Here is a 72,089-nt window from a genome sequence, read left to right on the forward strand (position 1 = left end):
AACCCCTCAGATGTGAACCCAGACTGAAGATATACCGCAGGCCCCATATGACAGCAGATCCCCATACACTGCACTCTGCAGCCGAAACAGAGCCTGCCAGGCTCCAGGGCCCCATGTGCCTGGGCACAGAACAGCACCAAAAGTTTATATGGAACAATAAATTAGAAGACTTCAATCATGTGAAGTACATCCTCTGTTTATAAAGAAATTGCATTAGAAATCAATGTTCACTGGACAGAGGAAGAATAAGGTGTTAAACAAAGTGCAGTCCTTCCCTCCTTTACTACTCTAATTCTTTCCAGGAAGGAGCAGGTAAATTGACAGAACTTACATCTCTTCAATACTAGATATACTTGACCTGGGACATGTTCGATTTTCATGGTTCATCCCCCTTTCCATACTGAGCAGCAGAGACTGCTCCTCTAAACCACAGCTCAATCACTACAAACAAATCCAGATGATATTTGCCGAGTCTTTCACGTAAACCAGTGAAAACTTGTTTCTTCCTAATTTGCACTCCTGGCTCTTTGCAATGAACCATGGCTGTTGTGCCAGGTCCTGGAATCATGGTCCTCTGTCCCTTGCAGCCATGTTCCCATACACCAGGCCTCAATTATGCTCAATGGAATTCCTATTCAGAGTGGCCATAATACATGCAAAAAGGGAAAGAACAGGCAGCTCCTTACTCTCCTCTCTTGTTCATTCACTACATACATTCACTGAACACCTGTGTGGCAAGCCTGTTATAAACAAACCTTCAAGTTGAAAACTTTCAAACATGTAAAAGTGCATTTTAATGTGAAATCACGTCAGTTAGTTCACAGATCTGATACACGTTGTTGTGGGCACATCCCAGACAAGTGGGTGTGCTTTTGTGTACTTTACTGTACAGAACTGTATGGAATACAATAAGTGTTAGTCATTCAGTCGGGCCTGACTCTTTGCGACCCCATGGACTGAAGCCCACCAGGCTCTGCTGTCCATGAGATTTTTCCAGCAAGCATACTGGAGTGCCTTGCCATTTCCTTCTCCAGGGGATCTTCCCAACGAAATAATTGACCCTGGGTCTCCTGCACTGCAAGCAGATTCTTTACTGACTGAGCTACAAGGGAAGCTGATGGAGTACAATACTGCAGTATTTTTATTTCAAGCCTACGATGTCTGAAAGGAAGCATAAATGCAGTGATAATATAGATGGTACTACTATTCTATTCTTAAAAGTGTGCTTAGTTGCTCAGCTGTGTTCAACTTTGGCAACATATGGACTGTAGTCAGCCAGGCTCCTCTTGCCATGGGGATTCTCCAGACAATAATACTGGAGTGGGTTGCCATGCTCTATCCAGGTACTGCAAGATTAAAAATGTTTCTTTTATTTTTTTTATGTGTTATTTGCATGAAAATTATCATAAAGCTATTAAACTACAGTAATAAATAGCCATTTGTCTTAGTTGACTGTCTAAGAAACTTTGCTGGACTTATGAAGAAATTGGGATTTTTGAACACCCTTTTGAAATGTAACTTGTTCATACACAGGGAACTTACTGTCCTGCTAAGACCTGTGGATCCAAAAGTGAGCGCATCCTCTCCAGGTCCAACGAAGTCACATTCTTGGTTGGGATTTTAGAGGAAACGTGAGATCTCCATAATTCTAGCCATATCGGTCCTTCAAAAGACCTTGATCAGGAGAAACTAATACTAAAGTGGAAATAGTCATTGTGTTTCTACACATTTCTAGAAAGTGTTGCTGACTCCTCAGTACTGGATCTTGTAATGCTGGTGACTGGGTGATGAAGTGATGTGAACAGAAGTAAGGAAGGTGAGACAGGTAGGTCAGAATGTGAGGTAACAAAGACACGGTATTTAGAAGCTGAAGAATTGAGAGAGATTTGGGACCTGAGTTGGAAAAGCAGTTTTCAAAACAAATTGGGTCATGAGGTATGTATAATCCTCACTTCAGTCCTTAGAAGATCTCTACTGACCAGACTGTCTTTTTTTTCTGGAGCACAGTTCAGATCCATCCAGCTGTCTCTCATTGCTGCTCCTTCCTCCCGGCTCCCACACTGTGCCCAGCTGTTCAGCCTAATATATTCAGAAATGGTTTGTTCTTTAAGGCAGACACTGCTGGCTGCATACAAAATGATCTATTTTCTGCTTCTCTTTCAAAACTGAAAATAGTTTGTTATATAGCCATGAGCCCAGTAGCTACAGGACTGCATTTCCTACCCACCCGTGCTCTTGGTCATGACTGGTGACTGAGATGCAAGCAGACCTGTAAGAGGGATTTCTTGGAAGACTGCTTTCAAGGAGCTGATTTAGCTGAGAGATGAGTCTCTTCCCTTCCCTACCTTCTTCCTAACTGCTCCCTGAATTTTAGTTGTGATGGCTGGAACTCCTGCAGTTGTATTGGACAATCATGTAACCTTGGAGATGGGTACCATCCAAGCTCTCACTGTCCCACCTCCATCTTTGTTTCAGTGGGAGAGAAAAAAAAAATCAACTTTCTCTTGCTAAAATTATGGTTGTTTTAGTTTTTTGCAATGTGCATCCAAACTAATCCTGATACTACTATGTGTCTAATGTGATATAGCCTTATTATTTTGTTGGGTTTAGTGAATATATTTATATTTTGCATTTTTCTTATTTTTTTATTTTATAAATTGATTTATCAACCACAGGTATACCTAAATTGTATAACCTCAAAATTATGATTATAAGCATACTTTCCTATAGATTTTGCATTTTTATACTTTCTATTCTTCTTTCCTTTCTTGTTTTCTCCATATTTGTACAGCCTGAGCCACTTCCTGTCTTATAACCTCATCCATATCCATATCTGCAGGCCAAAATAAGTTGAAAGCTGTGTGGAGAGAACCAAAGAAGAATGAATTACAGGGACATGAATGAAGGGTGCTGGCCCTTGTTACTCATCATGTATGTTCTGTAGTAGGATCACATTCCCCCACCATTCTGTGGACCCACCACCTCCAGGTTTGCCATGACCATGGAAGATACTTAAGCCAGTGGAATTTGAGTAGAGGTGATATATCACTTCCAAATGGAAGTATTATTTTCTGTCCTACTAGCTGGAATGCAGATGTAATGACAGGGGCTGGAACAGCCATATTTGACCAGAGGTAAGTAGCACAGGTGGAAGATTTGACAAGAAAGAAGTGGGTCCCATTTCTGTGGAGAGACCTACACTATTATTATATGAAAGATAATTGAAATTGTATTGTATTTAATACAATGCTATTTAAGGTTTGATTACAGTAGTTGAACCTGTAACCTAACAGTCATAATAGAATAACTGATCTTTGTGTTAGCCTTGTCTTGACATTAGAGTCTGGTATAATGAGACAAGATCTACTGATGTATACTTACAAATGAGTCAAGTGACAGCCCTTCACACTGGAAGCTGTGGTCTAGTGTGGGTTTTAGAAACTCAAGCAAGAACAAAGCGACATGGCGGACGCAGCTTTAAGATGCTGTAGGAACACTTGGGAGGGGAAGCTAAATCGGTCCTGGTCTCAGGAGATTGCTTGAAATAGCGGACAATCCTCTATTGGTCTCCTTAAGAATAGGCCATGGTGCCAAGTTTCATGTAAAAGTTATGTATTTCAAATTCCTTCCAGGGTGTTTTCCCTTTTGATCCAGTGCTTAAGATATGAGTTTGAGACCTGGCTTGGGAAGATTTCAAATGCCCCAGGGCAATTAAACCGGCAGGCCACAACTACTGAGTCTGAGTGCCTTAGAGCCTGTGATCTGTATCAAGAGAAACACAGGATTGAAAAGCCAGTGTACTGCAATTACAGAGTAGCCCCAGCTCGCTGCAAATAGAGAAGTCCTGAGCAGCAATGAAGACCTAGTGCACCAAAATTAAAAAAAAAAAAAAAAATATATATATATATATATAAATTAACAATAACACAAGAATTGTGGGAGAGTTTAATATCCCACTCACACCTATGGATAGATCAACTTAACAGGGAAATAAAAAGGAAAGACAAAGTTTAAATGATACAATAGACCTTTTAGACCTAATTGATATCTATAGGACATTTCACCCCAAAACAATGAATTTCAACTTTTTCGCAGGAGCACATGGAACCTTCTCCAGGATAGATCACATCCTGGGCCATAAATCTACCCTTGGAAAATTAAAAAAAATTTGAAATAATTCCAAGCATCTTTTCTGGCCACAATTCAGTAAGATTAGATGTCAATTACAGGAGAAAAACTATTAAAAATGCCAACATATGGAGGCTGAACAACACGCTGCTGAATAACCAACAATTCACAAAAGAAATAAAAAAGGAAATCAAAATATGCATAGAAATGAATAAAAATGAAAACACAACAACCCCAAAACTATGGGATACTGTAAAAACTTTGTTAAGGGGATGGTTCATAGCAATACAAGCTTACCTCAAGAAACAAGAAAAAAGTCAAATAAATAATCTAACTCTATACCTAAAGCAACTAGAAAAGGAGGAAATGAAGAACCCTAAGGTTAGTAGAAGGAAAGAAAACTTAAAAATTAGGGCATAAATAAATGCAAAAGAAACAAAGGAGACCATAAGAAAAATCAACAAAGCCAAAAGCTGGTTCTTTGAATGGATAAATGAAATTGACAAACCATTAGCCAGCCTCATCAAGAAACAAAGGGAGAAGAATCAAATCAACAAAATTAGAAATGAAAATGGAGAGATGACAACAGACAACACAGAAATACAAAGGATCATAAGAGACTACTCTCAGCAACTATATGCCAGTAAAATGGACAACTTGGAAGAAATGGACAAATTCTTAGAAAAATAAACTTTCCAAAACTGAACCAGGAAGAAATAGAAAATCTTAACAGACCCATCACAAGCGTGGAAATTGAAACTGTAATCAGAAATCTTTCAGCAAACAAAAGCCCAGGACCAGACGGCTTCACAGCTGAATTCTACCAAAAATTTAGAGAAGAGCTAACATCTATCCTACTCAAACTCTTCCAGAAAATTACAGAGGAAGGTAAACTTCCAAACTCATTCTATGAGGCCACCATCACCCTAATACCAAAACCAGACAAAGATGCCACATATAGACCAATATCACTGATGAACATAGATGCAAAAACCCTTATCAAAATTCTAGCAAACAGAATCCAATAACATATTTAAAAGATCTACATCATAACCAGGTGGGCTTTATCCCAGGGATGAAAAGATTCTTCAATATCCACAAAAAATCAACATAATACACCACATTAACAAATTGAGTGATAAGAACCATATGATTATCTCAATAGATGCAGAAAAAGCCTTTTAAAAAATTCAACATCCATTTATGATAAAACCCTCCAGAAAGCTGGAATAGAAGGAACATACCTCAACTTAATAAAAGCTATATATGACAATCCCACAGCAAACATTATCCTCAATGGTGAAACATTGAAAACATTTGCCCTAAAGTCAGGAATAAGACAATGGTGCCCACTCTCATCATTACTATTCAACACAGTTTTGGAACTTTTGGCCATATCAATCAGAGCAGAAGAAGAAGTAAAAGGAATCCAGACTGGAAAAGAAGAAGTAAAACTCTCACTATTTGCAGATGACATGATCCTCTCCAGAGAAAACCCTAAAGACTCTACCATAAAATTACTAGAGCTAATCAATTTATATAGTAAAGTTGCAGGATATAAAATCAACATACAGAAATCCCTTTCATTCCTATACACTAATAGTGAGAAAATAGAGAAGAAATTAAGGAAACCCATTCACCACTGCAATGAAAAGAATAAAATGCACAGGAATATATCTACCTAAAGAAACAAAAGACTTATATATAGAAAACTATAAAACACTGGTGAAAGAAATCAAAGAGGACACTAATCAGATCAGATCAGTCGCTCAGTTGTGTCCGACTCTTTGCAACCCCATGAATCGCAGCATGCCAGGCCTCCCTGTACATCACCAACTCCCGGAGTTCACTCAGACTCATGTCCCTCGAGTCAGTGATGCCATCCAGCCATCTCATCCTCTGTCGTCCCCTTCTCCTCTTGCCCCCAATCCCTCCCAGCATCAGAGTCTTTTCCAATGAGTCAACTCTTCATATTCCAAAGAATAGCAAGAAGAGAGAAGAAAGCCTTCTTCAGCGATCAGTGCAAAGAAATAGAGGAAAACAACAGAATGGGAAAGACTAGAGATCTCTTCAAGAAAATCAGAGATACCAAGGGAATATTTCATGCAAAGATGGGCTCGATAAAGGACAGAAATGGTATGGGCCTAACAGAAGCAGAAGATATTAAGAAGAGGTGACAAGAATACACAGAAGAACTGTACAAAAAAGATCTTCACGACCCAGATAATCACGATGGTGTGATCACTGACCTAGAGCCAGAGATCCTGGAATGTGAAGTTAAGTGGGCGTTTGAAAGCATCACTATGAACAAAGCCAGTGGAGGTGATAGAATTCCAGTTGAGCTATTTCAAATCCTGAAAGATGATGCTGTGAAAGTGCTGCAGTCAATATGCCAGCAAATTTGGAAAACTCAGCAGTGGCCACAGGACTGGAAGAGTTCTGTTTTCATTCCAATCCCAAAGAAAGGCAATGCCAAAGATTGCTCAAACTACTGCACAATTGCACTCATCTCACACGCTAGTAAAGTAATGCTTAAAATTCTCCAAGCCAGGACACTAATAGATGGAGAAATATACCGTGTTCATGGATCAGAAGAATCAATATAGTGAAAATGCATATACTACCCAAAGCAATCTATAGATTCAATGCAATCCCTATCAAGCTACCAATGGTATTTTTCACAGAACTAGAGCAAATAATTTCACAATTTGTATGAAAATACAAAAAAAACTCGAATAGCCAAAGTAATATTGTGAAAGAAGAATGGAACTGGAGGAATCAACCTGCCTGACTTCAGGCTGTACTACAAAGCTACAGTCATCAAGACAGTATTGTAGTGGCACAAAGACAGAAATACAGACCAGTGAAACAAAGTAGAAAGCCCAGAGATAAATCCACTCACTTATGGACACCTTTATCATTGACAAAGGAGGCAAGAATACATAATGGAGAAAACATAATCTCTTTAACAAGTGTTGCTGGGAAAACTGGTCAACCACTTGTAAAACTGAGACTAGAACGCTTTCTAACACCATACACAAAAATAAACTCAAAATGGATTAAAGACCTAAACATAAAACCAGAAACTATAAAACTATTAGAGGAGAACATAGGTGAAACACTCTCCGACATAAATCACAGCAGGATCCTCTATGACCCAACTACCAGAGTATTGGAAATAAAAGCAAAAATAAACAAATGGGACCTAATTAAACTTAAAAGCTTTTGCACAATGAAGGAGACTCTAAGCAAGGTGAAAAGACAGCCTTCAGATTGGGAGAAGATAATAGCAAATGAAGCAGTTGACAAAGAATTAATCTCAAAAATATACAAGCAAATCCTGCAGCTCAATTCCAGAAAAATAAATGACCCAATCAAAAAATGGGCCAAAGAACTAAACAGACATTTCTCCAAAGAAGACATACAGATGGCTAACAAACACATGAAAAGTTGGTCAACATGGCTCATTATCAGAGAAATGCAAATCAAAACCACAATGAGGTACCATTTCATGCCAGTCAGAATGGCTGCTATCCAAAAGTCTACAAACCATAAACGCTGCAGCGGATGTGGACAAAAGTGAACCCTCTTACACTGTTGGTAGGAATGCACACTAGTACAGCCACTATGGAGAACAGTGTGGAGATTCCTTGAAAAACTGGAACTAGAACTGCCATATGACTCAGCAATCCCACTGCTGGGCATACACATGGAGGAAACCAGAATTGAAAGAGACACGTGTATCCCAATGTTCTTCGCAGCACTGTTTATAATAACCAGGACATGGAAGCAACCTAGATGCCCATCAGCAGATGAATGGATAAGAAAGCTGTAGTACATATACACAATGGAATATTACTCATCCATTAAAAAGAATACATTTGAATCAGTTCTAATGAAGTGGGTGAAACTGCAGCCTATTATACAGAGTGAAGTAAGCCAGAAAGAAAAACACCAATACAGTATACTAACACATATATATGGAATTTAGAAAGATGGTAATGATAATCCTATACACAAGACCCCAAAAGAGACACAGATGTATAGAACAGTCTTTTAGACTCTGTGGGAGAGGGCGAGGGTGGGATGATTTCGGGGAATGGCATTGAAACATGTACATTATCATATGTGAAATGGATTGCCAGTCCAGGTTTGATGAATGAGACAGGGTGCTTGGGGATGGTGTACTGGGATGACCCAGAGGGATGTGATTGGGAGAGGGGTGGGAGGGGGGTTAAGGATGGGGAACACATGTACACCTGGGGCAAATTCATGTCAATGTATGGCAAAACCACTACCATATTGTAAAGTAACTAGCCTCCAATTAAAGTAAATCATTTTACATTTAAAAAATATTCCCATAGAGAAATCAGTGAGGTCTCAGGGGAAACAGGACATGAAAAAGGATGAACTAGTCTGGGTCTGATATCATGCAAGTCTTGGAGAGGGAAGCTACAGCCTGTTTTCATACGGAACTTGGGACATAAGTTGTGCCTCAAACGTGTCCCAACCCAAGACTAGGGAGCTTGGATTTCACTCTCCCACTAGCACCTGCCTCTCATCATTCAACTACCACTGAACTGGTGTCTCAGAGCCCTTGTATTAGATCCTCCAAAGACAAATTAAAGGTGACACTAGAAGCAAGAAAAGCTCAGGAAAATGCAACCTCAGATAATGTCTCAATTTCTGCATCCACTCTGCCATCTCCAGCATCATATCTGGAATCCTGTGAGTCGAAAGAACTCCATGAGTCTCTAGACATAAGAATTTTTCAAAATTCAGCTTTTAATTTATATAGGAGTATAGTTAATTTACCATATTGTATTAATATTATTTGTATGGGAAATTAATTCCTTATACATACACATGTATCCATTCTTTCTTAGGTTCTTTTCCCATACAGGTTATTACAGACTATTGAGCAGAATTCCTGTGCTGTACAGTAGGTCTTTGTTGATTATGTATTAAATAAAATAGCATACAGATATTAATCTCAAATTCTCAATTTATCCTTCTACCACCTTTCCACTTTCATAACTATAATTATTGTTTTGATGGAGGGAAGTGTCTATAGGCAAGTTTTGGATCAGGGTCAGTGCTTGTGAGAGTGGAGTGGCCAGGCAAAGCAAGCCTGAGAAAGACTCATTTGAGGTGATGGTAAATGTTGAGAAGGACCTGGCCATGGAAAAAGCTGGGGAGAAAACATTGTAGTTGTGGGAAGTAGCCCCTGCTAAGCACCTAGGTAACCAAACTGAATAAATTGTTACCCTTCCACTGCCAACCTTTCTTCCATGCTTGGAACTTGGCCTACAGGTCAACCACCATGACCTTATCCGATGCTTCAGTTGTGAGTTAGCAGAAATGAGGCAGGTCAACCTGCCCAAGAAGGGAAGACCTGGGGCTCTCATGAAGCTGAATATGCTCTGGACTCAGGGATGTGTCCACAAACTGGCTATCACCAGGAGCATCAGGTGCCAGGAGCAGCACCAGTGCCTCTGACTATCCCCATATACTTGTTCTCAGGAGTAAAAATGCCACAGAAATGATAGAGCAAAGAAACAAGTCATGACTCTTGTTTCATCTTGCTCCGTGTGATTCCCATGGCCCTTTGACCACACTGCTCTCTGCCCCAAAACTTTCCTCTTTTGCTTCTTCAAAGGTGGCTTGTGAATAACATCAGCACCTGACTCTGAAGCCAGGTGGCTGGAACTCAACTCACAGTCAGCTGGGACCCAGAGATGTCCAGCCTTGTCCTGTGTTTCTGTCCTTTTTCTCCAACTAGATTCATAAAGCAAAGTCCTGAAAAAACATAAGTGTGATTGTAACCCTCTCAAGGCCTTTGAAGCGTCAAGGTCTATTTTGAGCATCAAAGAGGGAACACATCCGTTTCATCCAGGCTAGTCTCAGACCCCAGCCTCACTCAGCGAGGGCTTTCCTAAGGAAACATAAGACACTTATGTAAGTTACCAGAAGGCTGAGAAAGGAATGCTTCTCGCTTGAATTCAGGTGCATGTTATCCAGACACCCAGGGTCTGTATTGTGTCAATGAGGATCAGGAGCTCTTTGGATTCTGAGTTGGGAGTGAGTCAGTCACCACCTGCAGAACTGCCTCCTGGGGTCACTACAGCTGGGGCCCTGACATTGTGCTTGGAACCCAGAAGAAACAGCCCTGAATATTGCTTTCCTGCTGCTACATGGAGGCAGGGCTGCTGATAAAATCAGAACCAGACTTGAGGGGCAAAGGGAAAGGAACTTCCACTCTGGTGCTTGCAGACATCTAAGAGCTACCCAGGAGTGGATGCAATTGAGCTTTCTCTCATCTTTCCCTTCCTGGAAGTCTCCTAGCCTGGGAACCAGAGTTCCTGGGTCCCAAGTATTCACTAACTTACCTGCAACCTTAAGGTGAGTCATACACCCCAGGGTTCAGTTTCCCATCTCTTGGATGAGGGAGACTGGACTTGCTCTAGAACACTTGTTCCAGGCTGAAGCTCAGTGCCAATCAGTAGCAAAGTGGCTCAGAGGTGGGTGTTGCTGAGGAAGCTGAGGCTGCCTTTGGTGGGCAGGGGGCTGCAACTGTCTGGTGATATTCATGGGTCCTGGGATCAAGACTGGGAGTGGTAGACCACTTGGCACACAGCTGCTGTGACACCGAGGACCTTAGAGGCCTTGCCCACTGGAACTTACCATCATTTGGGTTCTGTGGGATGAGATCAGGTAGTTATAAGTCAGAAGTTACCAATGGGGAAGCTTGTAGATTCCTCAGCATAACCCAAATTAGGCTAACGTATCATCTCCCCTAAAAAACTCTGGGAACAAGATATGCCAGGACTCTTAGACAAATTTTGTAGTGTTTTAAATACTATTTAAAGTAGGTTATCTTTTGGATGACCTGCCATTTGCTCTATGGCTTGGGATGATACCCACAGTTAGAGTGGAATCAAAGGGCTCCTGTTGGAGGCTGTTCCTTTCCCTGTGATTCATTAGAAGTGAGTACAGCTCTATCTCCTCCACATCTGGAGCAGAAATTCAAACAGGAAGGACACAACCTCCAAGTTTAAGAGGAAGACTCAGGTAGGTCTGGCACTCAGGTAGTCACTATTCTTTTCCCAGTGCTTCTTCCTTCCCTCCTGGGCCCTGTACAAGCTGCCCACCTCCTGGTTACTGGGTTATGAATTCCTCCTCCCTTCTCTTGCAAATATACATGCAGTCTCACTTGTTGCTTCCTCTCTACCCAAGCCCTATCCCTCACCTGCAGATGGCAATAAAGAAGGGAAAACCAAGGAGGGGTCTGCCCAGATCATTCTTTTAAAAAATATTTGCATTCCTTCTCCTTCCAGACCCTGTCCTGAATCATCTAGATCTCCAACTAGATGACTCAGTAGCTTAGCAGGGGAGTGGAGATGCAGATAGGGTTGGAGGTAAGGTTGTCAGGTATAGGGGGGATGGTTTTCAATGAGAAGAATAGGAGTAAGGAGCATGTGGTCCTCCAAACACTCACTCATTGGGGACCTGCCTGAATTTGCTATCTTGGGCCCTTTAGGGTATCACTAAGACAGAAGCTTCATTCTATAAACTTCTTACTACAAAACAATTGGAAAGATAACAAATATAAGAAAGAAGAGGGTCATGAGCCCTATATTTCATCATTTGGCATCAATAACTACAAAACTAGCCTCTTAGTCTCACAGGTTGTCATAGACCGGAGACTATGCAACATCAAGGTGGTGGCCAATTGAGTTCCCGGTGAAGACATTCTTGACTTGCATCAGGTCTTTCTCTTCTTGCTATGTTATCATTTGTGGTGTGGGAAGGGAAGGAGGAAGAGGGTGAATAAGAGAGGAAAAGAGGGAGAGGATAATCCCATCATGAGGGACCACCATCAAAACCCCATGTCAACCTGGGTACCTCCCAAAGGCCCTACTTCCTAATACCATCACATTGGGAATCAAGGGTGGACACAATCAATCCATAGCAGCTATGCTGATATGTTTTTAAAAATAGACAGACCCTCATTTCATTCTCTGTTTTACTCCTTATTCATGTTTCCTGAAGTGTTTTAGGGACAAGATGAACATTTCACAAAATATACATAATGAGTATTTGGGGTAAATGATAGGATGTGAAAAAAATACTCATTTGTTTCCAATAAAATTAACATCTAATATCCAGTCCATGTACAAATTTCCCTGATTCTCAAAAAGCATTTTTCACAGTTTATTGAAAGAATATAGTCATATGTTGCACTTGGTTGTTCTCCTTTAAGAGTAAATAACTGTTCCTCTCCCAATTTTAATGCCATTTATTTGTTCTATGAGAATTGGACTGTTCAGAAGGCTGAGCACTAAAGAATTGATGCTTTTGAACTGTGGTGTTGGAGAAGACTCTTGAGAGTCCCTTGGACTGCAAGGACATCCAACCAGTCCATTCTGAAGGAGATCAGCCCTGGGATTTCTTTCAAAGGAATGATGCTAAAGCTGAAACTCCAGTACTTTGGCCACCTCATGCGAAGAGTTGACTCATTGGAAAAGACTTGATGCTGGGAGGGATTGGGGGCAGGAGGAGAAGGGGATGACAGAGGATGAGATGGCTGGATGGCATCACTGACTCGATGGACATGAGTCTGGGTGAACTCCGTGAGTTGGTGATGCACAGGGAGGCCTGGCGTGCTGCGATTCATGGGGTCTCAAAGAGTCGGACATGACTGAGCGAATGATCTGATCTGATCTGATTTGTTCAGAAACTGGGTGGAAGCAGGGTGGTTTGTCTTACAGAATGTCCCACCATTGGGTTTAGAGCAGGAGTCCACAATACCAGCACAGTGGGTCAGGACCAGTACTAGCCCTTAGTCTATTAAGAACCAGACCTCCACAGCAGGAGGTGAGGTGCAGGCCAGTGAGTGAGACTTCATCTGTATTATAGCTGTTCCGCATCACTCTCTCATCACCCCCAGAAGGGACAGTCTAGCTTGTTTTCCTGAAACTGTTTATTGTTACACAACCTATGCTTCGGAGAAGGCAATGGCAGCCCACTTCAGTACTCCTGCCTGGAAAATCCCATGGATGAAGGAGCCTGGAAAGCTGCAGTCCATGAGGTCGCTGAGGGTTGGATGCGACTGAGTGACTTCACTTTCGCTTTTCACTTTCATGCATTGGAGAAGGCAATGGCAACCCACTTCAGTGTTCTTGCCTGGAGAATCCCAGGGAAGGGGGATCCTGGTGGGCTGTGGTCTATGGTGTAGCACAGAGTCGGACACGACTGAAGTGACTTAGCAGCAGTAGCAACCTATGCTTAATAGAAACAAAAATAGCACACATATTGATAGTTATTTCCCTTTCTCAGTGCTCAGAATGGTGAGTTGTTGCCCTAGCAATCTATGACAAACTAGATGTTGCCTATTAACATTTGGGCACATTCGGCCAGCTTAAAATTAAATATTAAAAAACTAAGATCAAGGGATCCAGCCCGATCCATCATGGCAAATAGAAGGGGAAAATGTGGAAGCAGTGACATATTTGTTCATCTTAGCCTCCAAAACCACTGTGGATGGTGCCTGCAGCCATGAAATCAGAGGACGTTTGCTTCTTGGCAGGAAAGCTACGACAAATATAAACAGTGTATTGAGAAGCAGAAACATCATTCTGCCCAACAAACTGGTAGATGTTTGGCCTTTTCATTTGGATTCCTAATCTTTCTGTCAAGTCCCCATTGGTCTTTGAAGTCCCTCAGCTTTCTGGTCTGTCACGATTCCCAAGATTACATTGTGCATTTCTTTACCCAGTCCTGAAATCAGCCATCTATTTAAGAATCCATGCATCGTCTGATGGGAAATGTATTTAGAAGCTACATGTTAGACCTCAGAATAGTCACTGCTATCAAGTTGTCATTGCTTCTAGGCTTTACAGTGGTCAGAGGATGAAGTACACATTTTCTTTAAAAAAGTGAAATAAAAATGAATATAGTTAGTTGGTACAAACTTGTGCTTTCAGTTCCATGTTTAAGACAGCAGGGTTTGAATTAAACTTTTCTATGATATGTGTGAATCTCTTTTTCTAGCCACCAAAAGGCTTACACAGAACATTAGTTTTAATTATTGTCTAGCTTTTACCTGTTAACATGCATGTGATTCTGTCACAATAACAGAAGTTATTATGAACATCTGAATATAATTTCAGATTTCTTTTCTGTTTTTCTTTGTTTTTGTTTTGGATGGGTAGTATTTCTGTTTTTCCATAGAAGATATTCCACTCTGAATTTAGTCATAATTTTGAATTTTAAAGCCACTTAAGTAATGTGTTGTTATGGGCAGCTAGTCACCAGCTTGATGCAGTTAGATTTATCAGTCTCTTTGTTTTCAATTTTTTCAGTTCAGTTCTGTCCTTTCAGTCGTGTCAGTCTCTTTGCAATGCCATGGACAGCAGCATGCCAGGCTTCCCTATCCATCACCAACTCCTGGAGCTTACTCAAGCTCATGTCCATCGACTTGGTGATGCTGTCTAACCATCTCATCCTGTCTTCCCCTTCTCTTCCTGCCTTCAATCTTTCCTAACATCAGGGTCTTTTCCAATGAGTCAGTTCTTCCCATCAGGTGGGCAAATAATTGGTTTCAGCTTCAGCATCAGTCCTTCCAGTGATTATTCCAGACTGATTTTTTTTTATGATGGACTGGTTGGATCTCCTTGCAGTCCAAGGGACTCTCAAGAGTCTTCTCCAACACCATAGTTCAAAGGGCATATATGTGTGTCACTTGTCAGTGACGTCATATTCCTCCTTTGGGATTTAACCACCAGAACTGAATTTAAACACCATGAAAAAATAAGGACTAAGTCACAGTGCCCTATATAAACACACCTGGCAAAAGGAGAGGCTCCTGTTGTATTCAAGGGACAGGCATGGATAGATCTCATGCAGGAATAAGCCCCGGGAATCCTGGATGAGTCATTAAACATGATTGTGTTTACTTCGGCTGCCACAGTTGTTTTGTCTTCTTTGATTGGGAAGACATTTCAAAATTACTTTTTTGTATGTTTGGTTTGACAGACAAAATTTTTCATGACATAGGCCCTATGGGGAAATTATATCAGAAATATATCCATTTTTCTTTAGCAGTTAAATTTTGTTGGTTTGTATGTCCCTGATGATCTTTCTTTATAAGTGGAAAGGAAACACACATGTTCAGTATGCATTCAGTCTCTTTGTAAATCAACCGACATGAATTAAATTCCTCTCTGTCCCCGCTGCACTCCCAACTCTAGGCGAGAAATAAAAACCTGCAGAGACTGAAGGCTGATTCCAGCACGTCACTGTGGAGATTTCGTTCCCACTGGTTTTTGGGAAAAGAATTAGTTGCTAACATTAAAATCAGTAGATTGTACATAAATATCCAAACTTCCGATTCTCTTGAAAACATGGCCAACTGGCCTGCTTTCCAGCATGGGTGAAGTGGAGGAAAGGCTGCTCCCAGTGGTAAGGCCTGTGCAGCCCAGGGTTCAACATGGCCACCTAGTCCTAGTATCATGTCTCCTGCCTCCTGGGCCCATGAGTTTGTGAGAACTAGACTGCTAGCTCTCTTAAGATAAAGACTACTTTTGTCTTGATCAACTTTGACTTTGAAGCCTTTAACCCAGAACCCAGCACACAGTTCTTCCTTGTACATTTGTTGGATGATATAAAATATTTTGTGGATGCATATGGCATTTCTTCCAATCCTGAAACCATGCAATTGAAGTATTGCTCTGGCCTAAATCTTTGATACAGACTGGCATCATAGGTGCCCCTGATGTCTGCCATTAGACCCACTACCTTAAGCCAGTTGTATGTCCCTGGGCTGTACCTGAAGTCTTCACTTTGCCATTTGACAACTTATCCTCCTAGCAATCTCCTCTCCAATGAAGACAGCAATGCATATCTCATGAAGTGGCTAGGAAGATGACGTGAAACCACGAATGTTGAGCTTGACCCTTAGTATCCATTTTTATGATGTTCTTATACTAGGGTCCAGCCCTGGTAGGAGCCAGGGATTCCCTCAGGAGGATGGCATTGGCGATAAGGAAAGTAAAAGGGGAGAGAAGGAGGCTTGATCTTCCTTGGTTTACACAGAAAGGCAATAAAGCTCCTCATACGGAACTTGCTCTGTTCACGGAGGCCGCAGGCGCCCTCTCAGTGGGGTGAGGACGCAGGACGCCCTCTCCCTGGTGAAGACGCAGGGCACCTTCCCAATCGGGTCTTAGAAGCCCAGGCAAAAAAGTGAACCCAGAGAACCCCTGTGTTCCAAGTAGTCATCCTGAAAGAAGAACAGAGAGAGAAAAAGAGAAAAGGAAAAAAAGAATGACATGGGGAGACCAAACCTGATGAGCAAGGCCCATAACTTTATTTTTAAATTTATTTTATTTTTTAAATTTAATTTAAATTTATTTTAAAAGGAGCTTTTATACCCTCAGTTGTACATAGCGGGGTGCGGAGTCATGCAAGGTCAGCAGTCCTTGACCCTTATCGAGACCAGGCTTTCTTTCTGCAAACTTATCATATACAAAGGCTTTAGGTGATTTGCATCATCTTCTGGCCAGGAGGCCTGTTAACATTTTTCTTCTGATAAAGGTTAGTTAACCAGAAAACTTATTTTCTCCAAAGGTGATCTTTCTAAAGTTTGGTGCCACTCCCCTAAAGCACTAGATAAAGTTGCATTTCTACAGGGCAAATGTGCGGTGGGGTGTAACAAGGAAGGAATTTATTACCTCGAGGGTCTAAAGTTGTTAACATCAAGGCTACTACTTATTTTTCCTATATGCCAACTATATTAATTAATATACTCAGAAGGACACAATGGGTAAGGGATATGGAAACTTGGCAGCAAGCATCAGTTCAACAATGAAATCCTTCACCAGTTCTATTCTAATAATTTTTAACTCCCCTAGAAGCTCTGCATTGTTAGAATATCTTAAGCTTCCCATGCCTCCCATGGTTGGGAGGCTGTAAACAACCACATGCATAGCTGTAAGAGTCTGGATAAACCTGTCAGGCAAGTTAGAAAGCTATCTGAGGGATTTGAATTGGAACACACCTATTATGCCCAGGAGACTTATTAACTAGAGCTTTAAGTTGATGTCCTTCAGAAAAAGGTGGTCGGGGATAGCACCCTGTTAATGTCAGAGGAGTTGGTAAAAGTCATAAAATAGTAAGACAGACAGACTCTGGTTTTAGGGTAGATGCTCAAGCAGGTCCAGGGGGTCCCTCGAGTCCTGATCCGCCTTTGCCTTCAGGCCCTCTCCGCAACACCTTTGTCATGGGTGGGATCTCCCGTGCTGGCTCCCGGCATTCTTAGCAGTTTTTTTCTCCAAGTAGGCAAGGTTCTCCATCTTCTTAGATGTCCATGCAGATCAGTTTGATTTTCCAACCAACCTTCAAGGAAGAGATTACAGTTCAATTCTCTGTATTCTGTGAAGCTTCAAAGTCCACTCACCAAGGACACTGATGAAGGTAAAGATTTTATTGAGAACTTTGTGTTCTTTTCAGACCTATTATTGGCCTAAAGGTCTAAACTAGGGCATGCCAGAGCATATATAACTAGGGGCTCCTGGTCACCACTACATGCTAAGAACCTGAACTTCCCTGAGTCCTTGGAGGCAGGAAAGAAGCATGAACTGGCTTGTGCTCCTCAGGCTGGTGGCCTTCTCGGATTGCAGAGTCATGTAAGTAAGGTGACTGTAAGCCACATCATATTCATTTCTGTGATTTTTCTTTTCATCTGATTATTCTTCTACTCAACCGTTTTAGAAAGGAATGGAATATTTCCCTGACAATCTTAAAGTTAAACCCTTACTTATTGATAAGTACCTTGCTATATGAATCATGGGACCCAAGGTTCTTGGTGTAGATTTGCATAGTTGCACAACTCTTGGGATCCAGTCATGTCATGACCTATTGAAATTGGAACTCCTTGCAATTGTTCAGAGCACAGTCAGTGCAGATGTAGGTGTGGTCCTGTGGAATAACACTTTTCCACCTTTTATTTAGCATGGTCTCTTTGTTCCCTCTCTACTTCAGTGTGTATATGTCTATGTCTGCATCTCTGTATCACTATCATTTATCTCTCCATCCCTTTGGAATTCTCTGTGAGTGTATTTCTCTCTATGGTGTTTTCTTTTAACTTTTCTTTTAATTTTCTACATTTCCTGAAATTGTTCTCTATCTCCTGGATTCTTCTTTCAACTCTCTCTTCTCTTTCAACCTGGAGAAAGATTGGGAGAGCTACTTATACACTGTTTTATATCTGACAAGCAGTGTGACCACAGCCAATTCACAAGCCTCTTGCATTTCAAATTCTTCCCTTGTAAAAGAGGACAAGAATCCCCCTTCTACATCCTTCCCTGAGCTTCTATGAGAAGGATACAGTGGGATGGCAACAGCAATGCTAGTGGCTGTCATGTTGAGAATTCCTATTTATCAGGCACCTTATATCCATCACTTCACTTATCCCCAAGATATCCTCTTTGGAGGGTTTGAATCATTACATTTCACCATTTTACCGAAGGGGAGACTGAGACCCCACATGGTCATATGGCTTACCCAACGTTACAGAACAGAATCTTTATTCAAACCTATCTCTTTGCCATGGTATATGCATAAAATTCTTCTAATAAGGTGACTAATAGAAATTATTAGAAAATACAGGTGCCATTACAATGACAGTTATACCTTAACACTGACAGCTAATTTTAGCATCTTCTTTGTTTTCTTTGTCAAATGTTTGGTGAAAGAATATCTCTAAGGAAAGTGAGAACATGAGAAATACCCTCAATGAAAAAAACATGCTGAACAATTTCCTGAAAGAACATGCTTACAGACCGTCCCAGATTTCTTCTGGTGGCTCAAATATAACTATTCACCCCCTGAGGAACATCATGGATGTGAGTGTTTTGGGAGGATGGTGCCCCACAGAGCCCCCTGGTGATCTAGCCTAGCACTGGGGCTCATCTGGAGGTGCCACGTGGGATGTTGGGGCTGGGGCTCCTGCAGGAGGCAGAAACACTGGGCAAAACGGGCCCCATGCAGAGGAGAAGGCACTAGCATCTTCAACTCTTGTCTTGGTGACTGGGCCCAGAAATTACCAGGTGTCAGGTAAACATCCATTTCTGTGTCAAAGATGTGTCATTAGTTTGAGGGAGATTGTTCCTTCTGAGCAGAAGACAATGACGACCCACTACAGTCCTCTTGCCTGGAAAAACCCAAGGACGGAGAGGCCTGGTAGGCTGCAGTCCATGGGGTTGCTAAGAGTCGGACATGACTGAGCGACTTCACTTTCACTTCTCACTTTCCTGAATTGGAGAAGGAAATTGCAACCCACTCCAGTGTTCTTGCCTGGAGAATCCCAGGGATGGTGGAGCCTGGTGGGCTGCTGTCTATGGGGTTGCACAAAATCAGAAAGGACTGAAGTGACTTAGCAGCAGCAGCAGAAGCAGCAGCAGTTCCTTCTGAACTAAGGGAGTCAACTAGTTACAGATGAAGAGTGAACCATCTCTGATCAGAAGGCAGAACCAACTGCAAAATAATTGTGAATAACCAGGCAGAGGAATTCAGTTTCCAGAGATGCAAGAACCACAGCAGTAAAAAGTTACTGAACCCATATTCCGTGTAAGGCCATCAGAATCTAACACAGTGGTTACTGTTTTTAGATTAGAAAAAGGGCTTATTTTGTCTTCAAGAAAGCCCATGCCAGCCTGAGAGATAGGCAAAGAGTAAATATGTGTCACATGAAAGGGTCACTTGTGTGGTGTTGATTGGATGTGGTCGGAGTTTAGAGTGAGTGGCTGGGATTGATCAAGAAGGACCTCTTGGAGAAGGAGGTGCAAAGCCTGGGTTTGAAGAGACTACAGAGTTTCTCAAATGAAGGCACCAGGACTTTCCTGGGTGTCCAACGGTCGTGGAGGTCAAGTGGTTATGACTCTGCACTTCGAATGCAGGAGGTACCACTTGAACATCTGGTCATAGAATCAATATCCTTCATACAATGTAGCACAGGAAAAAAAAAATCAAATGCAAGCACCTCTGTGATCAAAGGCTGTGAGCTTCACAGTGGTAGGAAAGTGATCTCAAGAGACATATGACACTCAAAGGGAGACATCAGTGTGGGAATAGAGGGTAGCCAGTTCTCCACTAACCCACTCCCTGCTTCTCCCTGTAGATGCTGTATGTGGGTAAACTCACCATTGGAACACGCCCTCAGGAATTCCAGGTTATCTTTGACACAGGCTCATCTGACTTGTGGGTGCCCTCCCTCTTTTGCCCCAGTCCAGCCTGTTTTGAGTACAGACACCCCCTACCCTGACCATCCTTCACTTGCCCTGCTGCCCTGTTTCCACTCTTGGCACCTGATGAAACTCATCTGTTGTGTCTGCAGCTACACAAGTTAGGTTCAGACATTACAAGTCTTCCACCTTCTGGCCTACCCAAAAGACCTTCATGATCACCTATGGATCTGGGAGCATGAAGGGATTTCTTGCTTATAACACCGTTTGGGTAATGTGTAAAGAATAAGCTGAGTCAGGACTGGCTATGGAGTGACCCCTGCTTGCAAAACAGATGCAGGAACATCTGGCAGGACCCTTCCTAGCCTAACTCCCAAAGATATTGGCCATCTTACCTACAGGATCCTGTCCTTGGGGAGGCAGTGCCCATGGTGACACATGAGCAAATGGATTAGCTAACCCAGAGAGTGGCTTGAGGTGTGGTCTTGTAGCTCCTCTGCACAGGAGCAGTTCAAGGATCATTTTGCTGGGAGCGAGAAGATGGGAAAAAAGCACAAACTTTTATATTCACAGACTGTTCCAGGCACTTTCAGGTGATAACTGGTTTAATCCTGCAACAACCCCACACAGCAGGTGGTCTGATTAGCTCATGAGACATATGAGGAAACTGAGGTGGAGACAGCAAGGGCCTTCTGAGGTCATACATGTGGTAAATGGTGGAGCTGGGTTGGCTTTTCAGGACTGAAATTGCTGTAGGGTGTTTAGGGACAGGATAAAACTGTTCTGGGGATCCTGGGGGCAGTCAAGGGCTTCAGGTATCCACAGGGGGAAACTGGAAGCCAGAGATGTCGAGGGGCCTGATAAATGAGTTCTCACTCTAGGGTGCCTTTGAGTCTAATAAAATGTATGGCCTGCCTCCCCAAAGTACTTGAGTAGTACCCCCCACCCCCCGCCCCACTCTCTTTCTGTCTCATACATACTCACACAAATACACACATATCTCCAAAAGTGAATTTCTGAGGCAGTAGTTTCATAGATCCCTACAATCAAGACTGTGTTTTCGGCTTTTGTCTTCCTGGACAGATACAGAAACCACAGTACCTTACAAAGAATTCAGTCCATTCCTGTCATTAGGTCATAGTGATGCCAGAGAAGGCTACCTTGCTCTCGACTCATTTTGTCCACAAGGGGGCACCAATGGGTCCTGGCCTGACTCTTGGTTGCCCCATTTGGACAGAAGCCACAAGGCCAATTTGACTCACTCAGGTGGGTGTTTTTCAGAGGGGCAGATGTTTTAAAATTCACAACCTCTCACAAATGGAAAACAAATTCCCCTCCCAGCTTGGTCTAACCGTCTGAGGTCCACCAAAGACACAGCCCAGCCTCAATTCCTCTTTGAGGATTTAATGACAATGCACCCCAGCCCAGTCCTAGTCCCACTTCACATATCTGTAAGTGGGAACACTCTTCTCCCCACAGATTGGGGACCTTGTAAGTACTGACCAGCTGTTCGGTCTAAGCTTTGTGGAATACGGGTGTGAGGGTGCACCTTTTGATGGCATCTTGGGCTTGAATTACCCCCACATATCCGTCTTTGGAGCTATCCTCATGTTTGACAACCTGAAGAATCAAGGTGCCATTTATGAGCCAGTTTTTGCCTTCTACTTGGGCAAGTAAGTCTGAAATGGAAAATCCCTTTCACCAAATTAGCTGTAAGATGCTTTCAGTTGCAGGAAAATTATCAGATCAGATCAGATCAGATCAGTCACTCAGTCATGTCCAACTCTTTGAGACCCCATGAATCGCAGCACGCCAGGCCTCCCTGTCCATCACCAACTCCCGGAGTTCACCCAGACTCATGTCCGTCGACTCAGTGATGCCATCCAGCCATCTCATCCTCTGTCATCCCCTTCTCCTCCTGCCCTCAATCCCTCCCAGCATCAGAGTCTTTTCCAATGAGTCAACTCTTCGCATGAGGTGGCCAAAGTACTGGAGTTTCAGCTTTACCATCATTCCTTCCAAAGAAATCCCAGGGCTGATCTCCTTCAGAATGGACTGGTTGGATGTCCTTGCAGTCCAAGGGACTCTCAAGAGTCTTCTCCAACACCACAGTTCAAAAGCATCAAGTCTTCGGCACTCAGCCTCCTTCACAGTCCAACTCTCACATCCATACATGACCACAGGAAAAACCATAGCCTTGACTAGACGGACCTTTGTTGGCAAAGTAATGTCTCTGCTTTTGAATGTGCTATCTAGGTTGGTCATAACTTTCCTTCCAAGGAGTAAGCGTCTTTTAATTTCATGGCTGCAGTCACCATCTGCAGTGATTTTGGAGCCCCCAAAAATAAAGTCTGACACTATTTCCACTGTTTCCCCATCTATTTCCCATGAAGTGATGGGACCAGATGCCATGATCTTCATTTTGTGAACGTTGAGCTTTAAGCCAGCTTTTTCACTCTCCACTTTCACTTTCATCAAGAGACTTTTTAGTTCCTCTTCACTTTCTGCCATAAGGGTGGTGTCATCTGCATATCTGAGGTGATAGATATTTCTCCCAGCAATCTTGATTCCAGCTTGTGTTTCTTCCAGTCCAGCATTTCTCATGATGTACTCTGCATATAAGTTAAATAAGCAGGGTGACAATATACAACCTTGACGAACTCCTTTTCCTATTTGGAACCAGTCTGTTGTTCCATGTCCAGTTCTAACTGTTGCTTCCTGACCTGCATACAAATTTCTCAAGAGGCAGATCAGGTGTTCTGGTATTCCCATCTCTTGAAGAATTTTCCACAGTTTATTGTGATCCACACAGTCAAAGGCTTTGGCATAGTCAATAAAGCATAAATAGATGTTTTTCTGGGACTTTCTTGCTTTTTCCATGATCCAACGGATGTTGGCAATTTGATCTCTGGTTCCTCTGCCTTTTCTAAAATCAGGTTGAACATCAGGAAGTTCACGGTTCACACATTGCTGAAGCCTGACTTGGAGAATTTTGAGCATTACTTTACTAGCGTGTGAGATGAGTGGAATTGTGCAGTAGTTTGAACATTCTTTGGCATTGCCTTTCTTTGGGATTGTAATGAAAACTGACCTTTTCCAGTCCTGTGGCCACTGCTGAGTTTTCCAAATTTGCTGGCATATTGAGTGCAGCACTTTCACAGCATCATTTTTCAGGAAGAATCCTGAGAGATAATCTAACCCAGGATAAATCTAGCCCCAGGGCTGTACCTGGCTTCACCACTAGCTTTTATAAATAACATTTGATTGGAACACAACCCTGCTCCTGAGCTCAAGACCAGTAACTTGGTCTAGGGGGTTGAGAGAGGAGGAAGACTAATTGAAGGCAACAGGAAACAAGCTTGAGGAAAAATTAATAGGATTTGCTTATGAATTTCATAATGAAGGAAGGAGAAGGATGGTGGATATCTTTCCTTCCTCATTAGCATTCCACTGGGAGCCCAGGACCAGCTACCCAATTTGCAGGAGCCAGTGACAAATGAAAGTGTGGGACAGAAAACAAACATGTGGGACCCCTTGTTCAAGAAATATTAGGCATTTCAAGACAGGGAGAGCAGAGGTGTGTTTCCTTCTGAGTGTGGGACCCTTTTAACAGTAGAGGTCACAGGCCAATGGAGCCAACTCTGGGTGACCTGAATCCATACCCTTAGAATTCTCAGGCTTTGATTTTCCTGAAAAATGACAAGATGGACAAGGAGAAGGCCATTATGTTTCAGCACCATGTCCTCTGAGTGTGTCTGAGCACTAAGGTCACAGGAGGTAGGACATCTTCAGAAGATATAGTGGGTGGAGCCCAGTCAGGTGACAGCTTTTAACCTCTGTGCCACTCAGTAGCCAGTAACCAACCTCGGTCTGGATCTCAATCGCTCGTTGACGGTATTTCTGCATCTGTACATGGGGACCTTATTAGGGCCTTGATGGGTGGACCAGCACAGGTCTCAGACAGTGCTGTTGTTACTGTCCTCCAAGGATCCTCCCTCTCTTCTCTCTACACATGCAGGCGAAGGGCAGTGTGGTGATGTTTGGTGGGTGGATAAATCCTACTGCCAGGGAGCGCTCAGTTGGGTACCATTGATCCATGTGGGCGACTGGAGTTACACATGGACTGGTAACCTCTCCCTCTGAGGGTCAGCCCAAGTGATGCTCCCGCTACTGTACATGGACAGAGGCAGACACACACAAATGCATTCTCAGACACACAGTCACACAGACATATACACCGCACACAACGACACAGACACAGAGACACATCGAAGCACACAAGCAGACACATATAAACATACACAGAGACACATAGAAACATGCACAGGTAGTCAGAGACACACAAGCACACACAGAGACACATACAAACACACATACAAATAAACACACAAGCACACAGATACGCAAACAATCCATGGGTTCATAATCCCCAGGTCTTCTGACCAGGACTCTGACCAGGGTCCTAAAATGGTCCAGACCTCAGAGAGGTCTGTACAGCTGGGAGAGGATTACCCCCACTGCCCTGGTAGGCGTGGAGCATGGTTAGAGGACTCTACATTGTGGTGAACAGAGGATCAGGGAGAATTTCTCCAGCCTGAACAGAGGTATAAGATGACCAACTGTCCGGGGCTACCGGGGACATAGGAAGATCTCAGTATAGATAAATGTCAGTTTAATAACAGGGAAAGTCCTGAGCAAATGGGTAGAACTGGTCTCCTAATGGAGCAACTACTGAGCAGTGTAGAGATATTTGCTGAAGTTGTAAGACGTGAAAGCAACTAACAAAATGAAACCACATTTTCATTGGCACACAGTGGGGCAGGGGCTATAACAGAGAATCAGGAGGGTGGGATCCAGGAGTGACCTGAGAACAAGAGGCATAATTGATAGGATTCTGTGTGATACCCTCAGACAAAAACTGACCCATCCTTTGAAATTTCTGTGGGCTAGTCATGTATTTCCTGGCCAGGGTCTCAGGATCTGAGCTGGTTGTAGGAGCAGTGCTGGCAGACACTCTCTTCCAGAGGCTCCCCTCTCTCCCACCACTATGAGAATCTGCTGCCCTCGTGAATCTCCATCTTCACTCTGCGATTGACCTGTTATTTGTTCCCCGCCAGATACAGCTCTCTGGACATTTCTCATTCATTATTTTTACAGTCTTCATTCACTCACTAAACAGACAAGCCTTGGGCATCCACTGTGTGCCAGGCACTTTAGGGAGGTAATGAGAATAAAACTCGCCTCCACATCTAAGAAGGCAGATGCACAGGAAATGAGACACATACATAGTGAATTGTGACTTTGGTACATGCAAGATATGAGGAAGTGTCTACAGAGACTGTCAAGAAAGGAGACTGATAGACACCAGGGGAAAGACTTCCCTGAAACCATGACAATTAAGCTGGAATCTGGAAGATGAGAAGAAATTTGCTAGTCAAAGGGGAGGAGGCTCCTCTCGGAAGGAAGATCAGCTTATGTCAAGGTGCAAAAGAGCCTGGTATATTCAAGTACTGCATTCAAGAATGTCAACGAAGGTGCTGTGTCGGGAGCAAAGGAAATGAGGGCAAGAGACAAAGGGCTGTTTAGAAGACAGTTGGGAAGGGGGAAGCTCTGGGGAGACTCAGAGTGACCTTGATGCCTGCTTTGTCACTCTGTTTCTCAGCATCTCCATGAAAAGAAAGGTTATTATTTGTTCTGGTGGCTGCGAGGCCCTTGTGGTTACTGGGACATCACTGATTCTTGGCCCAAGAAGACTGGTCAATAACATCCAGAAGCTCATCCGTTCCATGCCATGGGATTCTGAGGTGAAGGATCATGCCCCAGGGTCACTCCCAGTCTCCATACACAAGAAGGCTCTCCAGGGCCAACCTCTCTCCCTCTCTCTCTAACAGCACTATGTTTCATGTTTTGCAGTCAATACCCTGCCCTCTATTAGCATCACTATCAATGGCATCAAATACCCAGTGCCAGCTCAAGCCTACATTCTCAAGGAGCCTGAGTGGTGGTTCTCAAATAGGAATTTGCAGGAACCCTTGGGCTGCTGCTGGGAGGAGGGTGCCCTCTGAAGGCCATCTCGCACTATTACAGATGCTGCTGAGCCCTGGAGCTGGTCAGAGCCTCCTACAAGATGAACCACTTAAGAGTAAAGGGCCGGAGTATTACTCGGCCATTAAAAAGAATACCTTTGAATCAGTTCTAATGAAGTGGATGAAACTGGAGCCTATTATACTGAGTGAAGTAAACCAGAAATGAAAACACCAATACAGTATACTAACGCATATATATGGAATTTAGAAAGATGGTAACAATAACTCTGTATGTGAGACAGCAAAAGAGACACAGATGTATAGAACAGTCTTTTGGACTCCATGGGAGAGGGAGAGGGTGGTATGATTTGGGAGAATGGCACTGAAACATGTTTAATATCATGTAAGAAACGAATCGCCAGTCCAGGTTCAATGCAGGATTCAGGATGCCTGGGGCTGGTGCACTGGGGTGACCCAGAGGGATGGAATGGGGAAGGAGGTGGGAGGGGGGTTCAGGATGGGGAACATGTGTATACCTGTGGTGGATTCATGTTGATGTATGGCAAAACCAATACAATATTGTAAAGTAAAAAAAAAAAAATTTAAATTTAAAAAATAAAATTTCTACAATAATAAAACAATGAAGAATGCAAAAAAAAATTAAAGAAAAAAAAAAGAAAAGAAAAGAGTAAAGGGCCATCTGGGACACTAATCATCCTGAAATAAATGTGGAGACATCATGCAAAGCTGGCATGGTGGGAGTCACTAGGAGAGGGGAACACTCAGGTCCTCAGTGTTCAAAGAGCTTCATTTCAATCTGAACCCTCAGATGGATGAACACAGAAGGTCAGCTCTAGCAGTCCTTGAAATAAGCCATGTGACAAGGAGAATGACTGGGGACAGTCCCAGTGTGCTCTCCCACCATAGGGATTAATAATCTCCCTTCCCTTCTCGCAGTTTTCCTGCTTTGGATGATAAATTACATGGTCACCCTAGTTCTTGGATGCATCTTCTTCTACCTCTGGCCTGGTGCCCCCTTTGTGACTTGGGATACCTGATCCCTCTGTGGGAAGGCTGGATGCTAATGTGAATAAAGGGTGCACAGTGACTGCTCAGCCCCGGCACAGGGTGGAGGCTAGGGTTAGCTCCCTAGGGGAGTTCAGAGCTGGCTGATGGGCTCAAAGAAGACTTTGAGGAAGGGAGGGAATTTCAGGAATTCTAAAACAGTAAACTCATGGAGCCATGTGGAGGGTTGCTCGGATCTAGGCAAAACTGCACTGGATTCCATGCAAATGGCATCCCAAGGTGCTCTGCATTGGGGCACTGGGGACTTGCTTGGGATGTTGAGGGCTAGGGACTGACCAGTGGGGATGAGGAACCAGAGTACATTACCCACCCAAGCCTGGAGTGGCCAAGGAGGGTGAGTGCGGGCTGAAGGAGGCTTCCCAGAGTTCCTAAGTTAAGTCTTCAAGAACGTGTTGTGGGCACTGCTCTATTTAAATGGATAACCAACAACGAGTTACTGTGTAGCATGGGGAACTCTGCTTAATTATATGACAACCTGGATGGGAGGGGTATTTTTGGGACCAGAATACATTGATACTTATGGGTGAGTCCATTTACTGTCCACCTGAAACACAGAATATACTTAATCAGCTATACTCCAATACAAAATAAAGTTTTTTTTTTTTTAAATTAAGTATGGATTGTGAGGATGCAGGAGGAGAACCAGCATTCTCTGCAGAGAAAACAAAGAGCAGGAGTCAGAAGGAAAGAAACAGGGAGAGAGGAGAACTATGGACACTCTTTTTCTTTTCTAAAAATTTTATTGAAGTGTGGCTAATCTTTAATATTGCATTGAGTTCTGCTGCACAGGAATGTGACTCAGTTATACACATACAGAAATATATATTCTTTTTCTTATCCTTTTTCATGTGGTTTATGACTGGATATTTAATATTGTTCCTTATGCTATACAGTAGGACTTTGTTGTTTATCATTACAACTCCCAGTCCTCCCCTCCCTCACACCCTTCCTCATGGCTACCTCATGTCTTGGCCCTTTTTGGTTGTGGATGAACTCCCATATCCCCTGCTAATGAGAAAATCCCTAGATACTTACCAAAAGAGGGAAATAAAATCAGGAATTGTGCTGGGTCTGGATATTTGTGGAAGTCACATGTAAGGGCTCAAGCTGACTGGAGTGTATCCCTGACTCCTCTAGGGCTCTAGAGACCACTGCTATACCACCTTTAAAGAGAACACAGTGAGGACATCTAGAGACACCTGGATGCTGGGTGACATCTTCCTGAGGCTGTATTTCTCAGTCTTGGATCGAGGAAATGACAGGATTGGCCTGGCACAGGCAGTATAAATGCTTGGAGTCATTCAGGAATCAGTAAGGCCGCTGCAAACAAACACTAAATCACACTTAGGGTACTCCTGCCAGGATGCTGGTGAACTGTATTTGGTGGTCTGCACACCCTATTCTCATTAAAGAATAAAGGGCTTCACTTGTAATGGTGCTGAAACAAATGGGTGCCTCTGTTTCTGGGAGGTGTACAATGATTGGGAAGGATCTAGAACAAAGTCTGAATCACAGTTGAGAGGAGCCCACCTCCAACTGGCTTCAAGGAAAGGGGAGACTCATTGAAATGATTCTGGGAATCCAGGACACAAGACTCAGAGCAAATACAAAGATCTCAGTGACTAGACCCAAAAAATCAGAAGTCATTAGTTCTCTGTTTCACACCCTCACTGTTTCATCCCCTCTTCTTTGATGGTCATAGCCTTAAAACTTTCTTCATTAAGGCTTCTACACCTAGTGAGGGAATCCAAGCTACCTGCCATAGGGTTTTATATCCTGAAGGCATCTCCAATAAGGAAAGAAAAGATTGAAGCCATCAGAGTTCCAAGGTGTTCTCTCTGAATGACCCACCTCAGATCACATGTACAGTCCTAGATCAGCCATCCTGGCAAGGCCATGGGGTCCTATGATGGACTTTACATTGTGGCCCTGATGCAGCAGCATAAAAAATTGTCAATATCCTCCAGAAGTATATGACTGAAGCTGGGGAGAGGCAGCCCCAAAGAAAGCGACTTGGAGATAGTCTAGGCCATGGAAGAGTTTGTGATGACCCACCAACTCCACCACCTTCTCATTCAGAGGAATTATAAGGTGTAATGAAATAGATTCCCTTCATCCTATCTCAGATGAACTTATCACTGATCTTTTCCTTCGGGAGAGTTTAGGTTAGGTACTTCATGGAGAGCTGGTTCCCTTTTGTCCCACGTCCAGTCACCAGGTCTCTGCCACATATGCCTTCTCTGTCCTTTCCAGTCCTACTTGGTAAGTGGTGGCCCCAGTGGATCCCTGAGCATCCCTCTCCTCCAGGGCCCAGATGCCCCTTCCTTGGCCTCCAATATTGCTGGGGAGAATGCAACGCATGTATCAGGAGATCCAGTGTACACAGAGCCTTCAGCCTTTCTGAGCTTCTCCATGGGTGGGGCTACAAACTGTTTGCTTGGAGCTGCCATGGTTAGGCACTTTTGCAGTGGAAGCATCCGTTCTTTCAAGCTGGAGGCCCTCAGTCGATGCCTCAGCTGAGACAGCAGTGGTTAGAGGTTGATTTTCTTTCCGATTGACTGGTTTGATCTCCTTGCTGTATAAGGGACTCTCAAGAATCTTCTCAAGCACCACAGTTCAAAAGCTCAATTCTTTGGCATTCACCATTTCTTATGATCCAGATATCACATCTGTACCTGATTACTGGCAAAACCATAGCTTTGACACTACAGACCTCTGTGGCAAAGTGAGTCTCTGCTTTTTAATACACTGTCCAGGTTTTTCATAGCCTTTCTTCCTTCCAAGGAGAAAAAATGCAAAAGCAAAGCACTCACTCAGTCGTGTCTGACTCTTTGCGACCCTGTGGACTGTTGCCTACCAGGCTCCTCTGTCCGTGGGATTCTCCAGGCAAGAGTACTGGAGTAGGTTGCCATTTCCTTCTCCAGGAGATCTTCCCAACCCGGGCATTGAACCCAGGTCTCCTGCATTGCAGGCAGACACTTTATCATCTGAGCCACAAGGGAAGCTCTCCAAGGAGCAAGTGTGTTTTAATTTTGTGGCTGCAGTCAAGGTCCATAGTGATTTTGGAGCCCCCCAAAATAAAATCTGTTACTGTTTCCACTTTTCCCTCATCTATAAGCCATGAAGTGGTGGGACTGGATGCCATGAATGTTGAGTGTCTTTTTGTGAATAGATTTTTGAATGTTGAGTTTAAGCTAGTTTTTTCATCTCCTCTCCTCATCAAGAGGCTCTTTAGCTCTTTTTTTACTTTCTGCTGTTAGGGAAGTGTCATCTTCACATCTATGGATGTTGATACTTCTCCCAGCAATCTTGATTGCAGCTTGGGATTTATCCAGACCAGCATATTGAATGATGTATCCTACCTATAAGTTAAATAGCCAGAGTGACAATGTATATCTTGTCGTTCTCCTTTCCCAGTTTTAAATCTTTTAGTTGTTCCGTGTCTGATTCTAAATGCTGCTTTTTGACCTACATAGAGACTTGTTAGGAGAAAGGTAAGGTGATCTGCTACTTCCATTTCCTTAAGAATTTTCTACAGTTTGTTGTGGTACACACAGTGAAAGGCTTTAGCATAGTCAGTGAAGCAGATGGAAATGTTTTTCTGGGATTCCCTTGCTTTCTCTATGATCCAATGGATGTTAGCAATTTGATCTCTGGTTCCTCAAACCAGTTTGTACATCTGGAAGTTCTCAGTTCATGTACTGTTGAAGCTTAGCTTTAAGGATTTTGAGCATTACCTTGCTATCAAGTGAGATGAGCACAATGGCATGATAGGTTGAACATTCTTTGGAATTGCCTTTCCTTTGGATTGGAATGAACACAGACCTTTTCCAGCACTGTGGCCACTGCTGCATTTTCCAAATTTGCTGACATATGAATGCAGCACATTTATAGGCTCATTCTTTAGGAATTTTAAACAGCTCAGCTGGAATTTCATCACCTGCCCTAGCTTTTCCTGTAGTGATGCTTCCTAAAGACCACTTGACTTCATACTCCAGTATATATGGCTTTATGTGAGTGACCCCAGCATCATTCCTATTCCAGTCATTATGACCATTTTGGTATAGTTCTGTGCTTTCTTGCCACCTCTTCTTAATTTCATCTGCTTCTGTTAGGTCTTTGACTTTTCTGTCCTGTATTGTGCCCATCTTTGCATGAAGTGTTCCTCTGGTATCTCCACTTTTCTTGAAGAAATTTATACTCTTTAAAATTCTATTATTTTCCTCTAATTCTTGCACTATTCACTTATGAAGACTTTCTTATCTCTCCTTGCTGTTCTCTGGAAGTCTGCATTCTATTGGGTATCTTTCCCTTTCTCCTTTGCCTTTCACTTCTCTTATTTTCTCAGCTATTTTTAAGGCCTCCTCAGGCAACTACATTGCCTCCTCACGTTTGTTTTTCTTGAAGATGGTTTTGATGACCACCTCCCATACAATGTTATAAACCTCCATCCATAGTTCTTCAGGCTACCAGACCTAATCCCTTGAATCTATTTTTCATCTCCACTATATCATCATAAGGGATTTGATTTAGGTCATAGCTGAATGTTCTGATGGTTTCCCTTACTTTTTTCAATTTAAACGTGAATATTGTTTGCTTCTGCCTAAGCATTGCTTCCAGATCACCACCAACCACTCCCAGTGGGTGTGGAGCAAAAACACAGAATTTGAGGACTGTGTTACCCTGGGTTGTTGCTTGGCTTTTCACATGCTTAGCTGTGTGAGCTTGATCAAGTCACGTAACCTCAGTTTTCTCATATGGAAAATGGGCCATGATGATAATTCCACCTTCTAGATTGCATATGTGCCTGCAAAGAGCAAGTGGCCCTGAGAGGGCTTTCTGGGTTCCTGAGTCTGAAACAAATATGAATTATTCTGCCACCTGGGAGAAGGCAATCTTCTGTTTAGAGGTTATGGCTACCATCCCCAAGGCCAAAATATTGATTCAAGCCAAATTACATCTATTCTGAACCCTGACCCAGAACTCTGACTGAGCCGATGCTTCTGTTTTCTGGGCTCCCATAAGAGCTAAGGATTACTGGCTCAGATTACTCCCTTCCTCAGCCTTACCAGTCAGCCTTTCCTTCTCAACTACTTCTCCTCTGAAATCACATTGCAAGGAAAGTTGTAAAGGCTCTTGGTCTCTTTTGAGTTTCACAGTCTCCAGCGTAACAACAAGTAGGTGTTATGGCTATTTGTCATAGCAACAACTATGGCAACCTGTACAGTCCAATCTCAGCCTGTTAAATGAATCTTTCCCCATTTGGCCATTCACGTATAAATTACCTATAATTGCCTTCGCAACCTTCCTATGCTTGCTGTTTAATGACAAAATATGTGTGGATCTCATCTAGTTTTCTTTCCCAAGCATAATTCTAACCATGCAATTAAGTAACCAAACATTTAGTCATCTAACTACCCACAGGAATTGACAAAAGCAAACCACCCTTCATGCATTTTTGCTTGCCCCAAAACAACATTGAAGTGATCTGCTGAAACAATGTGGTACATTGGCATGTACACTCCAGAAGGGACACTTTTTCTCTGGATTTGTTTTCCATCGAGTGCAGAATGTCTACCATAAGCCTGGCCCTCCAGCAACTGGTCACCTAGTTTTTGCAGACTCAGCCCACTCCAGATCCCTTCCACATCCCTCAGTAAAATCTAGAGAACAGACTCAGTCAAAGTTCTCACTCCTGCAGAAAACAGTTTTTTTTTTTTTTTTAGGAAACAATATTTGGTAACACATTCAACATCTTGTGCTCCTTGCCTTGGATTCAAGGACCTGCACCAGAGGATGGAATACCTCCCCTTCCACCTAAATCTTTCACTACTCCCACCAGGGCCACAGGCTTCACTGGACCCCAAAGACTTCTGCCTGCTCCCTGATGTCCTCTGTACAGCAGTTCAGTTCAGTCTCTCAGTCATGTCAAACTGTTTGCTATATCATGGGGTGCAGCATGCCTGGTTTCCCTGTCCATCACCAAATCCTGGAGCTTGCTCAAACTCATGTTCATCAAGTCGGTGATGCCACCCAACAATTTCATCTTCTGTCTTCCCCTTTGCCTTCTGCCTTTAATCTTTCCCTGCATCAGGGTCTTTCCTAATGCATCAGTTCTTCCCATCAGGTGGCCAAAGTATTGGAGGTTCAGCTTCAGCATCGGTTCTTCCAATGAACATTCAGAACTTATTTCCTTTAGCATGGACTGGTTTTATCTCTTTGCAGTTCAAGGGACTCTCAAGAGTCTTGCACAATACCACGTTTAAAAACATCAATTCTTTGGTACTCAGCTTTCTTTATGGTCCAACTCTCACATCCACTCTCGATTTCTGGTAAAACCATAACTTTGACTATACAGACCTTTGCTGGTAAAGTAATGTCTCTGCTTTTCAGTATGCTGTCAGGTTTTTCATGGCTTTTCTTCTAAGGAGCTAGAGTCTTTTTTTTTTTTTTTTTTTTTTTTTCACAACAGCGGTCACTATGTACAGTGATTTTGGAGCTTAGGAAAATAAAGTCTGTCACTGTTTTCATTGTTTTTCCAGGTATTTGCCATGAAGTGATGGAACTGGATGCCACGATCTTCATTTTTTGATCTGTACATACCACATCAAGATCATCCCAAAGAAAAAGAAATGCAAAAAGCAAAATGGTTCCTGAGGAGGCTTTACAAATAACTTAGAAAAGAAGAGAAGCAAAAGACAAAGAAGAAAAGAAAGACATACCCATCTGAATGCAGAGTTCCAAAGAATAGCAAGAAGAGATTAAAAAAAAAAAACTTCCTAAGTGATCAGTGCAACGAAATAGAGGAAAACATTTGATTGGTAAAGACTAGAGATCTCTTCAAGAAAATTAGAGATAAGGAGGGAATGTTTCAGGCAAAGATGGCACAATAAAAGAGAGACATGGGATGGACCTAACAGAAGCAGAATATATTAAGAAGAGGTTGAAAGAATCATAGAAGAACTGCACAAAAAAGATATTAATGACCCAGATAACCACGATGGTGTGATCACTCACCTAGAGCTAGACAATCCTGAAATGCGAAGTCAAATGGGTCTTGAGGAGCATCACTAAGAGCAAAGCTAGTGGAGGTGATGGAATTGCAGTAGAGCTATATCAGATCCTAAAAGATGATGCTGTTAAAGTGCTGCACTCAATATGCCAGAAAATGTGGAAAACTCAGCAGTGGCCACAGGACTGGAAACGTCGTTTTCCTTGCAATCCCCCAAAAAGGTGATTTCAAAGAATGTTCAACTACCACAGAGTGGCACTCATCTCACATGCTACCAAAGTAATTTCTGCAAGCAAGTCTTGAACAGTACATGAACTGTGAAATTCCATATGTTCAAGCTGGATTTAGAAAAGGCAGAGGAACCAGAGATCAAATTGCCAACATTTGTTGGATGATAGAAAAAGCAAGAGGATTCTAGAAAAAAACACTTCTGCTTTTTTGACAATGCAAAAGCCTTTGACTGTGTGGATCACAACAAAGTGTGGAAAACTTATGGAGATTGGAATAGCAGACCATCTTATCTGCCTTCTGAGAAATCTGTATGCAGGTCAAGAAACAACAGTTAGAACTGAACATGGAACAACAGACTGGTTCCAAATCGGGAAAGGAGTACGTAAAGGCTGTATATTGTCACCTTGCTTATTTAACTTATGTGCAGAGTATGTCATGTAAAATGCCCCACTGGATGAAGCACAAGCTGGAATCAAGATTGCTGGGAGAAACATCAATAGCCTCAGATATGCAGAAGACACCACCCTCACGGCAGAAATTGAAGAGGAACTAAAGAGCCTTTTGCTGAAAGTTAGATAGGACAGTGAAACATCTGGTTTAAACTTCACATTTAAAAAATAAAGATCATGGCATTTGGTCCTGTCACTTCATGGCAAATAGATGGGGAAACAATGGAAACAGTGAGAGACTTTATGTTCGGGGACTCCAAAATCACTGCAGATGATGACTGCAGCCATGAATTAAAAGATGCTTGCTCGTTTGAAGAAAAACTATGACAAACCTATACAAAATTTTTAAAAGTAGAGACATTCCTGTGCTGAAAATTTCAGTATAATCAAAGCTATGATTTTTCCAGTTGTCATGTATGGATGTGACAGTTGCACCATAAAGAATGGTGAGCGATGAACAATTGATGGTTTTGAACTCTGGTGTTGCACAAGTCTGTTGAGAGTGCCTTGGACTGCAAGGAGACCCACCCAGTCATCCTAAATGAGATCAATCCTGAATATTCATTGGAAGGACTGATGCTAAGGGATCTCCACACTGTTCTCCATAGTGGCTGTATTACTTTGCATTCCCACCAACAGTGTAAGAGCATTCCCTTTTCTCCACACCCTCTCCAGCATTTACTGCTTGTAGACTTTTGGATAGCAGCCATTCTGGTGTGAAATGGTACCTTATTGTGGTTTTGATTTGCATTTCTCTGATAATGAGTGGTGTTGAGCATCTTTTCATATGTTTTTTAGATTCAATGCAATCCCTATCAAGCTACCAATGTTATATTTCACAGAACTAGAACAAATAATTTCAGAATTTGTATGGAAATACAAAAAACCTCGAATAGCCAAAGCTATCTTAAGAAAGAAGAATGGAACTGGAGGAATCAACCTGCCTGACTTCAGGCTCTACTACAAAGCCACAGTCATCAAGACAGTATGGTATTGACACAAAGACAGAAATATAAATCAATGGAACAAAATTGAAAGCCCAGAGATAAATCCATGCACCTATGGACACCTTATCTTTGACAAAGGAGGCAAGAATATACAATGGAGAAAAGACAATGTCTTTATAAACTGGTGCTGGGAAAACTGGTCAACCACTTGTAAAAGAATGAAACTAGAATACATTCTAACACCATACACAAAAATAAACTCAAAATGGATTAAAGATCTAAATGTAAGACCAGAAACTATAAAACTCCTAGAGGAGAACATAGGCAAAACACTCTCCGACATAAATCACAGCAGAATCCTCTGTGACCCACTTCCCAGAATATTGGAAATAAAAGCAAAAATAAACAAATGGGGCCTAATTAAACTTAAAATCTGCACAACAAAGGAAACTATAAGCAAGGTGAAAAGACAGCCTTCAGAATGGGAAAAAATAATAGCAAATGAAGCAACTGACAAACAACTAATCTCAAAAATATACAAGCAACTCCTGCAGCTCAATTCCAGAAAAATAAATGACCCAATCAAAAAATGGGCCAAAGAACTAAAGAGACATTTCTCCAAAGAAGACATACAGATGGCTAACAAACACATGAAAAGATGCTCAACATCACTCATTATCAGAGAAATGCAAATCAAAACCACAATGAGGTACCATTTCACACCAGTTAGAATGGCTGCGATCCAAAAGTCTACAAGCAATAAATGCTAAAGAGGGTGTGGAGAAAAGGGAACCCTCCTACACTGTTGGTGGGAATGCAAAGTAATACAGCCACTATGGAGAACAGTGTGGAGATTCCTTAAAAAACTGGAAATAGAACTGCCTTATGATCCAGCAATCGCACTACTGGGCATACACACCAAGGAAAACAGAATTGAAAGAGACACGTGTACCCCAATGTTCATCGCAGCACTGTTTACCGTAACCAGGACATGGAAGCAACCTAGATGTCCATCAGCAGATGAATGGATAAGAAAGCTGTGGTACATATACACAATGCAGTATTACTCAGCCATTAAAAAGAATACCTTTGAATCAATTCTAATGAGGTGGATGAAATTGGAGCCTATTATACAGAGTGAAGCAAGCCAGAAAGAAAAACACCAATACAATATACTAACGCATATATATGGAATTTAAAAAGATGGTAATGATAACCCTGTATGTGAGACAGCAAAAGAAACACAGATGTATAGAACAGTCTTTTGGACTCTGTGGGAGAGGGCGAGGGTGGGATGATTTGGGAGAATGGCATTGAAACATGTATAATATCATGTATGAAACGAATAGCCAGTCCAGGTTCGATGCATGATACTGGATGCTTGGGGCTGCTGCACTGAGACAACCCAGAGGGTGGTACGGGGAGGGAGGGTGGAAGGGAGTTCAAGATGGGGAACACGTGTATACCTATGGCGGATTCATGTTGATGTACGGCAAAACCAATACAATATTTTAAAGTAATTAACCCCCAATTAAAATAAATAAATTTATATTAAAAAACAAACAAACAAACACTGGAGAGGGTTGCCATTTCCTTCTCCAATGCATGAAAGTGAAAAGTGAAAGTGAAGTTGCTCAGTCGTGTCTGACCCTCAGTGACCCCATGCGCTGCAGCCTTCCAGGGTCCTCCGTTCTTGGGATTTTCCAGGCAAGAGTACTGGAGTGGGGTACCATTGTCGTCTCCGCAATGAAGACACAATGCTGCCAAAAAAAAAAAAAAAAAAAAAAAAAAAAAAAAAAAAAATTCTCCAAAGAAACCAGTCAGGTCTCAGGGGAAGCAGGACATGAATAAGGAAGAAACCAGTCTGGTTCTAATATTATTCAAGTCATGGAGAGGGAAGCCACAGCCTGTTTTCACAGGGAACTTGGGATATAAGTTGTGCCTCAAACGTGCCTGAACCCAAAGCTAGGGAGCTGGAATTTCACTCTCCCACTCGCGCCTCCATCTCATCCTTCAACTAACACCAAGCTGGTGTCTCCAAGCCCTTGTATTAGATCCTTCAAAGACAAATCAAACGTGACACTAGAAACAAAAGACACCAAAGCTCAGGGAAATGCAATCTCAGATAATGTCTAGATTTCTGCACCCAGTCTGCCATCTCCAGCATCATATCTGAAATCCTCTGAGTCTAAAGAACTCCATGGATCTCTACATGTAAGTATTTTTTTTGGTTAAAATTCAGGTTTTAATTTATATAGGAGTGTAGTTGATTTACAGCATTGTATTAATATTAGTTGTATGGGAAATTAATTTCCATATACATACACATGTATCCATTGTTTCTTAGATTCTTTTCCCATACAGGGTATTACAGACTATTGAGCAGAATTTCTGTGCTGTACAGTAGGTCTTTGTTGATTATCTATTAAATAAAGTAGTATACAGATATTAATCTCAAACTCTCAATTTATGCCTCTCCCACCTTTCCACTTGGGTAACTATAATTATTGTTTTGATGGAGGGAAGGGTCTAGGCACTTTTTGGATGAGGGTCTGTGCTTGTGATAGTGCAGTGGTCAGGGAAAGCAAGCCTGAGAGAGACTCATTTGAGATGATGGTAAATGTTGAGAAGGACCCAGCCATACAAAAAGCTGGGAGAAAAACATTTTAGATGTGGGAAGTAGCTCCTGTAAGGACCAATGTAATCCAGTTTAATAAATGGCTACCCTTCCATTGCCAACCTTCCTTCCATACTTGGAACTTGGCCTACAGGTCAACCACCATGACCTCATCCCATGCTTAAATTGTGAGTTAGCAGCAATGAGGCATGTCAGCCTTCTCAAGAAGGGAGAATCTGGGGCTATCATGAAGCTGAATATGCTCTGGACTCAGGGACGTGTCCACAAACTGGTTATGCCCAGGAGCATCAGGTGCCAGGGGCACCACCAATGCCTCTGACTATCTCCATGTACTTGTTCTCAGGAGTAGAAATGCCAAGGAACTGATAGAGCAAGGAACAAGTAGTGACTCTTTTTCATCTTGCCCCATGTGATTCCCAGGGCCTTTTGACCACACTGCTCTCTGCACAAAAACTCTTTCCTCTATTCCTTCTTCAAAGGTGGCTTGTGAATAACATCAGCACCTGACTGTGAAAACTGGTGGCTGGAACTGAACTCACAGTCAGCTGGGACCCAGAGATGTCCGCCTTTTCTTGTGTTTCTGTCCTTTTTCTCCAACCAGATTCATAAAGCAAAGTCCCTACAAAATATAAGGGTGATTGTAATTCTCTCAAAGCGTTTGTATCTCCAAGTACTATTTGGAGCATCAAAGAGGGAACACATTCCCTGCATCCAGGCTAGTCTAAGACCCTGACCTCGCTCAGCCAGTGGTTCTCTGAGGAAACATAAGGCACATATCTAAGTTTCCAGAAGGTTGAGAAGAGAAAGGTTCTCACTGTGAATGCAGGTTCATGTTACTCAGTCAGCCAAGGGTCTGTCTTGTGTGAATGAGGAGCGGGAGCTCTGGGGATCTGAGTTGGGAGTGAGTCAGTCACCACCTGCACGACTGCCTCCTAGGGTTATTACAGCTGGGGCTCTCCCACTGTGCCTGGAACCCAGAAGAAACAGCCCTGAATATTGCTTTCCTGCTGCTACATAGAGGCAGGCCTGCTAATAAAATCAGAACCAGACTTGAGCGGCAACAGGAAAGAAACTTCCACTCTGGTGCTCGCAGACATCTGAGAGCTTCCCAGCAGTGGGTGCAATTGAGCTTTCTCTCATCTTTCCCTTCCTGGAAGTCTCCTAGCCTGGGAACCAGAGTTCCTTGGTCCAAGTCTTCACTAACTTACCTGCAGCTAACGCGAGCCATACACCCCAGGGTTCAGTTTCCCATCTCTTGGATGAGGGAGACTGGACTTGCTCTAGAACACTTGTTCCAGACTGAGGCTCAATGCCAATCAGTTGACAACTGGCTCAAAGGTGGGTGTTGCTGAGGATGATGAGGTTGCCTCTGGTGGGCAGGGGGCTGTAACTGTCTGGTGATGTTCATGTGTCCTGGTCTCAGGACTGAAAGTGGTAGAGCACTGGGCACACAGCTGCTGTGGCACCGAGGACCTTAGAGGCCTTGCCCACTAGAACTTACCATGATTTGAGTTCTGTGGGATGAGATCAGGTAGTTATAAGTCAGAAGTTACCACTGGGGAAGCTTGTAGATTCCTCAGCAGAAACCCAAATTAGGCTGATGAATCATCTCTCCAAAAATACTCTGGGAACTAGATATGCCAGGGCTCTTAGACAAATTTTGTCATATTTTAAATACCATTTAAAGTTGGTTATCTTTTGGATGACCTGCCATTTTCTCTCTGGCTTGGGATGATACCCACAGTTAGAGTGGAATCAAAGGGCCTCTGGGGAGGCTGTCCCTCTCCCCGTGACTCATTAGCAGTGAGTACAGCTGTCTCCCCTCCACATGTGGAGCAGGAATTTCAGCAGGAAGAATGTTATCTCCAACTTTAACCGGAAGACTCAGGTAGGTCTGGGCCTCAAGATAACGCTATTCTTTTCCCAGTGCTTCTGCCTTCCCTCCTGGGTCCTGTACAAGCTGCCCACCTCCTGATTACTGGGTTCTGAATTCCTCCTCCCCTCGCTTGTAGATATCTAGCCATTCCCACTTGTGGTTCCCTCCCTACGCAGGCCCAACCCCTCACCTGCAGATGGCACTAAAGAAGGGAAAACCAAGATGGGTCTGCCCAGTTCATTCTTTCTAAAAATGTCTGCATTCCTTCATCTTCCAGACCCTGTCCGGAATCATCAACAACTACAACTAGATGACTCAGCTTAGCAGAGGAATAGAGATGCCGATGGGGGAGTGGGGCGGTAAGGTTGTCAGGTGTGGAGCACAGTTTTCAGATGACAAGAGATGAGTTGGAGTAAGGAGTATGTGGTCCTCCAACCACTCATTCATTGGGGACCTACCTGAATCTGCTATCTTGGGCTCCTCAGGGTATCACTAAGACAGAAACTTCAAAATGGACTTTGTATAAACTTCTTACTGCAAAACAATTTCAAACATAACAAATATAAGACAGAAGAGTGTCATGAACCCTATGTTCATGAACTGAATGATGAATGTTCATCATTCAGCATCAATAACTACAAAACTAACCTCTTAGTCCTACAGGTTGTCATCGACTGGAGACTATGTAACATCAAGGTGGTGGCCAATTGATTTCCCAGCGAAGACATTCTTGACTTGCAACAGTCTTTCTCTTTTTGCTATGTTCTCATATGTGGTGGTTGAAGGGAAGGAAGAAGAGGTAGAATAAGAGAGAAAAAGAGGGAGAGGCTAGTCCCATCACGAGGGACCACCATTAAAAACCCATGTCACCCTGGGTACCTCCCAAACGCCCTACTTCCTAATACCATCATATTGGGAGTGAAGGGTGGACACAATTCAATACATAGCAGCTATGGATAGCATAGCTATCTGTTAAAAACTATCTGTTTTTAAATCAACACAGACTGTCATTTCATTCTCTCTTTTACTCCTTATTCATTTTTCCTGAAGTATTTTAGGGACAAGATGAACATTTCACCAGATGTACATAATGAGTAATTGTGGTAGAATGATAGGATATTAAAAAAATGCTCTTTTGTTCCCCCCAAATTGAACATTTTATATCCAGTCCATGTGCAAATTTCCCTGATTCTCAAAAAGCAGATGTATTTTCACAGTTTATTGAAAGAATGTAGTCATATGTTGCACATGGTTGTTCTCCTTTAAGACAAAATAACTGTTTCTCTCCCAATTTTAAGGCCATTTATTTGTTCAGAAACAGGGAGGAAGCAGGGTGGTTTGTCTTACAGAATGTCCCACTATTGGGTTTAGAGCAGGAGTCCACAATACCAGCACAGTGGGTCATGACCAGTACCAGTCCTTGGTCTATTAGGAACCAGACCTCCACAGCAGGAGGGGAGCTGCAGGTCAGCGAGTGAGGCTTCATCTGTATTATAGTTGCTTCTCATCACTCTCTCATCACCCCCAGAAGGGACAGTCTAGCTTGTTTTCCTGGAACAGTTTGTAGTTACATAACCTATGCTTAATAGAAACAAAAATAGCATAAATATTGATGATTATTTTCCTTTCTCAGTGCTCAGAATGGTGAGTTGGTGCCCTAGCAATCTATCACAGTGACAAATTAGATGTTGCCTATTAACATTTGGCACATTCGACCAGCTTAAAATTAAATATTAAAAAACTAAAATCATGTGATCCAGCCCCATCCTTCATGGCAAATAGAAGGAGAAAAGGTGGAAGCAGTGACAGATTTCTTCATCTTAGCCTATAAAACAACTGTGGATGGTGCCTGCAGCCATGAAATGAGAAGACATTTCCTTCTTGGCAGGAAAGCTATGAGAAACATAAACAGTGTGTTGAGAAGCAGAAACATCATTCTGCCCAACAAACTGGTAGATGTTTGGCCTTTTCATTTGTATTTCTAAACTTTCTGTCCAGTCCCCATTGGTCTTTGAAGTTCCTCAGTTTTCTGGCCCTTGACAATTCCCAAGATTCTTTTGTGCATTTCTTTACCCAGTCCTGAAATCAGCCATCACTTTAAGATTGTCAGATGGGAAATGTATTTAGAAGCTACATGTTAGACCTCAGAATAGTCACTGTTATCAAGTTTTCTCTGCTTCTAGGTTTTACAGTGGTCAGAGGAGGAAGTACACATTTTGCTTAAAAATGAAAACAAAAAGGAATAAAAATAGTTGGTACAAACTTATGCTTTCAGTTCAAGGTTTAAGACAGCAGGGTTTGAATTAAACTTCTATATGTTATGTGTGAACCTCTTTTTCTAGCCACTGAAAAGCTTACCTCAAAACATTAGTTGTAATTATTGTCTTGCTTTTACCTGTTAACATACATACGATTCTGTCACAATAACAGAAACAATATGAGGAACAATAAGTTGTTGAAATATTGCTCGCCGCAGCTGTGATGCCAGTGCAGATGCATGACGGCTGCAATGGCAGTGCAGAAGCGTGGCGGAGAGGAACTACCCCATGTCCAAATCAGGGGCGGCAGCTGAGAGGAGCTGCCCTACTTCCAAGGTAAGGGACAGCAGCTGTGCTTTGCTGGAGGAGCCGTGAAGACATACCCCACGTCCAAGGTAAGAGAAACCCAAGTAAGATGGTAAGGGCTGAGAGAGGGCATCAGAGGGCAGACAGAATGAAACCATATTCAAAAACAACTAGCCAATCTGTCACACGGACTACAGTCTTGTCTAACGCAATGAAACTAAGCCGTGCCTTGTGGGGCCACGCAAGACAGACAAGTCATGCTGGAGAGGTCTGACAGAATGTGGTCCACTGGAGAAGGGAATGGAAAACCACTTCAGTATTCTTGCCTTGAGAACTCCATGAACAGTATGATAAGGCAAAAAGATAGGATACTGGAAGATGAACTCCCCAGGTCGGTAGGTGCCCAATATGCTACTGGAGATCAGTGGAGAAATGACTCCAGAAAGAATGAAGGGATGCAGCCAAAGCAAAGATAACACCCAGTTGAGGGTGGGACTGGTGATATAACCAAGATTCGATGCTGTAGAGAGCAATATTGCATAGGAACCTGGATTGTTAGGTCTATGAATCAAGGCAAATTGGAAGTGGTCAAACAGGAGATGACAAGATTGAATATAGACAGTCTAGGAATCAGCAAACTAAGATGGACTGGAATGGGTGAATTTAACTCAGATGACCATTATATCTACATATGTGGGCAGGAATCCCTTAGAAGAAATTGAGTATACATCATAGTCAGCAAAAGATTCTGAAATGCAGTACTTGGATGCAATCTCAAAAATGACAGTATGATACCTCTTCGTTTCCAAGGCAAACCATTCAATACCACTGTAATCCAAGTCTATGCCCTGATCAGTAACGCCAAAGAAGCTGAAGTTGAACAGTTCTATGAAGACCTTAAAGACCTTTTAGAACTAACACACAAAAAAGATGTCATTTTATAGGAGGCTGGAATGTAAATGTAGGAGTGAAGAAACACCAGGAGCAACACACAAAACTGGCCTTGGAGTACAGAATGAAGCAGGGCAAAGGCTAATAGAGTTCTGCCAAGAGAATGCACTGGTCATAGCAAACACCCTCTTCCAACAACACAAGAGAAGACTCTACACATGGACATCACCAGATGGTTGGAACAAAAATCAGATTGATTATATTCTTTGCAGCGAAAGATGGAGAAACTCTATACAGTTAGCAAAAACCAGAGCTGACGGTGGTTCAGATCATGAACTCGTTATTGCCAAATTCAGACTGAAATTGAAGAAAGTTGAGAAAAGCACTAGACCATTCAGGTATGACCTAAATCAAATCCCTTAGGACTATACTGTGGAAGTTAGAAATAGATTTAAGGGACTAGATCTAATAGATGGAGTGCCTGAAGAACTATGGACAGAGGTTCATGACATTGTACAGGAGACAGGAATCAAGACCACCCCCATGAAAAAGAAATGCAAAAAAGCAAAATGGTTGGCTGAGGAGGCCTTATAGATAGCTGTGAAAAGAAGGGAAGCAAAAAGCAAAGGAGAAAAGCAAAGATATACCCATTTTAATGCAGAGTTCCAAAGAATAGCAAGGAGAGATAAGAAAGTCTTCCTCAGTGATTAATGCAAAGAAATAGATGATAACAATAGAATGGGAAAGACTAGAGATCTCTTCAAGATAATTAGAGATACCAAGGGAATATTTCATGCAAACATGAGCTCAATAAAGGACAGAAATGGTATGGACCTAATAGAAGCAGAAGATATGAAGAAGAGGTGGCAAGAATACACAGAAGTACTATACAAAAAAGATCTTCCCGACCCAGATAACCACAATGGAGTGATCACTGACCTAGAGCCAGACATCCTGGAATGTGAAGTCAAATGGGCCTTAGGAAGCATCACTATGAACAAAGTTAGTGGAGGTGATGGAATTCCAGTTGAGCTATTTCAAATCCTGAAAAATGATGCTGTGAAAGTGCTGCACTCAATACACCAGCAAATTTGGAAAACTCAGCAGTGGCCACAGGACTGGAAAAGTTCAGTTTTCATTCCAATCCCAAAGAAAAGCAGTGCCAAAAATGCTCAAGCTACAGCACAACTGCACTCATCTTAGATGCTAGTAAAGTAATGCTTGAAATTCTTCAAGCCAAGCTTCAGCAATATGTGAACCATTAACGTCCAGATGATCAAGTTGGTTTTAGAAAAGGCAGAGGAACTAGAAATCATATTGCCAACAACTGATGGATTATCAAAAAAGCAAGAAATTCCAGAAAAACACTTACTTCTGTTTTACTGACTATACCAAAGCCTTTGACTGTATGTATCACAATAACATATGGAAAAATCTTAAAGAGATGGGAATACCAGACCACCTGACCTGCATCTTGAGAAACATGTATGCAGGTCAGGAAGCAACAGTTAGAACTGGACATGGAACAGTAGACTGGTTCCTAACAGGAAAAGACTACATCAAAGCTGTATATTGTCACCCTGCTTATTTAACTTATATGCAGAGTACATCATGAAAACGCTGGGCTGGAGTAAGAACAGGCTGGAATCAAGATTGCTGGGAGAAATATCAATAGCCTCAGATATGCAGATGACACCACCCTATTGCAGAAAGTGAAGAAGAATAAAGAACCTCTTCATGAAGGTAAAAGAGGAGAGTGAAAAAGTTGGCTTAAAGCTCAACATTTAGAAAACTAAGATCATGGCCCCCATCCCATCACTTCGTGGCCAATAGATGGGGAGACAGTGGAGACAGTGGTTGACTTCATTTTTCTGGGCCCCAAAATCACTGCAGATGGTGATTGCAGCCATGAAATTAAAATACGCTTACACCTTGGAGGGAAAGTTGAGACTAATCTAGACAGTATATTGAAAAGCAGAGACATTACTATGTCAACAAAGGTCCGTGTAGTCAAGGCTATCGTTTTTCCAATGGTCATGTATGGATGAGGGAGTTCGACTATAAAAAAAGCTGAGCCCCGAAAAATTGATGCTTTTGAACTGTGGCGTTGGAGAAGACTCTTGAGCATCTCTTGGACTGCAAGGAGATAAAACCAGTCCATCCTAAAGGAAATGAGTCCTGAATGTTCACTGGAAGGACTGATGCTGAAGCTGAAACTCCATTATTTTGTCCACCTGATGCAAAGAGCTGACTCATTTGAAAAGACCCTGAAGTTGGGAAAGATTGAGGGCAGGAGGAGAAGGGGATGAGAGAGGATGAGATGTTTGGATGGCATCACCAACTCAATGGACATGAGTATGTGTGGAGTCTGGGAGTTGGCAATGGACAGGGAGGCCTTGCGTGCTGCCGTTCATGGGCTCACAAAGAGTTGAACACGACTGAGCAACTGAACTGAACTGAAGTTGTTGAATAGAGTGTCAGATTTCTTTTCTTTTTTTCTTTTGGTTTTCTTTGGTTTGGTTTTTGATGGGCAGTATTTTTGTTTTTACTTAGAAGATATTCCACTCTGAATGTAGAGTCATAAGTCTGAATTTTAAAGCCACTTAAGTAATGTGTTGTTATAGGTAGCTAGTCAACAACTTGATGCAATTAGATTTATTAGTCTTTGTTCTCAATTTGTTCACTTCAGTTCAGTCCTTCAGTTGTGTCCGTCTCTTTGCAATGCCATAGACTGCAGCATTCCAGGCTTCCCTATCCATCCCCAGCTCCCAGAGCTTGCTCAAGCTCATGTCCATCAACTTGGTGATGCTATCCAACCATCTCATCCTCTGTCTTCCGCTTCTCCTCTTGCCTTCAATCTTTCCTAATATAAGGGTCTTTTCCAATGAGTCAGCATGTTTAGTATGCAGTCAGTGTCTTTTAAAATCAAGTAACATGTATTAAAGTCCTCTCAGTCCCCACTGCACTCCCGACTCTAGGCCAGAAGCACAAAACTGCAGAGACTGAAGGCTGATTCCAGCACATTGCTGTGGAGATTTCATTTCCACTGTTTTTTAGGAAAAAAAAAATTAATTGTTAACATTAAAATCAGTAGATTGTACATAAATATCCAAACTTCTGATTCACTTGAAAACATGGCCAACTGGCCTGCTTTCCAGCATGGGTGAAATGGAGGGAAGGCTGCTTCCAGTGGTAAGGCCTGTGCTGCCCAGATTCCAACATGGCCACCTAGTCCTAGTATCATATCTCCTGCCTCCCGGGGCCATGAGTTTGTGAGAACTAGACCGCTAGGTCTCTTAAGATAAAGAGTACTTTTGTCTTGATCAACTTTGACTTTGAAGCCTTTAGCCCAGAACTTAGCATACAGTTCTTCCTTGTACAGTTGTTGGATGATATAAAATATCTTGTGGATGCATATGACATTTCCTCCAATACTGAAACCATGCAATTGAAGTACTTCTCTGCCCTAAATCTTTGATGCAGCCTGGCATCATAGGTGCCTCTGATGTCTGCCATTAGACCCACTACCTAAAGCCAGTTGTATGTCCCTGGGCTGTACCTGAAGTCTTCACTTTGCTATTTGACAACTTATCATCCCAGCAATCTCTCCAATGAAGTCAGCAATGCATATCTCATGAAGTGGCTAGGAAGATGATATGAAACCATGAATGTCGAGCATGGTGCCTAGTATGCATTTTCATGATGTTCTTAGCTGTTTTTTCTCCAAGTAGTGAAGGTTCTCCATCTTCTTAGATGTCCATGAAGATCAGTTTGATTTTCCAGCCAAGCTTCAAGGAAGAGATTACGGTTCAATTCTCTGTATTCTGAAAAGCTTCAAAGGCCACTCACCAAGGACACTGATGAAGGTAAAGATTTTATCAAGACCTTTGTGTTTTTTTTTTCAGGTCTTTTAGTGGCCTAAAGGGGAAAACTTGGGTAGGTCAGAGCATATATAACTACGGGCTCTTGGTCACCACTACATGCTAAGAACCCAAACTTCCCTGAGTACCTGGAGCCAGGAAAGAAGCATGAAGTGGCTTGTGCTCCTCGGACTGGTGGCCTTCTCAGAGTGCATAGTCAAGTAAGTATGGGAATGTAAGCCACATTATGTTCCTTTCTCGGATTTTTCTTTTCATCTGATTATTCCACCCATCAGGTTTAGAAGGGAATGGAATCTTTCCCTAAGAGTCTTAAAGTACAAATCTTTATTATTGATAAGCAACTTGCTCTAGGAACTGTAGATGCCAAGGTCTTATGTAGATTTGCATGGTTGCACAATTCTTGGGGTCCAGTCATATCATGACCTATTGAAAATGCAACTCCTTGCAACTGTTCAGTGCACAGTCTATGCAGATGTAGATGTGGTCCTGTGGAATAGCACTTTTCTACATTTTATTCAACATCTCCTCTTTGTTCACTCTCTACTTCAGTGTGTATATGCCTATGTCTGCATCTCTGTGACAATGTCATTTATCTCTGCATCTCTTTGGAAGTCACTGGGACTGTATTTCTCTTTGTGCTGTTTTCTTTTAATTTTTCATTTCACTCATTCTTCCTTCTCAAGCCTCTGAATTTCCCTTACTTGTTCCCTATATCTTGGATTCTTCTTTCAATTCTTTCTTCTCTTTCAACTTGGAGAAAGACACACTGTTTTATATACACTGTTTTATGTCAGACAAGCAGTGTGACCACAGTCAACTCAGAAACTCTTGCATTTCAAATTGCTCCCTTGTAAAAGAAGATAAGATCCCCCTTCTACCTTCTTTCTTGAGGTTCTATGAGAAGGAATGAGTTTGATGGCAACAGTGATGCTAATGGCTGTCATTGTTGAGACTTCCTATTTATCAGGTACCTTATATCCATCACTTCACTCATCCCCAAGATATTCTATTTGGAGGGTTTGTATTGTCACATTCCACCATTTTACTGAAGTGGATACTGAGACACCACATGGTCATATGGCTTACCCAAGATTGCAGAAAAGAACCTGTATTCAAGTCTATGTCTTTGCCATGGTATATGCATAAAATTCTGATAATAATGTGCCTCATAAAAATGTTTAGAAAATACACAGGGCCATTACAATGACAGTTATACCTTAACACTGACAGCTTGTTGTAGCATCTTCTTTGTTTTCTTTGTCAAATGTTCCGTGAAAGAATACCTCTAAGGCGAGTGAAGACCATGAGAAAAACCCTCAGTGGAAAAAACATGCTGAAGAATTTCTTGAAGGAGCATCCTTACAGACTGTCCCAGATTTCTTTTCGTGGCTCAACTCTAACTATTAACCCGCTGAGGAACATCATGGATGTGAGTATTTTGGGAGGATGGTGCTCCAGAGCACCCCCTGGTGCTCTAGCCTAACACTGGGGCTCATCTGGAGATGCCAGGTGGGATGGTGGGGTTGGGGTTCCTGCAGGAGGCAGAGATACTGGAAAACAGGGACCCCAACCAGAGGAGAAGGCACTCTCATCCTCAACTGTTGGTCTTTGTGACTGGTCTGGGCAATTACCAGGTGGCAGGTAAATATCCATTTCTGTGTCATACATGTGTCATTTGTTTGAGGGCGATTGTTCCTTCTGAACTAAGTGAGCCACTCAGTTACAGATGAAGAGTGAACCATCACTGATCAAAAGGTAGAACCACCTGTAAAGCAATTGTGAATCCCCAGGTAGAGGAATTCAATTTCCACAGATGCAAGAACGATGGAAGTAAAAAGTTACTGAACCTGTATTTTGTGTATGGCTATAAGAATCAGTGTGGCTACTGTTTTTAGATTAGAAAAAGGGATATTTTGTCTTCGAGATGACTTCAAGATGCCCATGCCAGCCTGAGAGATAGGCTAAGAGTAAATACATGTCAAATGAAAGGGTCACCTGTGTGGTGTTGATTGGATGTGGTCTGAGTTTAGAGGGAGTGGCTGGGGTTGATCGAGAAGGATCTCATGGAGAAGGGGCTGCTAAGGCTGGGATTGAAGAGACTATAGAGCTTCTCAAATGAAGGCACCAGGAATTCCCTGGGTGTCCAGCAGTCCTGGAGGCCCAGTGGTTATGCCTCTGGGCTTCCCATGTAGGAGGTACCACTTCAACGCCTGGTCATAGAATCAATATCCTGCATACAATGTAGCACAGGATAAATATATCTAATGCAGATACCTCTGTGACCAAAGTTTGTGAGCTTCACGGTGGTTAGAAGTGGTCTCAAGAGATATGTGACACTGAGAGGGAGGCATCAGTGTGGGAATAGAGGGTAGCCAGTTCTGCACTAACCCACTCCCTCCTCCCTTTAGTTGGTCTACGTGGGTAACATCACCATTGGAACACCCCCTCAGGAATTCCAGGTTGTCTTTGACACAGGGTCATCTGACTTGTGGGTGCCCTCCCTCTTTTGTACCATGCCAGCATGTTGTGAGTACAGACACCCCGTACCCGGACCATCCTTCACTTGCCCTGCTGCCCTGTTTCCACCCTTGGCACCTGATGGCACTCATCTCTTGTGTCTGCAGCTGCACCGGTTTGGTTCAGACAACTTCAGTCTTCCACCTTCCGGCCTACCAATAAGACCGTCACCATCACCTATGGATCTGGGAGCATGAAGGGATTTCTTGCTTATGACACAGTTCGGGTAACAGTGTAACAAATGCTGAGACAGGACTGGCTATGGAGTGACCATTGCTTGGAAAACAGATGCAGGACCATCTGGCAGGACCCTTCCTAGCCTAACTCCCATAGATATTGGCCATCTTATCCAGAGGATCGTGTCTCTGGGGAGGCAGTGCTCATGGTGACACACAAGCAAACAGATTAGCTAACCCAGAGAGTGACTTGAGGTGTGGACTTGCAGCTCCTCTGCCCATGAGCAGTTCAAGGTTCATTTTGCTGGGAGTGAGAAGAAGGGATAAAAGCACCCACTTTTACATTTGGACTGTTCTAGGCACTTTCAGGTGGTAACTGGTTTAATCCTGCAGCAATCCCACACAGCAGTTACTCTGATTAGCTCATGAGACATATGAGGAAACTGAGGTGCAGACAGCAAGGGCCTTGCTGAGGGCACACATGTGGTAAAAGGTGGGGTTAGGCTGGCTTTTCAGGACTGAAGTTGCTGTGGGGTGTTTGGGGACAGGATAAACTGATCTGCGGACCCTGGGGGCAGTCAAGGCTTTCAGGTATCCAGAGGGGGAAACTGGAGGCCTGAGAAGTGATGGGGTCTGATAAATGAGTTCTCACTCTAGAGGACCCTTGAGAGTCTAATAAATCTATGGCTTGCCTCCCCTCAAATACCTGAGTAGTTCCCCTCTCTCTCTTTCTGTCTCATACACACTCACAGAAATATACATATATCCGCAAAAGTGAATTCCCCAGGCAGCAATTTCATAGAACCCTGCAAGCAAGATTGTGTTTTTCAGCTTCTGTCTTCCTGGACAGATGCAGAATCCGCAGTACCTTACATAGAATGCAGTCCATTCCTTTCATTAGGTCACAGTGATGCTAAAGAGAAGGCTGTCTTGCTCTTGATTGCTTTGTCCATAAGGTGGCACCAATGGGACCTGGCCTGACTCTTGGCTGCCCTACCTGGACAGAAGCCAAGAGGCAAATTTGACTCACTCAGGTGGTGTTTTTCAGAGGGGCAAAGGTTTTAAAATTCACAGCCTTTCACAGATGGAACCCAAATTCCCCTCTCAGCTAGGTCTAACCATCTGTGGGCCACCAAAGACAGAGCCCAGCCTAAATTCTTCTCTGAGGATCTAATTGCAATGCACCCCAGCCAAGTCCTAGCCCCACTTTATGTATCTGTAAGTAAGAACACTCTTCTCTCCCACAGATTGGGGACCTTGTTAGTACTGATCAGCCGTTCGGTCTAAGCGTGGCGGAATACGGGTTGGAGGGCAGAAATTATGATGGTGTCTTGGGCTTGAACTACCCCAACATATCCTTCTCTGGAGCCATCCCCATCTTTGACAACCTGAAGAATCAAGGTGCCATTTCTGAGCCTGTTTTTGCCTTTTACTTGAGCAAGTAAGTCTAAGATGGACAATCACTTTCTCCAAATAAGCTTTAAGATGCTTTCAGTTACACAAAAATTATAGAACACTTGATAAAGAAGTATCCTGAGAGATAATCTAATGCAGGATAACTATGGCCCCAGGGCCCTACCTTGCTTCACCACAGGCTTTTATAAATAAAAGTTTATTGGAACAGAACCCTACTCATGGGCTCAAGACCAGTAACTTGGTCTAGAGGGGTGAGTGAGGAGGATGCTAATGGAATGCAACAGGAAACAAGTTGAAGGAAAGGCATTAGGATTTGCTTATGAATTTGATCAGGAAGGAAGGTGAAGGATGGTGGATATCTTTCCTTCCTCATTAGCATTTCACTGGGAGCCCAGGACCAGCTACCAAATTTGTGGAGCCAGTAAGAAATGAAAGTGTGGGACACAAAAATGTGGGACCCTCTTGTTCAAGAAATATTAGGCACTTCAAGTCAGCGAGAGCAGAGGTGAGGTCCCTTCTGAGTGTGGGGCCCTTTGGACAGTAGAGGTCACAGGCCAGTGAAGCCAACTCTGGGTGACCTGAACCCACACCCTTAGAACTCTCAGGCCTTGATTTTCCTGAAAAATGACAAGATGGACAAGGGGAAAGCCAAAACACTTCAGCACCCTGTCCTGTGAGGGTGTCTGATCACTCAGGTCCCTGGAGGCCCAGGGTGTCTTCAGAAGACGTAGTGGGTGGAGCCCAGCCAAGTGATTCAGCTTCTAACCTCCTCTGTGCCACTCATGAGACAGTAACAGACCTCAGTCTGGATCTCAATCTCTCCTAGACTCAATTTCTGCATCTGTACATGGGGACCTTATTAGGGCCTTGACGGGTGTACAAGCACAGCTCTCAGACAGTGCTATTATTACTGTCCTCCAAGATTCCCCCCTTTTCTTCTCCACAGAAACAAGCAGGAGGGCAGTGTGGTGATGTTTGGTGGGGTGGACCACCACTACTACAAGGGAGAGCTCAACTGGGTACCATTGATTGAAGCAGGCGACTGGAGAGTACACATTGACCGGTAAGCCTCTTCCTCTGGGGCAGCCCAAGTGATGCTCCTACTACTGTACATGGACACAGGCAGACACACACAAATACATTCTCAGACACACAGTCACACAGACATATACACCACTCACAATGACACAGACAGACACACAGACACATGGAAACACACAAGCAGACATATAAACATACACAGAGACACATAAAAACATGCATAGCTAGTCAGAGACACACAAACCCACACAGAGACACATACAAACAAACACACAAGCACATAGATACACAAACAACCCATTGGGTCATAATCCCCAGGCCTTCTGAGAAAGACTCTGACCAGGGCCCTAAAAGCGTCCAGAGAAGTCTGTGCAGCTGAGAGAGGGCTGCACCCACTGCCCTTTAAGGTGTGCAACAGAGTTAGAGGACTCTAAAATGTGGTGAACAGACGATCAGGGAGAATTTCACCAGCCTGAACAGAGTCATGATAAGATGACTGACTTTCCAGGGCTACCTAAGACATAGGAAGTTCTCAGTACAGATAAATGTCATTTTAAAAACAGGGGCAGTCCTGAGAAATTGGGGAAAACTGGTCTTCTTAGGGAGCAGCTACCTAGCAGGGGAGAGAGGTTGCCTGCAGTCTTAAGATGTGAAAGCAACTAATAAAAAAGAAATGCCAAGTTCTTGGGCATACAGTGGGACAGGGGCTATTACAGAGAATCAGGAAGGTGGGATCCAGGAATGACCTGAGGACAAGAGGCATAACTGATAGGATTCTGTGTGATACCCTCAGACAAAAGCTGACCTGTCCTTTGGAGTTTCTGTGGGCTAGTCATTTATTTCCTGGCCAGGGTCTCAGGGTCTGAGCTTGTTGTAGGAGCAGTGCTTGGAGACACCCTCTCCCAGAGGAGCCCCTCTCTCCCCCTACTATGAGAATCTGCTGCCCCTGCAAATCTCCATCTTCACTATGTGTGCGACCCGTTATTTGTTCCCCATCAGATATAGCTCTCTGGAGGTTTCTTATTGTTTTCTAAGTCTTTATTCACTCATTGAACAGACAAACATTGAGCATCCACTGTGTGCCAGGCACTTTAGGGAGGCAAGGAGAATAAAACTCGCCCTTACATATAAGAAGGCAGATATACATGAAGTGACTCGCCCACATAGTGAATTGTGACTTTGGTACATGCTAGACATGAGGAGGAGAAGGCAATGGCAACCCACTCCAGTACTTTGCCTGGAAAATCCCAGGGATGGTGGAGCCTGTTGGGTTGTCCTCTATGAGGTCACACAGAGTCAGACATGACTGAAGTGAGTTAGCAGCAGCAGACATGAGGAAAGGTTTACAGAGAGTGATCAAGAGAGGAGACTGAAAAACACCAGGGGAAAGACTTCCTGAAAACAATACAATTAAGGTGGAATCTGGAAGATGAGAAGAAGTTTGCTAGTCAAAGGGTAGTAGAGTCTTCCACTCCCCAGGAAGGAAGACCATCTTGTGTCAAGGTACAAAATATCGTAGTGTATTCAAGTACTGCATTCAAGGATGTCAAGAAAGGTACTGTGTTGAGAGCAAAGGAAGAGGGCAAGAGACGAAGGGCTGCTTAGGAGACAGTCAAGAAGGGGGCAACTCTGGGGAGAATCAGAGTGACCTTGATGCCCTCTTTCTTCCATTGTCTCTCAGCATCTCCATGAAAAGAACGGTTATTGCTTGTTCTGATGGCTGTGAGGCCCTTGTGCACACTGGGACATCACATATCGAAGGCCCAGGAAGACTGGTCAATAACATACACAGGCTCATCCGCACCAGGCCATTTGGTTCCAAGGTGAAGGGTCATGCCCAAGGGTCACTCCCAGTCCCCACACACAACAAGGATCTCCAGGGCCAACCTCTCTCCCTCTCTCTCTAACAGCACTACGTTTCATGTTTTGCCACCAAATACCTGCCCTCTATTTCTTTCACCATCAACGGCATCAAGTACCCAATGACAGCTCGAGCCTACATCCTTAAGGTGAGGGGACAATATTGAGGGTTGGTTCTCAAACTGGAGCTTGCAGGAACCCTTGGGCTGCTGCTGGGAGGAGGGCGCCCTCTGGAGGCCATGTCACACCATTGCAGATGCTGTTGAGCCCCGTGGCTGGGCCAGTGCCTCCCACAAAACCAATCTCTTGAAAGTAAAGGGCTGTGTGGGACACTGATCTTCCTGAAATAAATGTGGAGATGCCATACCATATGGCATGATGGGAGTCAGGCAGAGGGGAACACTAAGATCCTCAGTCCTCAAAGAACTGCAATTCAATCTGAACCTTAAGTGCATGAACATGAAATTCAGCACTAGGAGTCCCTGAAATAGGCAACGTTACAAGGAGAATGGCTGGGGGCAGTCCCAGTGTGATGTCCCAGCATAAATTAACAGTCTCCCTTCCCTTCTCGCAGTTTTCCTGGTTTGGATGATAAGTTACATGCTCAGCCTAGTTCTCAGATGCATCTTCCCCTTTCGCTGGCCAGGTGCCTCCTTGTGAGTTGGGGTACTCAACCCCTCTGTGGGGAGGTTGGATGCTAATGTGAATAAAAGGTGCCCAGTGACTGCTCAGCCCCAGCACAGGGTGCAAGCTTAATGTCAGCTCCCTGCGAGAGTTCAGAGCAGGCTGATGGGCTCAAAGAAGGCTTTGAGGAAGAGGGAATTTCAGGAATTCCAAAACCACAAACTCATTGAGCCATATGGAGGGTTGCTTGGTTCTAGGCAGAACTGCACTGGATTCCACACACATGACATCTCAAGGTGGTCTGCGCTGGGGCACTGGGGACTTACTAGGGGTGATGAGGGCTACGGACTGATCTTTGGGGCTGAGGAACAAGAGTACCTTACCCACCCAAGCCTGGAGTGGCCAAAGAGGGTGAGTGTGGGCCGAAGGAGGCTTCTCAGAGTTCCTGAGTTAAGTCTTCAAGAACGTGTTTGGGCACTGCTCTATTTAAGATGGACAACCAAAAACGAGTTAATTTGTAGCACAGGGAACACCACTCAGTTATATGACAGCCTGGATGGGAGGGGTGTCTTTGGGACCAGGATACCCGGATACATACGGTTGAGCCCCTTTACTGTCTACCTGAAACTCAGAATATTGTTAATCAACTATACTCCAATACAAAATACAGTTTTATAATAAAGTACGGACTGTGGGGATGCAGGAGGAAAACCAGCATTCTCTGCAGAGAAAACAAGGAGCAGGAGTCAGAAGGAAAGAAACAGGGAATGAAGGGAACTGTGGACACACTTGTTCTTTTCTAAATAATTATAATGAAGTGTGGCTAATCTTCAGTGTTGTGTTAAGTTCTGCTCACAACAATGTGACTCAGTTATACACATAAAATATATGTTTTTCTTTTTCTTTTTCATGTGGTTTATCACTATATATTGAATATATTTCCTTACACTCTACAGTAGGACTTTGTTGTTTTCATTCCTCTGTTTCCCCAACTGCCAGTCCTCCACTCACCACACCCTTCCTCATGGCAACCTCATGTCTTGGCCCTCCTTGGTTTTGGATGAAATCTCATATCCCCTACTGCTGAGAAAACCCCTTGATACTTACCAAAAGAGGGAGATAAAACAAAGAATTGTGCTGGGTCTGGATATTGGGGGGAGTCACTGGTAAGGGCTCATGCTGACTAGTATGTATCTCTGACTCCCCCAGAATTCTAGAGGCCGCTGCTATTCCACCTTTAAAGAGAACACAATGAGGACATCTAGAGAGACCTGGATCCTGGGTGACGCCTTCCTGAGGCGGTATTTCTCAGTCTTTGATCGAGGAAATGACAGGATTGGCCTGGCACGGGCAGTGTAAATGCCTAGAGTGGTTCAGGAATCAGTAAGGCCGTTCCTAACACACACTAACTCACACTTTGGGCACTCTTGCCTAGGATGCTGGTGAACTGTATTTGGTGGCCTGTACACCCTATTCTCAGGAAAGAATAAAGGGTTTCACTCTTAATGGTGCTGAAACAAATGGTTGATTCTGTTTGTGTCTGGGAGTGAAGGATCTAGAACCAATTCTGAATCAAAATTGAGAGGAGCCTTACTCTAACTGGCTTCAAGGAAAAGGGAGACTCATTGAAATGATTCTGGGAATCCAGGACACAAGAATCAGAGCAAATATAAAGATCTCAGTGAATGGACCCAAGAAACCAGAAGTCATCAATTCACTCTCACCCTCGCTCTTTCCATTTGGTCTTCTTTGATGGTCTTAGCCTGGCAACTTTCTTCCTTAAGGATTCTACACCTAGTGAGGGAGTTCAAGCTACCTGACCTAGGGTTTTAAATCCCAAAGGCATCACCTAGTAAGGAATGAAGATTGCAGACATCAGAGTTCAAGGGTGTTCTCTGAATGACCCACCTCAGATCACATGTACAGCCCCTGATCAGCCATCCTGTCAGGGAAATCGGGTCTTATGACTGGCTTTATATGGTGTTTGGCCCTGACCCAACAGCACACAGATGGTCAATTTCCTCCAGAACTACATGACTAAAGTTGGGGAGAGGCAGCCCCAAGGATAGCTACTGCCAGATGGTCTAGGCCATGGAAGTATTTGTGATGAACCACCAACTCCACCACCTCCTCATTCAGAGGAATTATAAAGGATAATGAAATAGACTCTGTCCCATCTCAGATGATCTTATCACTGGGCATGTCCTCTAGGGGATTTGGGTGAGGTACTTCATGCAGAGCTGGTTCCCTCTTGTTCCCACATCCCAGTCACCAGCTCTCTGCCACATATGCCTGTGCTGTCCTTTTTAGTCCCACTTGGTAAATGGTGGCCCCAGTGGATCCCTGAGCCATCCCCCTCCTCCAGGGCCCAGAATGCCCCTTCCTTGGCCTCCAATGCTGCTGGGGAGAATGCAATGCATGTATCGGAGAACCCAGGGTACACAGAGCCCTCAGCCATTCTGAGCTTCCTCCAGGTGTGGAGCTACATACTATTTGCTTGGAGCTGCCATGGTTAGGCAATTTTGCAGTGGAAGCATCTGTTCTTTCCACCTGGAGGGCCTTAGTAGATGCCTCAGCTGAGTCAGCAGGGGTCACGGGTTGATTTCTTTTCAGATTGACTGGTATGATCTTTGTTGTATAAGGGACTCTCAAGAATCTTCTCAAGCACCACAGTTCAAAAGCTCAATTGTTTGGCATTCACCCTTTCTTCTGGTCCAGCTCTCACATCTGTACATGATTACTGGAAAAATCATAGCTTTGATGCTACAGACCTCTGTAGCAAAGTGAGTCTCTCCTTTTTAATACAGGTTTTTCATAGCCTTTCTTCCTTCCAAGGAGCAAGTGTCTTTTAATTTTGTGGCTGCAGTCAAGGTCCATAGTGGTTTTGGAGCCCAAGAAAATAAAATCTGCCACTGTTTCCACTTTTCCTTCATCTATATGCCATGATGTGGTGGGATCGGATGCCATGAATGTTGAGTATACTTTTGTGAATAGTTTTTGAATGTTGAGTTTTAAGCCAGTTTTTGCGTCTCCTCTCCTCACCAAGAGGCTCTTTTGTTCTTCTTTGCTTTCTGCCATTAGGGCAGTGTCATCTTCATATTTGTGGATGTTGATATTTCTTCTAGCAATCTTTATTCCAGCTTGGGATTTATGCAGTCCAGCATATCGAATGATGTATCCTATATAGAATTTAAATAATCAGAATGAGAATGTACACCTTGTCATGCTTCTTTCCCAGTTTTAAATCTTTCAGTTGTTCTGTGTCTGATTCTAACTGCCACTTTTTGACCTACATAGAGACATTTCAAGAGACAGGTAAGGTGATCTGGTACTCCTGTTTCCTTAAGAATTTTCCACAGTTTGTTGTGGTCCACACAGTGAAAGGCTTTAGCATAGTCAGTGAAGCAGACGGAAATGTTTTCTGGGATTCCCCTGCTCTCTCTATGATCCAATGGATGTTGGCAATTGGATCTCTGGTTCCTCAAACCAGTTTGTACATCTGGAAGTTTTCAGCTCATGTAGATTTGAAGCTTAGCTTGAAGGATTTTGAGCATTATCTTGCTAGCAAGTGAGATGAGTGCAATTGCACGATAGGTTGAACATTGTTTGGAATTGCCTTTCTTTTGGATTGGAATGAAAACTGACCTTTGCCAGCACTGTGGCCACTGATGAGTTTTCCAAATTTGATGACATATTGAATGCAGCACTTTAACAGCCTCATTCTTTAGGATTTTTAAATAGCTCAGCTAGAATTCCATCACCTCTCCTATCATTGTTTGTAGTGATGCTTCCTAACTCCCACTTGACTTCATACTCAAATATATCTGGCTTTACATGAGTGACCCAAGCATCATCCCTATTCCGGTCATTATGACCGTTTTTGTACAGTTCTTCTGTGCATTCTTGCCACCTCTTCTTAATCTCATCTGCTTCTGTTAGGTCTTTGACTTTTCTGTCCTTTATTGTGCCCATCCTTGCAGGAAGTGTTCCTCTGGTAGTTCCAATTTTCCTGAAGCAATCTTTATTCTTTACAATTCTATTATTTTCCTCTAATTCTTGCCATGTTCACTTATGAAGACTTTCTTATATCCCCTTGCTATTCTCTGGAAGTCTGCATTCCATTGAGTGTATCTTTCTCTTCCTCCTTTGTCTTTCACTTCTCGTATTTTCTCAGCTGTTTTTAAGGCCTCCTCAGGCAAGTCCTTTTCCTTATCACATTTGTTTTTCTTGGGGATGGTTTTGGTGACCACCTCCTATACACTGTTACAAACCTCCATCCATAGTTCTTCAGGCTTCCAGACCTAATCCCTTGAATCTAGTTTTTAAGGGATATAAAATCATAAGGGATTTTATTTAGATCATAGCTGAATGTCTGACTGATTTTCCTTTCTTACTTCAGTTTAAGCCTGAATACTACTTGCTTCTGCCTAAGCATTGTTGCCAGATCACCACCCACCACTCCCAGTGGGTGTGGAGCAAAACACACACAATTTGAGGACTGTTACCCTGGGTTTGTGCTTGGCTTTTCATGTGCTTAGCTGTGTGACCTTGATCAAGTTCCTTAACCTCAGTTTTCTCATCTGGACAATGGGCACCATGATGATAATTCCACCTTTAAATGCATGTGTGCCTGCTAAGAACAAGTGGCCCTGAGAGAGCTTTATGGGTTCCTGAGTCTGGAACAAATATGAATTATTCTGCCACCTAGGGAGAAGGAAATCTTCTGTTTAGAGGTTATGGCTGCCATCCCCAAGGCTAAATATTGATTCAAGCCAAATTACACCTATCTCTGAACCTAACCCAGAACTCTGACTGAGCCAATGCTTCTGTTTTCTGGGCCCCAACAAGAGCTAATGATTACTGGCTCAGATTGCTCCCTTCCAGGCCTTACCAGTCAGCCTTTCCTTGTCAACTACTTCTAGCCTGAAATCACACTGTAAGGAGAGTTGTAAGGCTTTTGGTCTCTTCTCAGTTTCCCACTTCCCCAGCATAGCAAGAAGTAGCTGTGACAGTTTCTTATCATTGCAACAACTATAGCAACCTGTACAGTCCAATCTCAGCCTGTTAAATGAAACTGTCCCCGTTTGGCCCCTCATGTTTAAATTACCTACAGTTACTTTAGAAACCTTCCTATGCTTGCTGTTTAATGACCAAATAGATCAAAACTTGATCTAGTTTTCTTTCCCAAGCATGATTCCAACCATGCAATGAAGTAAACAGACTTTTAGTCATCTAAATACCCACAGGAATTGACAAAAGCAAACCACCCATCCATTTCTTGCTTGCCCCAAAACACCATTGAAGTGATCTGCTGAAACAATGTGATAGATTGGCATGTACACGCCAGAAGGGACACTTTTTCTGGATTCGTTTTCCACCTAGGGCAGAATATCCAGCACATGCCTCGCCCTGCAGAAGCTGGTCACCTGGTTTTTTGCAGATTCAGCCCACTCCAGATCCGTTTGACATCCCACAGTAATATCTAGAGAAGAAACGCTGTCAAACCTCTCTCTCCTGAATAAAAGAGATTTTTGTTTTTTAGAAAACAATGTTTGGTAGCACATTCAAAATCTTGTGCTCCTTGCCTTGGATTCAAAGACCTGCACCAGAGGATGCGAAGCCTCCCCTTCCACCTAAATCTTTCTCTACTCCAACCAGGACCAGAGCCTTCACTGGACCCTGTGTCCTCATTGTTATCATTTAGTTGCTAAATCATGTCTGACTCTTTGTGATTACATGTTCGGCAACAAACAGACTTCCCTGTCTTTCACTATTTCATGTAGTTTCCTCAAACTCATGTCCTTTGGGTAGGTGATGCCATCTCACAATCTCATCCTTTTATTCCCTCTCTTTCTGTCCACAATCTTTCCCAGCATCTGGGTCCCTTCCAAAGAGCTGGGTCTTGACATCATTGGCCTAAGTGTTGGAGCTTCATCTTCATCATCAATCCTTCCATCGAGTATTGCTCTACCACTTAAAAAACAAAACTCATGCTTCCAATCACCTAACAATATTGAACATTGATAAAGTTTAATTGAAGTGGGATCTAGTCCTCTGGGAAAGCCCAACACTGCCACCCTGCCTTTCTCTTACCTTTCTCTCCTCCTGTCATAGAATTGCTTCCCTACAGCTTCTCCAGCTTGAAATGGCCTGCTGACCCAAAACTGTCAGCTATCCAGGAATTGTTCCTTCCTCCTTCCTTAAAGATTTATGCCTACTTCCTGATTGTCCTCTGTACATCAGTTCAGTTCAATCTCTCAGTCATGTCCAAATCTTTCCTATATCATAGGGTATAGCATGCCAGGCTTCTCTGTCCATCACCAACTCCCAGAGCTTGCTCAAACTCATGTTCATCAAGTTGATGATGAACATCACCAACAATTTCATCTTCTGTCTTTCCCTTTGCCTCCTGCTTTTAATCTTTCCTAGCATCGGGGTCTTTTATAATGAGTCAGTTCTACCCATCAATTGGCCAAAGTAATGGAGGTTCAGCCTCAGCATCAGTCCTTCCAATGAATATTCAGGACTGATTTCTTTTAGGGTGGCTGGTTGGATTTCCTTGCAGTCCAAGGGACTCTCAAGAGTCTTGTCCAACACCACAGTTAAAAAGCATCAATTCTTTGGTGCTCAACTTTCTTTATAGTCCAACTCTCACACCCAGTCACAACTTCTGGAAAAACCATAGGTTTGACTATACAGACCTTTGCTGGTAAAGTAATGTCTCTGCTTTTTAGTATGCTGTCAAGGTTTTTCATAGCTTTTCTTCCAAGGACAAAGTGTCTTTTTTTTTTTTTTTTATTTTTCCCCCACAGCTGCAGTCACTATCTGCAGTTATTTTGGAGTCCAGGAAAATAAAGTCTGTCACTCTTTTTATTGTTTCTCCATGTATTTGCCATGAAATAATGGAACTGGATGCAGTGATCTTCATTTTTTGATCTGTACGTACTTCATCAAGACCATCCCCAAGAAAATGAAATGCAAAAAAGCATAATGGTTTTCTGAGAATGCCTTAGAAATAACTTAGAAAAGAAGAGAAGCAAAAGGCAAAAAGGAAAAGAAACATACCAATCTGAATGCAGAGTTCCAAAGATAGCAAGAAGAGATTTAAAAAAAGCCTTCCTAAGTGATCAGTGCAAAGATAAAGAGGAAAACAATAGAATGGGAAAGACCAGAGATCTGCTCAAGAAAATTAGAGGTAGAGAAGGATCATTTCATGCAAAGATGGGCCAAATCAAAGACAGAAATGGCATGGACCTAAGAGAAGCAGAATATATTAAGAAGAGGTTGAAAGAATATATAGAAGAACTATACAAAAGGATATTAATGACCCAGATAACCATGATGGTGTGATACTCACCTAGAGCTAGACATCCTGAAATGTGAAGGCCCCCTTAAGTCAGGAGGGCCTTAAGAAGCATCATTACGAGTAAAGCTAGTGGAGGTGATGGAATTGCATTTGAGCTATAGCAAATCCTAAAAGATGATGCTGTTAAAGTGCTGCACTCAGTATGATAGCAAATTTGGAAAACTCAGCAGTGGCCACAGGACTGGAAAGGTAGTTTTCATTGCAGTTGCAAAGAAAGGTGATTTCAAAGAATGTTCAACAACCACACAGTTGCACTCATCTCACATACTACCAAAGTAATTTCTTCAAGCAAGTCTTCAACAGTACATGAACTGTGAAATTCCATATGTTCAAGCTGGATTTAGAAAAGGCAAAGGAACCAGAGATCAAGTTTCCATCATTCATTGGATCATAGAAAATGCAAGAGAATTCCAGAAATATACCTACTCTGCTTTAATGACTATGCAAAAGCCTTTGACAGTATGGATCACAACAAACTGTGGGAAACTTACTGATATTGGAATACCAGACCATCTTATCTGCCTTCTGAGAAATCTGTACACCGGTCAAGAAGCAACAGTTAGAACTGAACATGGAACAGCAGACTGGTTCCAATTCAGGAAAGGAGTAATTAAAGGCTGTATATTGTCATCCTGCTTATTTAAATTATATGCAGAGTATATCATGCAAAATGCCCAACTGGCTGAAGCACAAGCTGGAATCATGGTTGCTGGGAAAAATATCAATAACCTCAGATATGCAGATGACACCACCCGCATAGCAGAACGTGAAGAGAAACTAAAGAGCCTCTTGATGAAAGTAAAAAGGAGAGTGAAACATTTGGCTTAAACTCCACATTCAGAAAATGAAGATCATGGCATTTCGTCTCATCGCTTCATGGCAAATAGATGGGGAAACAATGGAGACAGTGAGAGACTTTATTATTGGGGGCTCCAAGATCACGGCAGATGATGACTGCAGTCATGAAATTAAAAGATGCTTGCTTGTTTGAAGAAAATCTATGAGAAGCCTAGCAGCATTTTTAAAAGCAGAGACATTACTTTGCTGAAAAAGTTCAATATATTCAAAGCTATGATTTTTCCAGTTGTCATGTATGGATGTGACAGTTGGAGCATAAAGAATGGTGAGTAATAAAGAATTGAAGATTTTGAACTGTGGTGTTGGACAAGACTCTTGAGAGTCCCTTGGACTACAAGGAGATCCAACAAGTCCATGCTAAAGGAAATCAATCCTGAATATTCATTGGAAGGACCGATGGTGAAGCTGAAACTCCAAAACTTTGGCCAACTGATGTGAAGAACTTACTCATTAGAAAAGACCCTATTACTGGGAAAGACTGAAGGTAGGAGGAGAAGAGGATGACAGAGGATGAGATGGTTGGTTGGCATCACCAACTCAGTGACATGAGTTTGAGCAAGATCCAGTAATTGGTTAAAGACAGAGAAGCCTGGAGTGCTGCAGTCCAGGGGGTTGCAAACAGTTGGACATGACTGAGCGACTGAACTGAAAATACCCCATGGCAAATGCTATTTGTAATTGTCATGTTTCTCCAGCAAGACAGGTCTCCCCAAAACCCCAACACATATCCCTAGTTAGTTTGCACCCATGCACAGAAGTCACTGCCTGCCATTCACAAGGCATTCAGTGAGTTCTGATTGCAGGGGGACCTCCATTTTTGTAGACATAAAGGAGCAAAGGACACATTTATCCTCCTGTCTCAAACAACTTGAAAGTAGAAGAGATAAATGAAAGATCAGTTTTTTACATCAAATATCAGGAAGCAGAGAATAGATTCCTCAGATGGGGAGCAAGCAAGGTGAGTTCTACAATTGCCCAAACTCTAGAAATAGTTTCCAACACATACACGGAAGGGCTATCTAGGCAGAGACAGTTTCCTCAAGAAGAGAGATTTCAGACTCTAGATAGTTAGAGTTAACAGGAAAGAGCTACACACAGAGAACTGTGCGAGAGTACAGGTGATACCCTTCCAGTTTTCAGCAGAGAGTTGATAGTACTGCTCAGGTTTATAGGGAACAGTCCTTGAGTCTCAAATTGTGCCAAGTCTAATGGAAATTCCCACCATCATGGGAATTACTCATAATTCCCATGACATCAGTATGGCCCTGAAGACAATATTGCCATACTAGTGGGGAATAGTAAAGCTGGTCTAAAGGCTGGTCTTATATCAGCTAAAAAACCTGAACAGCAAGCCTTCAAAAAATACAATTGTTTCTAAGATATTAACAGTGTTTGCAAACAGAGCCAGGAATAGTTTATAAAAATTAAGAATATCCAGCATCTAAAAGGTAAAAATTGCCATATCTAATATCCAATTTAAAATTTTCATATGAATTGTGAAAATATTTGTCCTAGGTCATTCAAAATATTATAAAGTAATTATCCTCTAATTAAGGTAAATACATAAATTTCAAAAGAAAATTAAATTTCCAATGTGTAAAGAAGCAAGAAAATATCCATAATGAGGGAAAAATCAATTAGTAAAAACACAGTTAAAATATAAATTACATACTTAACAGGGAAGGACATTAAAACATTTCCTAGAATAATAATCTTTATATTCATGAAGCTGAAGAATATTGAGTAGGTTAAATAGAGACATGGAAAATAGGAATGAAAAGACTGGGCAAAATTAATTGTGCATCACAGAGATTTGAAACAATTTTAAGAATACTGAAATGCCGGGGTCCAGCCCCGGTGGATCCATGGAATTCAAAGCGGGGACGGCGTCGGTGAGGATCAGGAAACAACTGCTTAATTAAACTTTAATTAAGGATATAAAGAGTAATAGAATAAGGATAGCTCAGTGAGGAAATTCAGTGGAGAAAAGAGGCTGAAATAAGGATAGCTCAGTGAGGAAATTCAGTGGAGAAAAGAGGCTGAATAATTCAGCCAGAAGGTGAGAGAAAGAACGACATGGGGAGACCAAGTTTCAGTGAACAAGGCCCGCACTTTATTTTCCAAAGTAGTTTTTATACCTTAAGTTATGCATAGAGGATAATGGGGGAAGGGGTAGAGTCATGCAGCAAGCCAGGCCTTCTTCCTGCAAACTTACATATGCAAAAGCTTAGGTGATTTGCATCATCTTCTGGCCTGGAGGCCTGTTAACATTTTAAGACCCTTTCTTCAGAAAACTTATTTTTCTCTAAAGGTGAATGGTCAGGAGCCACCCTCCAAAAGCATTAGATAAAGTTTCATTCCTACAGAGCAAAGGTGTGGTGGGCTATAACAAGAAAAAGAATTAACTCAAGGGTCCCAGGTTACAAACATTAAAGCTACTACTTACACCAATTATATTAATCAATACACTGTCAGGGACACAGCAGGTAAGGGATATGGAAACTTAGCAGCAACATTGGCCCAACAAGTGAAAATCCCTTCACCAATACAATTTTTAGACAGTTTAGAACATCTCATGCCTCTCACAGTTGGGAGGCTCTGAACAATCACATGTGGCCGGAAAAACCTATTCAGGCAGGCTAGAGGACTTCCAAAGGAGTTTGTAGGTTGAAACACTATCAAACCCAAGAACTTTATTAACTGGAGCTGTAAGTTAACTCTTTTTTCAGAGAGAGGTAGTGGGGGACAGCCCCCAGTAAAGTCAGAGGTGTAGGTGAAAGCACAAAGCAGAAAGTAGGCAGACTCTGGTTTTGGGGGGTAGATGCTCGAAAATTTCCAGGGGGACTCCTGAGGCTTGATCCTGCCTTTGCGTATGCTGAGCCTCCTTCCTCATGACCTTTGTCATGGGTGGAGCTCCTCATGCTGGCTCCCGGCAGTGATAGAATTCCAGTTGAGCTATTCCAGATCCTGAAAGATGATGCTGTGGAAAGTGCTGCACTCAATATGCAATATGCACTCAATATGCAATATGCCGGCTCCCGGCACTGAAATATATGTAAATAGAATCCCACAGGAAGTGAAAGAAGGAGAATAGAGAAAAGAACTTCATAATTACTGGCTGAAAATTTTCCAGACATGATGAAAGCTTTAAACCCATCAACAGAGAAGTTCAATTAATTCAAGGACAAAAAATAGGACAACTATTCAAAGGTGCATGATAATTAATTGTTTAAAACAATCAACCAAAGAAATGTAACCAGAAGGAAAAACACAGTAGAAGAAAAAATGGGAAAGACAGCAGATTAGGCATATGAAACAATGATAGCCAGAGGACACTGGCAACACATCTTAAAATGCTGGGAGAAATATAATTGACTCAGAATTCTATACCCAAGAAAAATACATATCAAAAACAAGATAAAATACTTTCTCAGACTTAGAACAACTATGAGACTGCATCACCACTGACAACCAATGTAACAAGAAATGTTTTTCAAAAGGCCTCAAATGTGAGATCTCCATAATTCTAGCCATCTCAGTCCTTCAAAAGACCTTGAGAAGGACAAACAAATATTAAAATAGAAATATGGAGAAGGAAATGGCAACCCACTCCAGTAATCTTGCCTGGAAAACACCATGGACAGAGGAGCCTGGCAGGCTACAGTCCGTGGGATCACAAGAGTCAGACACGACTTAGTGACTAAACCATCCACCACTACAAAGTGAATATATGCCTAAAGATAATATGTGAAAAGGATATTTGCCATATACTAGCTAGTTTTTTGGTGGGAGGGTGGGAGTCAAGGAAGACTTGGGATTATTTTTTCATCAACTTCCATTTTATACTTATTTATAATGGTCATTATTTTTACTAATACTGTAAAACTATGAAAATGAATAAAATACTAAAAGTTTCATATAGCCAAGAAAAAAAAATAAAATAAAATAGAAATAGTCATTGTGTTTGTACCCACTTCTAGAAAGTATTGCTAACTCCTCAGTACTGGATCTTGCAATGCTGGTGGACTAGATGGAGAAGTGATGTGAACAGAAATAAGGAAGGTGAGACAGGTAGGTCAGAATGTGAGGTAAAAAAGACAAGGTATTTAGAAGCTGAAGAATTGAGAGAGATTTGGGACCTGAGTTGGAAAAGCAGTTTTCAAACCAAACTGGGTCATGTGGTATGTATAATCCTCACTTCAGTCCTTAGAAGATCTCTACTGACCAGTCTGCCTCCTTTTTCTGGAGCACAGTTCAGGTCCATCTAGCTATTTCTCATTGCTGTTCCTTCCACACAGTGCCCAGCCATTCAGCCTAATCCATTCAGAAAACTTTTGTTCTTTAAGCAGGCGCTGCATGCTACCTACAAAATGATCTATTTTCTGCTTCTCTTTCAAAACTGAAAATAGTTTGTTATATAGCCATGAGCCCAGTAGCTGCTGCTGCTAAGTCGCTTCAGTCGTGTCCGACTCTGTGTGACCCCATAGAAGGCAGCCCACAAGGCTTCCCCATGCCTGGGATTCTCCAGGCAAGAACACTGGAATGGGTTGCCATTTCCTTCTCCAGTGCGTGAAAGTGAAGTCACTCAGTCGTGTCCGACACTTAGCGACCCCATGGACTACAGCCCTCCAGGCTCCTCCATCCATGGGATTTTCCAGGCAAGAGTGCTGGAATAGGGTGCCATTGCCACAGGACTGCATTTCCTGCACACCTGAGCTCTTAGTCATGACTGGTGACTGAGATGCAAGCAGATCTGTGAGAGGGATTTCTTGGAAGACTGCATTCAAAGAGCTGATTTAGCTGAGAGATGAGACTCTTACCTTACCTACTTTCTTCCTAACTGTTGTCTGGATTTTAGTTGTGATGGCTGGAACTCCTGCAGTTGTATTGGACAGTCATGTTACTTTGGAGATGGATACCACCCAAGCTCTGGCTGGCCCACCTCCAGCTTTGTTCCAGTGGAAGAGAAAAATCAAGTTTGTCTTGCTAAAGTTATAGTTGTTTTAGATTTTTGCAATATGCATCCAAACTTAATCCTGATACTGCTATGTGTTTAACATGATATAACCTTATTATTTTGTTGGGTTTAGTGAATATATTTATGTTTTACATTTCTTTAATTTTTTTATTTTATAAATTGATTCATCAACCATTTTACCTAAATTGTATAAATGCAAAATTATGATTATAAGCATGCTTTCCATTAGATTTTGAATTTTTATACTTTCTTATCTTCTTTTCTTTCTTGTTTTCTCCATATCTTACAGCCTGGACCATGTCCTCTCTTATAACCTCATCTATATCCATATCTGCAGGCCAAAACAGACCGAGAGCTGTGTTGGGAGAACCAAAGAAGAATGAATACAGGGATATGAATGAAGGGTGGTGGCCCTTGTTACATATCATGAATGTTTTGAAGTAGGATCACATTCCCCTGCCCTTCTGTGTGCCCACCACCCCCAGGTTTGCCATGAACATGGAAGATACTTCAGCCCATGGAATTTGAGTAGAGGTGATATGTCAATTCCAAATGGAAGTATTATTTTCTGTCACACTAGCTGGAATGCACATGTAATGACAGGAGCTGGAGCAGCCATGTTAGACCAGAGGTAAGTAGCACAGGTGGAAGATGTGACAAGAAAAGAGTGGGCCCTCATCTCTGTGGAGAGACCTGCACTAACATTATATGACAGATAATTGAAATTGTATTGTATTTAAGATAATGTTATTTAGGGTTTGATTACAGTTGTTGAACCTGTAACCTAACACTCATAATAGAATAACTGATCTTTGTTTTAGCCTTGTCTTGACATTAGGGTCTGCATGAGACAATATCTACTGACGAATACTTGTAAGTGAGTCAAGTGACAGCCCTGCCCTCTGGAAGCTGTACTCTAGTGTGGGATTCAGAAATTGAAGCAAGAACAAAGCCACATGGCAGGACAGTTTCAAGATCTCATAGGAACCCTTGGGAGGGGAACCTCAATCAGTCCTGATCTCAGCAGGTTGCTTGAAGCAAGGACAATCCTCTATCTTTCTCCTCATAAATAGGCCATGGTGCCAAGTTTCATGTAAAAGTGATTTATTTCAAATTCCTTCCAAAGTGCTTTGCATTTTGATCCAGTGCTTAAAATATGCGTTTGAGACTTGGTTTGGGAAGATTGCAAATGCCCCAGGGCAACTAAGCCAGTGGGCCACAACTACTGAGCCTGAGTGCCCTAGAGCCTGTGATCTACATCAAGAGAAGCACAGGAATGAAAAGCCAGTGCGCTGCCATAACAGAGCAGCCCCTGCTTGCTGAAAAAAAAAATTCTCCCAGAGAATCCAGTGAGGGCTAAGTGGAAGCAGGACATGAAAAAGGATGAAACCAGTCTGGGTCTGATATGATGCAAGATATGGAGAGGGAAGCTACAGCCTGTTTTCACAGGGAACTTGGGATATAAGTTGTGCCTGAAACGTGCCCCAACTCAAGGCTAGGGATCTGGGATTTCACTCTCCCACTAGTGACTCCCTCTCATCCTTCAACTAACACCCAGCTGGTGTCTCCAAGCCCTTGTATTAGATCCTTCAAAGACAAATCAAAGGTGACACTAGAAGCAAAAGACACCAAAGCTCAGGAAAATGCAACCCCAGATAATGTCTAGATTTTTGCACCCAGTCTCCCATCTCCAGCATCATATCTGAAATCCTGCGAGTCTAAAAAACTCCATGGTTCTCTACATGTAAGCATTTAAAAAAAATTCAGGTTTTAAGTTATATAGGAGTGTAGTTGATTTACAGCATTGTATTAATATTAATTGTATTTGAAATTAATTCCCTTATACATACACACGTACCCATTGTTTCTTAGCTTCTTTTCCCATACAGGATATTATAGACTACTGATCAGAATTCCTGTGCTGTACAGTAGGTTGGTTAGCTATTAAATAAAGTAGTATACATATATTAATCTCAAACTCTGAATTTATCCCTCTCCTACCTTCCCACTTTGGTAACTATAATTATTATTTTGATGGAGGGATGTGTCTAGGCACTTTTTGGATCAGGGTTTGTGCTTGTGAGTGTGCAGTGGCCAGGGAAAACATGCCTGAGAGAGACTCATTTGAGATGATGGTAAATGTTGAGAAAGACGCAGCCATGCAGAAAGCTGAGAGAAAAACATTCTAGATGTGGGAGTTACCCCTGCTAAGGACCAAGGTAACCAACCTTAATAAATGGCTACCCTTCCACTGCCAACCTTCCTTCCATGTTTGGAACTTGGCTACAGGACAACCACCATACCTCATCCCATGCTTCAATTGTGAGTTAGAAACAATGAGGCATGTCAGCCTTCCCAAGAAGGGAGAACCTGGGGCTATCACAAGGCTGCATATGCTCTGGTTCAGGGACATTTCCACAAACTGGTTATTTCCAGGAGCATCAGTTGCCAGGGGCAGCACCAGTGCCTTTGACTATCTCCATGTACTTGTTCTCAGGAGTAGAAACGCCAAGGAACAGATAGAGTGAAGAAATAAGTAATGACTCTTGTTTCATCTTGCCCTGTGTGATTCCCATGGCTCTTTGACCACACTGCTCTCTGCTCAAAAACTCTTTCCTCTATTTCGTCTTCAAATGTGGCTTGTGAATTACATCAGCACCTGACTGTAATGGCTGGTGGCTGAAACTCAACTCACAGTCAGCTGTGACCCAGAGATGTACAGCCTTGTCCTGTGTTTCTGTCTTTTTTCTCCAACCAGATTCATAAAGCAAAGTCCCTATAAAATATAAGGGTGATTGTAATTCTCTCAAGGCCATTGAATCTCCAAGGTCTATTTGGAGCATAAAACAGGGAACACATCCCCTGCATTCAGGCTAGTCTCAGACCCCAACCTCGCTCAGGCAGGGGTTCCCAGAGGAAACATAAGGCACTTATCCTTTCCAGAAGGCTAAGAAGAGAATGCTTCTTGCTCTGAATGCAGGTTCATGTTACCCAGTCAGCCAAGTGTCTGTCTTGTGTGAAGGAGGAGTGGGAGCTCTAGGGATCTGAATTGATAGTGAGTCAGTCACTACCTTCACGACTACCTCCTAGGGTCACTACAGCTGGGGCTCTCCCTCTGTTCCTGGAAACAAGAAGAAACAGCCCTGAATATTGCTTTCCTGCTGCTACATGGAGGCAGGTCTGCTAATAAAATCAGAACCAGACTTGAGGGGCAACAGGAAAGAAACTTCCACTCTGGTGCTTGCAGATGCCTTAGAGCTACCCAGCAGTGGATGCAATAGAG

At 42.7% G+C, this 72,089-nt stretch overlaps 2 protein-coding genes across 2 annotated transcripts; both read left to right on the top strand.

Moving 5' to 3' along the window:
• Positions 1 to 15,558: 15,558 nt before the first annotated feature.
• Positions 15,559 to 22,046, top strand: LOC129654154 (pregnancy-associated glycoprotein 1-like). Its single transcript, XM_055583714.1, has 5 exons — positions 15,559 to 15,591; positions 18,882 to 19,031; positions 20,306 to 20,424; positions 20,523 to 20,640; positions 21,849 to 22,046. The coding sequence occupies exons 1-5, from the start codon at positions 15,559 to 15,561 to the stop codon at positions 22,044 to 22,046; spliced, it is 618 nt and encodes a 205-aa protein (XP_055439689.1).
• A 26,023-nt stretch (positions 22,047 to 48,069) lies between these two features.
• On the top strand, positions 48,070 to 56,963 carry LOC129653625 (pregnancy-associated glycoprotein 1-like). The gene is made up of 9 exons (XM_055583368.1): positions 48,070 to 48,170; positions 49,249 to 49,399; positions 50,379 to 50,496; positions 50,595 to 50,713; positions 51,911 to 52,104; positions 53,026 to 53,142; positions 54,802 to 54,943; positions 55,031 to 55,129; positions 56,814 to 56,963. The coding sequence occupies exons 1-9, from the start codon at positions 48,070 to 48,072 to the stop codon at positions 56,961 to 56,963; spliced, it is 1,191 nt and encodes a 396-aa protein (XP_055439343.1).
• Positions 56,964 to 72,089: the final 15,126 nt, after the last annotated feature.

This window comes from Bubalus kerabau, chromosome 5 (genome assembly GCF_029407905.1).
Source record: "Bubalus kerabau isolate K-KA32 ecotype Philippines breed swamp buffalo chromosome 5, PCC_UOA_SB_1v2, whole genome shotgun sequence".
Lineage (NCBI taxonomy): Eukaryota > Metazoa > Chordata > Mammalia > Artiodactyla > Bovidae > Bubalus > Bubalus kerabau.

Excerpts from the sequence above, each read along its gene's own strand:
- LOC129653625 (XM_055583368.1), top strand. The coding sequence starts at position 48,070 with ATGCTAAGAACCCAAACTTCCCTGAGTACCTGGAGCCAGGAAAGAAGC. Across the intron at positions 48,171-49,248 it reads TTCTCAGAGTGCATAGTCAA|AATACCTCTAAGGCGAGTGA; the intron begins GTAAGTATGGGA and ends GTTCCGTGAAAG. Across the intron at positions 50,714-51,910 it reads TTGCTTATGACACAGTTCGG|ATTGGGGACCTTGTTAGTAC; the intron begins GTAACAGTGTAA and ends TCTCTCCCACAG.
- LOC129654154 (XM_055583714.1), top strand. The coding sequence starts at position 15,559 with ATGGGTGAAGTGGAGGAAAGGCTGCTCCCAGTG. Across the intron at positions 15,592-18,881 it reads AGGAAAGGCTGCTCCCAGTG|AATATCTCTAAGGAAAGTGA; the intron begins GTAAGGCCTGTG and ends GTTTGGTGAAAG. Across the intron at positions 19,032-20,305 it reads CCCTGAGGAACATCATGGAT|ATGCTGTATGTGGGTAAACT; the intron begins GTGAGTGTTTTG and ends TTCTCCCTGTAG.